Source organism: Gadus morhua, chromosome 11 (genome assembly GCF_902167405.1).
Source record: "Gadus morhua chromosome 11, gadMor3.0, whole genome shotgun sequence".
Classification (NCBI taxonomy): domain Eukaryota; kingdom Metazoa; phylum Chordata; class Actinopteri; order Gadiformes; family Gadidae; genus Gadus; species Gadus morhua.
The window spans coordinates 22102752-22174344 of record NC_044058.1 but is presented as its reverse complement, the minus strand read 5'-3'; the positions used below and the strand labels follow the sequence as shown (position 1 = coordinate 22174344).

General features: G+C 43.8%; 2 protein-coding genes and 2 long non-coding RNA genes across 7 annotated transcripts; 3 read left to right on the top strand and 1 right to left on the bottom strand.

The window, feature by feature from the left end:
- Positions 1 to 2416: 2416 nt before the first annotated feature.
- On the top strand, positions 2417 to 9228 carry fcgbp (Fc gamma binding protein). The gene is made up of 6 exons (XM_030370384.1): positions 2417 to 2707; positions 3521 to 4100; positions 6343 to 6932; positions 7020 to 7086; positions 7864 to 8129; positions 8884 to 9228. Exons 1-6 carry the CDS (start codon positions 2417 to 2419, stop codon positions 9226 to 9228), a joined length of 2139 nt encoding a protein of 712 aa, XP_030226244.1.
- A 16729-nt stretch (positions 9229 to 25957) lies between these two features.
- On the bottom strand, positions 25958 to 27332 carry LOC115553291 (uncharacterized). Its single transcript, XR_003978418.1, has 3 exons — positions 27277 to 27332; positions 26221 to 26319; positions 25958 to 26013 (listed from the first exon to the last, which is right to left on the bottom strand). It is a non-coding gene; the product is annotated as an uncharacterized LOC115553291 (long non-coding RNA).
- Positions 27333 to 28066: 734 nt separating this feature from the next.
- LOC115553292 (uncharacterized) lies at positions 28067 to 29141 on the top strand. Its single transcript, XR_003978420.1, has 4 exons — positions 28067 to 28255; positions 28513 to 28566; positions 28656 to 28691; positions 29084 to 29141. It is a non-coding gene; the product is annotated as an uncharacterized LOC115553292 (long non-coding RNA).
- A 6263-nt stretch (positions 29142 to 35404) lies between these two features.
- On the top strand, positions 35405 to 71128 carry LOC115553253 (collagen alpha-6(VI) chain). 4 transcript variants are annotated; one of them, XM_030369363.1, is made up of 42 exons: positions 35405 to 35553; positions 37601 to 37711; positions 37913 to 38518; positions 38818 to 39429; positions 39891 to 40460; positions 40602 to 41222; positions 41354 to 41914; positions 42087 to 42638; positions 42919 to 43494; positions 43752 to 44312; positions 44526 to 44875; positions 45185 to 45263; positions 45548 to 45693; positions 46880 to 46972; positions 50052 to 50105; positions 50614 to 50685; positions 50928 to 50954; positions 51171 to 51215; positions 51302 to 51355; positions 51516 to 51578; positions 52588 to 52653; positions 54016 to 54069; positions 54160 to 54195; positions 54715 to 54777; positions 54917 to 54979; positions 55144 to 55206; positions 55412 to 55474; positions 55633 to 55683; positions 55935 to 55970; positions 56544 to 56606; positions 56953 to 57015; positions 57228 to 57263; positions 57345 to 57381; positions 57844 to 57855; positions 58367 to 58857; positions 60234 to 60330; positions 60917 to 61600; positions 61826 to 61907; positions 63626 to 63760; positions 69184 to 69231; positions 69634 to 69775; positions 70852 to 71128. In XM_030369363.1, exons 2-39 carry the CDS (start codon positions 37633 to 37635, stop codon positions 63756 to 63758), a joined length of 7914 nt encoding a protein of 2637 aa, XP_030225223.1. In that variant the 5' UTR covers positions 35405 to 35553; positions 37601 to 37632; the 3' UTR covers positions 63759 to 63760; positions 69184 to 69231; positions 69634 to 69775; positions 70852 to 71128. The 4 variants fall into 4 exon arrangements, with proteins under 4 accessions (XP_030225223.1, XP_030225224.1, XP_030225225.1 ...); XM_030369364.1 differs by lacking the exon at positions 70852 to 71128 and adding an exon at positions 63860 to 63925 and having other exon boundaries at positions 69634 to 69972; XM_030369362.1 differs by lacking the exon at positions 70852 to 71128 and having other exon boundaries at positions 35463 to 35570; positions 69634 to 69972.
- The last annotated feature ends 465 nt before the right edge of the window (positions 71129 to 71593 follow it).

Here is a 71593-nt window from a genome sequence, read left to right as displayed (position 1 = left end):
GTGTTCTAGAGCGATATGGTAGTGGTCCATATTGTGTTCAAGAGTTAAACATAAGTGTTATATAGTTATAGTGGTAGTGTGTTATAGGATTATCAAGTTGTTTGTTGTAGAGTAATTTGGTAGTGGTTCATGTTGTGTTTTAGAGTTTATAAATGAATGTGATATCGAGTAATGAAGATGTTTTTTGCATTGTGTTATTAAGTATATAGAAGTGTGTTACATTTAGTTATGGAGCTGTAGAAAAGTTGAATATAGAACATATAGTAGGACACATAGTAGAATGTTATATCTGTTATAGCATTTATATATTAGTGTGTTATAGTTGTATAGTATTGTGTTATATTGTGTTATATAATTATATTGTGTGTTATATTGTGTTAGAGAGTTATATAGTGCGATATATTTTGTTATAAAGTTATATAGTAGTGTGTTATCTTGTGTGATAGTTTTAAAGTAGTGTTTATAGAGTTATTTAGCACTCTTTTATGGAGTGATTCAGTATTGTGTTGTAGTTACATCGTTTTCTGTCATTGAGCTTTATATAAGTCTGTTATAGAGTAATATAGAGGTGGGTTCTAGAGTTATATAGCACTGTGTTGTAGAGTTATATAGTAGTCTGTTATAGAGTTATATATTAGTGGGTTGCAGAGTTCTATAGTTCTCTGTTATATAGTTATATAGTAGTCTGTTATAGACTTGTATATTAGTGGGTTGTAGAGTTCTATAGTAGTGAGTTGTATTTGGTTATAGAGTTATACAGTAATGTGTTATATTGTGTTTCTTTTCTTTTCTTTGGTTTAGTTATGGATAAGCTTTTGCTGTTCTGCTGTTTGGCCCTTCTACACAGCAGTAAGTGGCTCTTTGTCTCACTTTGAGCTTACGAATACTGTACTCACATACTTTTTATAATTGTGTATAAATTACAGATAACAGATAGCATAGTTCTAAGTTACAGCCAAGCATTCAATCCTAATGAGCAAAGCTCATTTTTTTATTTCGTTATATCCCATCAACATTTTTAGCACTTCTTAAACCAAAAATACCATGATAACATCTACCTCGGCTCAGCTTACTTCGTCACACATAGTGGTTTACCTTCAATCCTGAAACAGAATTCCTGAGTATAATAAAGTGACGGCTCATTGGAGCTGATGTTGTGAACCACATCAACAATGAAGCATGGCTGTTCTGCCACTCTTGCTACGTAGACGAATGGGGCAGAATATTAAATGGTGAAGGTTTTAAGCATGGCACAAAAAAGATGGGTCTAAAAATGTAGGTTTGCTTTCTTAGCAAAATAGTTTGAGCCATTAGAGTACATAGACTTAAAAGTTCAGAGCCAGGGAAGGCAGGGATACTGATTAAACGTCCATTATGCCATTATATTGTCCACATAATTTAGGCATTGAGGCCCTCAGGATAAGCAGTCAAATGTGTATTCTACTGTTATCACAAAATAATAGCAAACATAATCAGTTAGTTTAACATTCAACCGACCATTTTGAGTGAAAATAAGCATTGTCGTACTGTTCCTCAGAGAGTTTGCTATTTACTCCATCCATTAATTAGAAGCAGGAATCTCTATACAAAGATCTATAAATAAAAGGGGGAATTAATAGCAGATTTAAAATGAGGATGCCTTTACTTCATATTTTACTTGTAATTTTGCTTTAGTGATGAATAATTATTTTTAAAAATGCTTATTTATTAATTAATTCATGTCCCACACCTTGTTTTAGGTTCAGCCAGTCGAGGCATCGCAGGAACAGAGTTTGCCTTCAGCTTCATGCAGAACTATAAACCAAACTATAAAGACACTCACTTTTCCATTACCATCATAGCCCAGCAGCCAACAAAGGTGAAGGTACACGTGCCTTCACTAGACTTCCTGAAGGAGGAATTTCTTAAGGCTGACCAATCTGTCATTGTGCGTCTCCCTGATAAGATTGAGCTGATCGGAAGCAAGAAGTACGCTAAAACTGTGTTAGTCGAGGCTACAGCAGATGTGATGGTAACCTCTTTTAATTACAAGAAAACCACGGCTGACAGTGCGTTGCTCTATCCCATTTCTAAGTGGGGCACTGAGTACTATGTTTTCACTCCTTCTGGGACCCCCAGCGGTGAGTCTAAAGAGTTCTCAGTGACTAACGGAAAGCAAAACAACAGGGTCGAGATCGACATAAAAGGTGGCCTCTTGTACCAGGGACATTTGTATGCTGATGGACAACGGCTGGTTCTGGACCTTGGGCCTTATGAAAGCCTTCAGCTCCAGAGCTCACATGATTTAACTGGGTCTAGAATCTCCTCCCAGTATCCTGTTGGGGTCATGTCTGGTCACACCTGCAATTGGCTATTTGCCAAGTGTGATCATGTTTATGAACAGCTGCTACCTGTGAGAAGCTGGGGATCAAATTTCATGGTGGCCCCTCTGATGTTTCAGAGAAAGTATGATAGCATCTTCATCCAAGCATCACAGTACACCAACGTCAACATCCAGAATGGGGAGATTAATACAGATAAGACCCTTTCGATAGGACAATCCATGGAGGTTCGATATCACTTCCCAGATGCTGTGACTATCAAGGCTGACCATGGCGTTCAGGTCCTCATGCTCTTCAATGGTGCCAAACTGCATAATCACCGGATCTATGACAATTTCCTGCTGACGATCCTGCCAACAGAGATCCTCTGCTCTTCCTACTCATTAGTAACCCAGAAAGGCTTTGACAACATAGCCCTTATACTGGCACCGAAAGCAAAAAAACAAGAGGTAACCATTGATGGCAATTCCTTAATCGGTGAAACTTGGCGCGACATGCCAGGAACCGACTTTTCCTTTTCTCAGGTCGCACTCAGACCAGAACCTGTACGCATTTTCTCCAGCTCTGGTTTTAGCTTTGGTCTCTATGGTCTAGGAGTCACAATGAAGACGTCTTTTGCTTCAACAGCTATATGTAGAAAACCAGGTAAAGTTTAATTAAAATATTGTAATCCATAATTATTTTATGTTTTTTTTTTATAAATATCTAATCGATGTTTGCATTTCTCCGGTTCTATAGTTGTTAAACCTGGAATCTGCTGGGCCCAAGGAGATCCCCATTACTCCACCTTTGACGGCAGACGATTTGATTTCATGGGTACTTGTACATACGTCGTTGCAAAGAACTGTGAAAAAAATACTGATCTTCCATCCTTTGAGATCTCAGCCCAGAATGAAAACAGGGGAAATACCAGGGTGTCGTATATTGGTCTGGTAACAGTTAAGATCGCCGGCTATACAATCACGACAGTTAGATCAGAGATCGGACGAGTGAGGGTAAGGCTTACACGATCTGTTGCCCTTATAGTGATTCTATAAAGGCTATATATATTACTCAAAGTACGATGATTATTGGTTGATGAACAATTCATAATGATCAACGTATTTATACAAATAACCAGTGCTGTCTTTATGAAAATGGTTGAGGAACACGGTAATAATAGCATCTGTGTCATAGTATTATTTATTTCCTTTCTACAGGTTGACAATAATCTATGGAGCCTACCACTTACCTTGAATGAGGGGAAATTGCAACTCTTTCAGGGTGGTCGCTCAATTTTAATCCAGACAGACTTTGGTCTGTTGGTACGCTATGACTGGATAAGCCTTCTGGTCGTGAGTTTGCCTCCTTCCTTTGCTGGAAAGACTTGTGGACTTTGTGGCAACTTCAACGGAGATCCTAAAGATGATTTAACCACAAGTGAGGGCACACAGGCAGCTGGAGTGCTGGCGTTTGGGGCGAGCTGGAAGGTTCCAGGTCTAGTGAAGGATGACAGGTGTACAGATGATTGTGTGGGTGGGTGTAAGAGTTGCACTAGTCAACAGATGAAGCAGTGGGAAGTGGATTCATCTTGTGGGCTGATGGCTCTTGTTAAAAAGGGACCATTTAGTAAGTGTCATGCTGCTGTTGACCCTGTGCCATACATGGATAACTGTAAATTTGACCTTTGTATGAACAACGGGCTGAAGTATTTCCTTTGCAAATCATTGGAATCTTATGCTGAAAGCTGCCAGGAAGCTGACAGTCACGTCGATGATTGGAGGAAACTTGCAAAGTGCCGTAAGTTGCTTTTCTTTGTTTAAAACTATAACCTACATAAATAATAATGTAGCCTCATTTCATGTAACTGTTGCTACTTCAAAACATAACCTTCAAATCTCTCAAAGTCAAAGTCAAAGTGTGTTTATTGTTGCATGTACCAAATTGCTTCAGCACAGCAAAATTCTTACGACTTGGCAAGCATCATTCATCTACGCAGTAGACGTCATACATATAACAAAAATAACATAAAACTCTAAAACAATATGACAATAAAATGTAACATTTAACATACAACAATTTAAAAAACAACATATATCTCTGTAGCAGAGTACAGTAGAAGGGCTAGCAGCAGTTTAAGTGTGAATAGAGAATAAGTTAAAAAGAAATGCTAAGCATAGGTTAAAAGTTTTTAAAATTGTGCAAATATATCTATGAAGTGAATTGTATGAGTGGGGGAGCAGGGAGTAGGTGGAGGTGGCAACTGTTCAGAGGTTCAGTGTTTCTGATTCAGAAGCCTTACAGCCAGGGGGAAAAAGCTATTTGTGAGTCTGGTAGTCCGTGTTCGGATGCTCCGGTAGCGTCTACCAGACGGCAGCAATGAGAACAGTCCATAGCCTGGGTGGCTGTTGTCCTTTAGAATCTTTTTTGCTTTCCTCAGGCATCTACTGTTGTAGATGCCTTGCACGGAGGGGAGATGGCTGCCGGTGATACGCTCCGCTGTCTTCACCACCCTCTGCAGGGCCTTGCGGTCGGCAGCGGAGCAGCTACCATACCAGGCAGTGATGCAGCCTGAGAGGATGCTCTCAATGGTGCATCTGTAAAAGTTTGTTAAAGTTTTTGAAGACATGCCAAACTTCTTGAGTCTCCTCAAGAAGTATAGCCGCTTCTGTGCAGTTTTGACTGCTGAGCCTGCCTGCATGGACCAGGTTAGGTCATCCTTGATGTACACACCGAGGAATTTGAAGTTGGAGACTCTCTCCACTTCAGCTCCCTCGATGTGTATGGGGTCCTGACCCCCCCTCTGCAGCTTCCTGAAATCCACGATCATTTCCTTGGTTTTGCAGACGTTGAGAGACAGGTTGTTGTCTTGGCACCATTCTGCCAAGACCCTTACCTCATCTCTATAGGCGGTCTCATCGTTGTTAGAGATGAGACCCAGGATGGTAGTGTCGTCTGCAAACTTCAGGATGATGTTGGAACTGTGTGTTGCCACACAGTCATGCGTGTACAGGGAGTACAGGAGGGGACTGAGTACGCAGCCCTGGGGGGCCCCGGTACTCAGGGTCAGTGAGGAGGAGGTGTGGTTGCCCATTCTCACCACCTGGGGTCTGCTCGTCAGGAAGTCCAGGATCCAGTTGCACAGGGGTGTTTTAAGACCCAGGCCCCTGAGCTTCGGGACGAGCTTGGCAGGCACAATAGTGTTGAATGCTGAGCTGTAGTCCACAAACAGCATCCTCACATATGTGTTGCTCTTTTCCAGGTGGGAGAGGGTGGCGTGTGTAGCTAGGGCAATGGCATCGTCTGTTGATCGGTTTGGACGGTATGCAAACTGAAAGGGGTCCAGGGTGTTGGGAAGGGTAGAGCAGATGTGGGTTCTGACCAGCCGCTCAAAGCACTTCATAATTGTGGAGGTCAGTGCTACAGGGCGGTAGTCATTCAAGCAGGTTACTGATGTTTTCTTTGGTATGGGGATGATGGTGGCCTGTTTGAAGCAGGTGGGGACTTCAGACAGATGCAGTGATAAGTTGAATATGGAGGTGAATACCTCCGCAAGCTGGTCAGCGCACCCCCTGAGGACGCGGCCTGGGACTCCATCGGGCCCCGATGACTTCCGAGGGTTCACCCTTTGGAGCTCTCGCCTCACGTCAGCCACGGTCAGGGACAGAGTGTAGTCGTCCTGGTCCTCGGCCAGTCTTGCTGAAGGAAGGGGGTTGGTTGCCTCAAACCTTCCGTAAAAGGTGTTGAGGTCGTCAGGGAGAGAGGCGGCAGGCTGATCATCACTGCTATTTCTCCCTTTATAGCCAGTGATGTGTCGCAGGCCACCCCACAGGCGTTGCCTTTAATAGTTGCCTTTAATAGTTCATAATGTAAGCTTCCTCTCTTCCTCCTGTTGCCTTGGATAGTTTATAATGTAACGTTCTCCTTCATTATACCTTCTATAATAATTAATATACCCTCTTTCTCATGTTACTATTGATATTCAAAAATGGCATTTTCAAGTTAATGGCAATAATGTCACCTTCTCTTTCCGTTCCTTCAGCTTATAAATGTCAATCCAACAGTGTGTACCAGCAGTGTGGCAGTGCTTGTCCTGCCACTTGTTCCAACCCTAACCCCATATGCAACTTGCCCTGCATGGAGACGTGCACCTGCAACAAAGGCTTTGTTCTGATTGATGGAGAGTGTCAGCCTGTTGAGAACTGTGGCTGCACACACGAGGGTCACTACCTGGCTCCGGGCCAGTCCTACTGGGCGGACAACAAGTGTCAGAAACGCTGCACCTGTAATGCAAACACCAGGAAAGTTGAATGCAAGGCTGTAGGTTGCAAGACTGGCACACTGTGCCAGGTGCTCAAAGGAATCAAGGACTGTCACCCTATCTCCCACGGCAAGTGCAGGGCGACAGGGGATCCCCACTATGTGACTTTTGACAAGAAGAAGTTTGACTTCATGGGGACATGTGTATACCAAATGGTGAAACACTGTATGGGTACTGATCTGGTGCCATTTGAGGTGCTGGTGCAGAACGACCATCGGGGCAGCAATGTGGTCTCCTATACCAAGATGGTGGAGGTCAAGGTTTACTCCCTATCCGTTGTCATTAGTAGGACTTATCAGGGAGTAGTCATGGTAAGGGTAACTACACTCTTACAGTAGGACAGAGCTCACAGTTTACAAGTTTGTCATTGTTTTTGATAGTCCTAACCCTTGTTTCAGGTTGATGGTGAGCTGGCTAACCTGCCGTTATCTCTGGCTGGAAACCGTGTGTCTGTGTACAAGAGTGGTCGGTATGCTGTTGTTTCTACAAACTTCGGCCTCAAAGTACTTTATGACTGGGAGAGAGCTTTGTTTATTTCCGTGCCCAGTAGCTATATGGGACAGGTGTCTGGCCTTTGTGGAAATTATAATGGTAAAGCAGAGGATGATCTTATTCCGATGAACGGTAAGGAAATTGTCTCTCAAGCAGAGTTTGGTGCCAGCTGGCAAGTGGAGAAGATCCCTGGCTGCGTGGACAGCTGTAAAGGGAAGTGTCCCAGTTGTGACAACACTCAGAAGAGGCGATATGAAACAGGGACTTTCTGTGGCATATTAACAGACCCGAAAGGGCCGTTCCGTGACTGCCATTCCAAGGTGAATCCGGCTGATTACTTTGAAGAATGTGTGTTTGATGTTTGCTCGTTTGAGGCCAGGAAGAAAGTTCTCTGCCAAGCAATTACATCTTACTCCTCTGCCTGCCAAGCTGTGGATGCAAAGGTTTACCGCTGGAGAACCAGACAATTCTGTGGTAAGAACTGCAATACTGTGTTCATTGTCTGTCTCTGTCATGTTAATCTGGACATTACTGAATACACGTTAATGAGTACTACACTTTGTTTTTGCATGTCATTGCGGACTGGGAAGTGGTTTGAATGCAACTCTTCATGACTGATATGGCCGTGACCACACCATTTTACTTTTCAATGATTAAATATTGTAATCATCGGTTTGCCATGAATTTTTCTTGTGTCAACTTCCGAATGTGAAACAAGTTCCCTCAGCCTCTCCTCTCTCGTGTCCCCAGAGTTCAAATGTCCGGCTAACAGCCGCTATGAAACGTGTGCGGCAGTCTGTCCTGCCACCTGCCAGACCAACCTAGCCAGCCTTGGCTGTGATGAACCCTGCAGGGAGGGCTGTGTCTGTGAGGAGGGCTTCGTCCTGAGTGGGGAGCACTGCGTGCCCGTATCACAGTGTGGCTGTGTTGATGGAGACCGCTACTACACCCTCAACCAAGTTTTCTACCCCAATGGAAAGTGTGACAAGGAATGCAAGTGTAACGCAGACGGAGAGGTAACATGGATGAGAGCGAAGGGAAACAAATTAAAGTGTGCCCATTCTGTGTAGAAAATGAAAGGCCCAGTAAGCAATTTTGTTGTCTTTGACTAGCTTGCTATCCATTTACGCAGTGAGAAATCCCCTTCCTCCTCCCAACGTCACCATGTATGCATCATGAATAGGGCAAGACATGCGTCATGAATGGTGCAAGTCATGTGCCATGAATGCATCATTTATGGTGCAAGACATGTACCATGAATGCATGTCATTGCATTTCTGAATTTCTTTTATTCATCTGTTTTTCTTTCGCTTGGCATGTTTGGTTGTGTAAGCTGTTCAAGGAATTGCTGCAATGGTTAGCTTTGCCCGTTCAAGGGTTTGCATCTTCAGCTGTTCTAGGGTTCACATCTACGCCTGTTCAATGCTTACGCTAAGCCATTGTCAGTCAACAGTGAAGTCCTGCTGCCTTGCCCTAAACTCACTGTGAGGATCGCCCCTTTGTGGAGTTCTCTATCCTAATTGGATAAAGCATGAACCGGATACCAGAAAATAGGCTCTCTGTTTACTGCAGAATGGAGGGACTGGGAAACCCATTTTTCTAACCAAACACTCCATATCAGTGATTTCTGTTATAATCCAGATTTATTTCACACTTATTTATAATAACTTAAGTGCTTTATACTTTAACGGTAACATGTATTAATGCATTCATCTGTTCGTTCAGGTTGAGTGTAAGACATTCGCTTGCGGTGCTAATGAGGTGTGCCAGTTGGAGAAGGGCAAGCGTCAATGCCGAGCTGTTGGAGTGGGAATCTGCCAACGCTCTGGGGATCTCCACTACCGCTCATTCGATGGGCGAGTGTTCAACCTACAGGGAACCTGCACCTACACGCTTTCCAAGACAAACCTGATGAAGGGCACGCGCCTGGTGCCCTTCACTGTCTTGGCAGAGAATTATAACCAGAAGAGCTCCGTCACCAAGGGGGTTACCCTGGATGTCTATGGCTTCAATCTGGTCTTGAGGAACACCGTGTCTGGAGTTTTGGTGAGCAGAGCCATCTGTGATTCTCCGGAATGGAGAGTGCTGTATTATGGAATGGAGAGTGCTGTATAGTTGCTTCTTGTATTCCTGATCATTATTTGTTCTTCAAGATTGTGTCCCTCTGTGTGTTTCACATTTTCCTTCAGGTAAATGGAGTGCTGCACTACCTTCCTCTGAGTCTTAATAACGGAGCGGTGAATGTCTACCAGAAGGGTGTCCATTACTTCATGGCCACAGACTTTGGCCTGCTTCTAAGCTACGACCTCAATTACTTTCTTACCCTCACTGTACCTGGCAACTACAAAGGCCAGACCAGTGGCCTGTGTGGAAACTTTAATGACAATCCCAAAGATGACCTCCAGCAGCCTGACGGCAGTCTGACTGCTGACCTGAATGTCTTCACAGGTTCATGGGAAGTCCATTTTCCCGGCATTAAGTGTGAACGTGGCTGCATAGGACACAACTGCATGGCAAATGACAAAACTGACAAATGCCCAGATGCCATGTCCTCTCAGGGCTGCCTTCCTTTGATAAACGGAAATGCCTTTAAACAATGCAGAGCTAAAGTAGACCCGAGGGTCTATTATGACAACTGCGCGGCTGATTCATGCACATCAAAGGGTGATCCCAAGGTGGTTTGTGACAACATGGCAGCTTATGCCTTACGCTGTCACTTGTCAGGAATCAAAGTCAACTGGAGGACAGATAAGCTTTGCCGTAAGTTATATGCAAGACATACATGTACAATTTCTGTGACGTTAACATAGTTAAAAGAAATCCATTCAATGGCATTTAACCCTGTTTATTCTTCTTCCTGGCAGCCATGAAATGTCCGGCCAACAGTCACTATGAAGTATGTTCTAATAACTGCGGAGTAGCGTGTCCTGGACTCACCGACGTGGTTGAGTGCCCCAACAGCTGTACAGAAGGATGCACCTGCAATGATGGCTTTTTATTCAATGGACAATCCTGTGTGCCCATGACTCAATGTGGCTGCTATGAGAATGGGAAAACATTCAGGGTAAATATTAGAGATGCTCCGATTGATCGGATGCAGATCATGATCTTCTGAAAAGGGCAAAAGTTTCCTGATTCGAGAACCAAAAAAGCACCGATCAATAAAGCCGTATATGTGACTTAAATTACTTGCGCGGCATTTTCCCCTGCATGCAGTGCACGCACATCCAAGCGGAACTTGTGGCATCAGTGGCATCATGAGTTCTCCCGTCTACAACATTGTGCTACGCAGCCAGGATTTCACGGGGTCACTTTAAAGATGGCAAAGGAGGCAGTTTTATGTTCAGTGTCATTTACTGAGAACTTGCATAACTCGCAAGGTTCACCCTACATACAACAGTATGCGCGTAGGCACATTTTAGTGCCGTTGATACAGCAGTATGCGCGCAGGCACATTTCAGTATCATATATGACTGTCACATTCTGTGGCAATGAAAAAAAATCAGAGCATCTCTAGTAAATATCATTTAAGTTTCCTTTTTAAGGACTGCATGTTTATATTTAAACTTTCTGTAGTAACCGTTTCTATGTCAATTTAAGGTTGGGGCAGGGGTAGTGAGACTATGATCAAAAGTCACATGATCTTAAAATGTAACATTCCTTCAATGAATATTCAAAGAACAGATCTTTTATACTTAAATTCCATTTCTTTCCGTCATTAGCCAAATGAAGTGGTGTATGGGGAGGGCTGCATGCAAAGCTGCAAATGTGATCCAGTGAATGGCTTGGTCTGTAAAGCCCACTCATGTCCTGCAGAGAGTGAATGCCAGGTTAAGAATGGGGTCAGGGCTTGCTTCCACCAAGGCAAGTTGCAGCACTCCATGCAGCATTTATCTATGTTACACCAACAAGTATACCGTATTAGACCTAAATACTGTATATTTTCTTTTGTACAATTCTGAGTGAAACATATATCTAATGTTAACTTAGACTCTATGAAACATCTAGTGCTCATTTAGAATATGAAATAAATATATACTGTATATATATATATATATGTTGTTCATCTGGACTTCATGAAACATAACTATTACTAACTTCTACCGTAAAGTATGAATAGAAGAATTACATGACCATAAAGCTCACACTAGAAAACGTTACGTACCATTACAGTGTTTCTAGGTAACTTTTATTTGGATGTTGTTATTGCAGATCCCTGTGCATCGAGACCATGCAGCACTCAAGAGAAGTGCGTCGTTGAAGACGGCCAGGCGGTGTGTCTTCCCATGCCGACGGGTACCTGCTGGGCCTGGGGCGACCCCCACTACCGCACCTTCGACGGATACACCTTTGAGTTCCAGGGCCCCTGCAGGTACATCTACTCCAGGACCTGCGGGAACCTGCATGGCTTGGCGGCCTTCTCCATCAACGAGAGGAACGGAGGCAGAGCAAACAGCAAGGCTGCCAGTGTCAAGGAGGTTGTCGTGACTGTTCACGGTATTAAGATCAGCGCTGGCAGAAACAAATCCAGTGAAGTGAAGGTAAGGGGTGCATAATGTGTTTTAAGGGTAGATGATGAATGTTTTGATAATCATTTTCTCCATGTCCATCTTTCATTCAAAATGTTGCTGATCAATAATCAAGGACATTATTCATCTAGATAAAGATAACATCTTCAATAGGCCAATCCAAGTAATTGAGGTGAACTATTATCCTAGGAGCACATTCATAGTGGTACATGATGCACATTTATGGAGATAATACTAACAAACTCTCCTTCTGTTCATGCATGATGACCATTCATGGTGCTGAATGTAACATTTAAATTTCCGATGCATCTCATGTAATCACCATAATGTGTTGCTCAACGACTGCAAGGGAATTTTGGCACTGTGCTTTAGTGTCAGGAAATGTACTGTTACAGAGGGACGTCCAGTAGGATGTGGAGGTTATGGCCATATTGATTACTGATTGATACAGTATGTTCTGTACAGGTGAATGAAGAGCCGGTGACAGTTCCCATAGTCCTCGGGAACGGGCAGGTCACGATCTCCTACAAAAACGGTAGTCCGTTAATCGAGACAGACTTCGGGCTGCAGGTCTGGTTTGAGTGTAACTGGAAGGTGGTGGTCCTCCTGCCCAGAACCTACGAGGGTAAAGTCTGTGGGCTCTGTGGCAACTTCAATGGCAAAAGTAACGACGAGCTCCAGAACCCAGCTGGCCAGGCCATCTCCACACTGCAAGAGTGGAGCAAGAGCTGGAGGATCGACGAGCCAGGAGATGACCCCTGCTGGCTGGACTGAGACGCGCCCCATGTGGAAAATAATTTCCCTCTTAGCATTATCAGTATAATCATCATAATATAATCTTAACGTAATGACTACGCATTAAAAGGTATTAAGTAGAGCTGTCAGTTAAACGCGTTATTAACGGCGTTAACGCAAACCAAATTTAACGGCGTTAAAATTTTTATCGCGCGATTAAAGCAATTATTTTATAAAAAAAATAAAAATAAACTTTTTTTTTTTTTTTTTTCTTTGGCTCAAAACAAAGAAGCAGTAGCCTGACTGCTATGTTCAAATGACATTTGTTCAAAGCAGTCGTTTAATTGCACTATAGGCTCTTTTTTTGTATCGTCCTGTTTTGATCAGTGTATATGCCAATGTTGTTATCAATAAAAAATCATTTGCACAAGGCAAGCCGATGCACTTCACCATGTTGATAAGGGAATTAAAATGAGAAGAATTATGGGACAAAAAAATCAAGGGATATTTAGCATAGAAAAATAATTCGCGATTAATCGCGATTAATTAGAGTTAACTATGACATTAATGCGATTAATCACGATTAAATATTTTAATCGCTTGACAGCTCTAGTATTAAGGCTTTTATATTGATCATATTTAGTATTGACCTGTGATATAAACAGAGGCTGTTATTGTGGTTTATTATCAGCCTACGATATAGACTTGATGTGTTAATGGTCAAATTAAATAACCTTCACCTTTTAATTATGTTAAAGCTATACCCTGCACACGTTGATCAGGGAAGTCCAATGCGATGTTAAATGCATACTAAATAACATTTAAGCATTAAAAAACATGAGTGGAACTATGTTGTATATGTGTTGAGTTTACTTACATTATCCACATTTTTACCAAAAATGTTCATCCCAGAGAACGGTAAAAAAAGGGTATATTTGATCGCAGGTCATAGCCATTTACCCAAATCTGAGAAAAGCGCTAAAACAAATTCAAAATGATGAATGCAACATGAATGCATAATGAATGGTGCAAACTAAAAACTCCAAGATAACATTATCTAGAGCCGTAAACTACCCCAATCATGGTGGGCTACAGCTGTGGTGGAAGCTGTGGTACATCTAATTGTAAATAAGCCAGTTAATGACGTCTGGGCCGTGCTTAAATTAAGCAGCACAGGCTGGTTGCAGCTTCCAGACTATATGTTCATTGCGAGTGAAAGGGAAGATAGCACATTTCAAACAAGGCACAATTAAAAAACATGAAAAGCTAGTTATTCCTTCAGTTGCGAAGGCCAATGAATGGGATGGCAAAGTTGCTTCTTAATTTGCAAAGATATTTTGCACGACCGACAGCTAATAGCTTGAGAGCAATAACAGAAAATGATAGATGTGGATTCCAATACAATGGTATAAACGCAATAAGCATTGTTTGATAATGTCATGAGAACCCCTTTAGCCATCTTTAGAACCAATTCTAGAAGGGGAAGGGCTAGTCGCTGATTTCCTGAGTCAGGAAAAAAAACCTACATAAGTAGAAGAGAAGTACCGGGGTTGAAACAGAGATCAATGGAGCGGTTCTAGATGTCAAGGACACCATTCCAATTGATAAGCAATGGAGCCCATCAGTGTGGTTCCCGAAGTGGAAATCCCGTTCATATTCCGTCGCTCATTGGTGGGGCTCGCTGTTACGATGGAAACGTTTGCCGCAAGTCGTCGATTACTGCTTCCACTCAACCAACGCTTACCAAAGAGCCACCATGATATACAATTAGAGAAATGGTAGTTTAAGTACCTAGATAGCTTAATCCTATGCAGCTGTGACTAGTTCAGGTAATATAAGCATAAAGTTAGCTACGTGAATCTAACAATCAGAAATTCATATGCAAAAAAAACAAGTAATGTTATTACCTTATTAAACCCATCCACCATTTTTTTCCCAGGTTATTAAAATAAAGAGCTTTGCAAAAACGTCTCCGTGTATGTAACTTGCATAGAGAGACAGGGGTCACCTAATCATAATTAATGGTAGCGGACAGGATATTCCAACGGCAGTTATAATCTGTAACCAAAGCAAGAAGAACGGGTCGCACTTAATCCAAACGCAAATCTGGGATGCCACAAAGAGGACAACCTTAAAATAAACGGTCACAAAGAGCAGCTAAATTGACAACGATGCAGCGAAGAAGCCCTAGCATAACGGGGAGCACACCATGTGTTCTGGAAACGAATGAATGTGACGATGGACTAAATGTCGACGCAAGCGCGCATCACCCTATCAATAGAGAGAGACAGGGGTGATGTATTAATAAATAATGGTAGAGGAAAGAATTTTAACTACAGCAGTTACAATCTGTTACCAAAGTAAGAATAGCCGGTCACTTAAAGGAGACATATTATGGTGTTTTTCCAACAAGTAAACATAGTATTTGAGTTCCAGAAAACATGTTTTTGAAGCTGTTTGCTGGAAATAGCTTTTAGGAAAAAAAAATCTGGCCTACCGCTATATCCCTTCAGAATGTGCTGTTTCTGGGGTCTGTAGCTTTAATGCAAATGAGCTGCTGCCCATTGACCAATGAGCTGTCAGACTGAACCACAGCATGGAGGAGAAGGGATTGTTGCAGTTTGCGGACTCCTCCTATAATATAGTATAATAATAAAAATAATATTAACCAAGGGTAATTTTATAACTAATATCACGGCCAAAAGCTATGTGCTTAAGATAATATTATGAATCATAAAGAATGCGTCTGACGTCTCTGGTACTTCCACAACAAGTAAAGACTCGTAGTAAGGGATATCTCGGCCATGGTTGAGAGGAATTGTGGGAAAGGAACTCTGGCCTTGACTCTCTGAAGTCCAGAACCATGACATGGAGGAGAAGGGGATTGCACTCCGGGAGCTGAGCTGCCGGACTTGCCGCCGAGCTCCCCGCGCCGGAGCTGCCGGACTGCCGCCGAGACCCTCCCCCGCCGGACCTGCAAGCTTCGGAGGCAGTTCAGCTCCCGGAGTACACCCGCCAGAGCAGCCGGAAAGCTTTGGCTGCAGTTCAGCTCTTGGAGTTCACTGCCGGAGCTGCCGGACTGCCGCAGCTTCGGCGGCGGCAGGATGGCTTCGGCGGCAGTCCGGTGGGGGTAGCTCGGCGGCAGTCCGGCAGCTCAGCTCCGGGAGTACAATCACTTTCTCCTCCATGTCTCCTCTTCTTAGCTATGCTCTGATTGGTGGGGAGTGGGGAAGTGGGAGGTAATATTCGACTGTGCCCCCTTCCTACGTAGGAGGGGCCCCGACTTTACTTGCTCGTTTGGTAACTGTGGGCGGGGTACTTTCAGAAATGCATATCTCACACACACCCCGAATTCCAAGAAAAGTGTTGTTTTCTAAATTTGTCCACTTTAATCGCAGCGTAATGTTGGGACACCACCAGGTGACAGCAGAGACAGGCTTAATGTAAGAGCAACGTTATTAATCGTAAGGCCAATATAGGCTTGGATATATTGGCTTGGAGGCCCCCGACAAACAACTGCAAACTGCACAACTAACAAGCAGCTCGGGCTGACAGAGCGGCCAACTCACTGGCGTGTTGGCAGAAACCAAAGCCAATAAGAGCCAATAGATCAGTTGAAGCGGCGGGAACCGGAACAATATAGCCTGGGACCAAGGTGTGTGCTCCATTGGGCACTACGAAGCTCTGCCGAATCAGCCTGACAATGTCAGGATCTAACCGACACTTGTCTCGGCGGAGATCGCCCTGAAGTTCTGGGTGCTCGAAAAAAAGCCAGAGCTCGCCCGCTGCTCGTTGGAGGGCAGAGGAGCGCCATGTTGGTTTATGTAAGCCGCCGCTGACACACTGTCTGTTCTGATTAGAACACAGCTGTAGTGCACTAGGGCTGGGTATCACTAGGTACCCCACGATACGATACTATCACGATATTTTACCCACGATAACGATAATATCACGATACAGCGATTCTGCGATTATCGATATATTGCAAGAAATTTCACCCACGATACATCACGATATCTGTGTCACTAAAGAAATTCAGAATTTATTACAAAAACATTTTATGCAAAGTAACAGAAAATTAGAAAACAAAATAAATGCAGAAAACATTTCATTGCTTAGTTTCATTCGCTTTGTTTACAGTGGATGTATCGCAATGGCGAGGCGCACACAGCCTTTAGCCGTGTTCTGTAAATATTCTAGAACACACGGGAGTCCTGGAGCTCTATATCAAAATATTATCATATAGCCTACATAGATATCTATATAATATATATTATAACCGCTAAAAGATGTGTGATCCGATATTATGAATCTCAAACGTCCGCGTTGGGTTCTCCGACGTTCCTGATTCTTCAACGTCCTCATCAATGTGAAGTAGACTGAACCACGACAAGGAGGAGAAAGGGATTGTTCCCGGGCAGCGCTTGGGCACCTCCGCCTCCGGCGGTGGTCCCTCTCAGCGGGTCTCAAGCTGGAGACATTCGCCGCCAACAATCCCTTTCTCCTCCATGTCGTGGTTCATGTTCTTGAGGGAGTCAAAGCCATAGTTCCTTCCCCCCAATTCATTCTCAACCTTGGCTGAGATAACCCCCAATACGAGTCTCGTTGTAGAAATACCAGAGACGAGAGTCCGACAGAACGGTTATCCAAATAACAAGGAAGTGTACAACACTTGCGATACAGTCCTGGAGCTCTATATCTAAATAATATCATATAATACATAGAAATCTATATCATTTAATACATATTATCACGGCCAAAAGCGGTGTGCGCCTCCAGACGATATAATGAATCACAAACGACTTTGTCGGGTTCTGCGACGTCTCTGGTTCTTCCACTTTCACATCAACCTGAAGTCGACTGAACCGCGCGCTGCCGGCTGCCCGCTGCCGGGCGATGGTGCCTCGCGGCAACCGGCGGCATGACGCAGTTCATGTACTTCAGCCAGTCAAAGCCAAAGTTCCTTTCTCCCAATTCCTTCTCAACCATGGCTGAGATAACATAACCCCCACAACAGTCTCGTTGTGGAAATACAAGACACGTCAAAGAACCGACAAGAAACACTTGCGTTACAGTGTGTGTATTCACACAAACACACACACATGTGGCGCTCGCACGGTCGAGTCTAATTGGCGGGCCAACGTCTCTGGGCGGGCCAGGCAGAGTAAGGGGAGGAGCTGAGATTCCTGATGACGTCAAGAATACAGACATTCCAAATCAGCGCACTTGAGCCTCCGTTTTTTCAAAGGCGAGCAGAACAGCCAGTGCTCGTTTTACACCAAACGCAAGTTTTAGCAATTGGGGGACCATAGGCAGGCTAGGGGAACTCATATCATGTTAGAAAACCTCATAAAGTGAGATTTTCATGTCATGGGACCTTTAAATATCGATATTTGGCGTCAGCATATCGATAACGTCCCGCAAGACGAAATATCGCGATATGTCGCAGTATCGATATTTTGGCACACCCCTATAGTGCACCATGTGAGAAAAATGTAAATGCTGAGCTTTAGGACATGTATTTGTGCAGTGGGGAGCATCGGCTGCTCGCCTCTGACGAGTGTCATATTCCTCCCAACCTGTGAAATAGGCGTCCGTAAAAAAAACCATCACATAAGACGTCACTCTGCCTAATGGATGCCCCCCTTGAGAAGTGCATGGGGGCTTCCTCAATACTCCAGGTCTGGCAACACGGAGCGGGGTACAGAGAGCACCCTGAGCTTGTGTCGCCTGGGACCCAACCTCTGGCAAGCAAGTCACCGCTGAAGTCTGAGCATAAAGAGCAGACCCAGGGGAACCACGCATCTCGCTGGGCGAGAGCCACGCCGTCATTGTGGCCCAGTAAAGGCAAAGGGAAAGTAGATTAGCTGACCTTTTCAGACAATCATTTCAGATTTTCGCAACCAAAAAACACAGACTTTACTGTTTCCCGCTCACCTACATCTGAACGGAAAACAACGTCCCACCCCTAAAACAAACTCAATGAAAAGTAAACTGTGTGCTTCCAGCATTCTGTTAAATATGCAGACAATAAACCTGATTTGAGCTGGGCCAATATGTAATAGACAGAAAATGAAACACCTGCAGGATATGTTCACAAAAAATAAAAGTGGCCCCTGAGGTAACAAAAAACATAGGACTTGTATGTAGTAACCCAATAGTTGATCAATCAATTTGTCATTGACTTCATCTCCTTCTTCTTTGATCACCTTTACAAATAATGACTTTATGCCAATGGAATGGATGGTATTAACGGAGACATAGCTACAATTCTCATAGAGCAATAACATTGAATATACTACTCATAATAATAAAATAATAACAATATTATATATACTATTATGAGATCTACACATTCAAATCTGATTCGTCAGTCCAGACCCATCGTCGACTGGTCGTCCAATACCATATGATATATCCCCAGCCGTCAGTTAGTCTAGTAGAGAATATCCCTAGCTCTCTCTTTACATTTCACTATGCCAAGATGTGACTCGTGTATTTTGTTGAGCATTTCTTGTCTCATCTGGTTTGGCACAATGAGTTTTGCAGCTTTGAACATCAGTCCTGATGCATAGCTGATTTCCTCTTTGAATGTCCAGTACGCACACAAGTGAGTTCTCTCTTGTCCAATGGCGCCGACTTGTGGCCGAAATATGCAACAAGCCTGCAGGTGGATTTTTTCAGCTTTCCTCTGATGTCCAGTGAGTTGAACGTGTCTGATGACATCACATTGCAACCTGCACCAGTATCGAGCTTAAATTTCACCTTTCTCCTGTTTATCTTTAGTCACGGCCAAAAGGCACAATGTGACAATGAACATGTTATTTTCACTGTCACTCTGTTCCACAGCATGCATTTCCTTGTGTAGCCTTGTGCTTGGCACCTCTTTGCAAAATTATTATTTTTCTTGCATGACTTACTTGTCTGACCAAAAGCTGGACATTTCCTGTATTCATGTTTACATCCACATCTATTGCAATCAAATTCCTTTTGCTCATCCTGTGACGCTGGCTTTGTTCTGCCCCTATCAGCTCTTTCTTTCTTGGCTGTATTCACAGGTTTTATTTCATGCGCTTCAACTTGCATTGCATTTTAACTTGACTTGAACTCATTGGCACGGCAGACATCAATGGCTTTTTCTAACATGAGATCCGCCTCTCTTAATAGTCATCTTCTTACATTATCATCTCGTATGCCGCATACAATCCTGTCACGTATTAAAGAATCGTGTAAAAGTACAAACTCACAATTTTGGCGCAGGCGTCTATGGTCTCTGGCGGTCCTTGAGCCTTTGTGAAGAACATGTCGAGTGCATGGAAGGTTCTTTCTAGGCTCGCAGTTATCTTTAACCTTTTCTTTCAACACTTTAATTTTGTCTTTCTCAGCATCACTTAAGAAAAACGTGTTGCAAACCTTTATCGCCTGTCTTCACCCGCCACGTGCAGAAGACTAGCAAACTGCACCTTCTCTATGAAGGTATTATTGTAGCAAAAGTCTCAAGCATGCATACACTAAAGTCACAAATGCGTAACTGAAGTCACAAATGCGTAACAGTAAAGTCACAAATGCGTAACTAAAGTCACAAATGCGTAACTAAAGTCACAAATGCGTAACAGTAAAGTCACAAATGCGTAACTACAGTCACAAATGCGTAACTAAAGTCACAAATGTGTAACTAAAGTCACAAATGCGTAACAGTAAAGTCACAAATGCGTACCTAAAGTCACAAATGCGTAACTAAAGTCACAAATGCGTAACTAAAGTCACAAATGTGTAACAGTAAAGTTGAAGTCGTAAATATTTATTCTACCATTGTCAACACGAAATAGGGGCTACGAGTTCACAAATCCTTTGTTACGGGTGCACGTCCATCGATACGACTGCACGAATCTGCTGCTACTCTTGTGAACACGACTCTTTTTCTTGTGGGTACGACTCTCTTTTTCCTGTGAGTACTTTTGCTACACGCCTAGGTGGTATATGTGTAGCAAAAGTCATTCGTATGACGTAGAGCGTCCGTGGGCGGGACAAAATTGCATAAACCAATGAAAGTCGCCGGCAGGGGATGCACTTTTCAAACTACACTGGGACCAGTCCAAGATTCCACCTCTTCATTTCTGGAATCTTGACAAGTTCACAGAAGAGAAGACGGCATCCTACACGTCAAAGGTGGGTATCTTAAATTATGTTAAATTTCAGTTCAACTGAATTCCCCCCAAAGTAGGCTATTGCATTAACATGCCGCCAGTGTCATTCAATGTATTATAATGGTCACCATAATATATAATAATATGTTCAGAAATGTCTCGGATCGGCCTACTGCACCGCCTTTGTGAATTTAATTCTCCCCCCCCCCCCCCCCCCCATCTTTCGAAAAATAGTTTAAATCCCATATTCATACATTTAAATTTTAACTGGCTGACTAGGAAACTATATGAGATAATACAGGGGAAAATCAAAAATAAATACACAATAACACTTAGTTTCACTGAGTTCCAACAAAATGTAGCATAGAGCGCTCCCTACTTTATTTATTACCAATGGGTGAGACTGTAGCGAATGAGGCGCGATAAGAAGTGTGAAGTTGCCCCCATCCCCCAAATAATTCGAAAATAGGTGGAAGCGTGTGTGCTAGTTTGTGCTGGCAAATTAAACGTTTGTGCTCAAACCATTCTGGAGATATTTAGCATGTAATATCTCCACGTAAACCGATTTGGTTTTTAAGATAGGCCTATACACCTTAGTCCGACAAAAATTGGACCGAATCGGGTTTCTCATAGTCGGATTAAGACCCCTAGATTATTCAATTGATGTCGCATTAACCGTGTTTCAATCGGATTGGAATTCGATTTTGCGTTCGGGGTAGGCCCGAGACCGGGGCCTACCCAGGGGGCCCGGGGCCGTGAGCCTTAAGTAGCCGATAGTCGTGTTTGCGCCGTCGTAAAACGAGAAACGGCGATTTATTAAAAAAAGGTGGCGAAGAAGATGATGGAAGCCGGTGTCGTGCCAATGTAAGTACCATGTAGTTAAAATGTACCCGATAAGAAGAGTATCCCCGGAAGCGGGATGCATGCATCGAGTGCATGCGCGCTTCGATTTCACCCCGTTCACCCAAGACTAAAAAGGCTAAAATAAAAGTAGATGTTTTTCTAAATGTTGGTCATCAACGAGTAGAATGAATGAATGAACGAATGTTGAATATGGGATTTAAACTATTTTTCGAAAGATGGGGGGGGGGGGGGGGGGAATTAAATTCACAAAGGCGGTGCAGTAGGCCGATCCGAGACATTTCTGAACATATTATTATATATTATGGCGACCATTATAATACATTGAATGACACTGGCGGCATGTTAATGCAATAGCCTACTTTGGGGGGAATTCAGTTGAACTGAAATTTAACATAATTTAAGATACCCACCTTTGACGTGTAGGATGCCGTCTTCTCTTCTGTGAACTTGTCAAGATTCCAGAAATGAAGAGGTGGAATCTTGGACTGGTCCCAGTGTAGTTTGAAAAGTGCATCCCCTGCCGGCGACTTTCATTGGTTTATGCAATTTTGTCCCGCCCACGGACGCTCTACGTCATACGAATGACTTTTGCTACACATATACCACCTAGGCGTGTAGCAAAAGTAATCACAGGAAAAAGAGAGTCGTACCCACAAGAAAAAGAGTCATGTTCACAAGAGTAGCGGCAGATTCGTGCAGTCGTATCGATGGACGTGCACCCGTAACAAAGGATTTGTGAACTCGTAGCCCCTATTTCGTGTTGACAATGGTAGAATAAATATTTACGACTTCAACTTTACTGTTACACATTTGTGACTTTAGTTACGCATTTGTGACTTTAGTTACGCATTTGTGACTTTACTGTTACGCATTTGTGACTTTAGTTACACATTTGTGACTTTAGTTACGCATTTGTGACTGTAGTTACGCATTTGTGACTTTACTGTTACGCATTTGTGACTTTAGTTACGCATTTGTGACTTTACTGTTACGCATTTGTGACTTTAGTGTACGCATGCTTGAGACTTTTGCTACAATAATACCTTCATACTTCTCTGACTTTTCAGCTTTTTCGCTAGCAGTACATAACAGCTCCAACTTCTGGATCCATAATTTCCAGTTTTCCGCAAGATTACCTTGTAGGCTCAAACTTGACGTAGGCTAACTGTACCATTTCTCCTTTTGTCCTCTCATATTATTGCGTGATTTCTTCTGACACCATGTTATATATTGATGTGACTCGGACACATGCTCTGCTTAAAACATAACACATCTTTACTTGTCGTCATTATACATATACGTACCATTACGTCCTGACGTCATACAATTTCAACTACGGAAACACACACACACAATACATTACAGTGTCAAATCAACTCTACGCTCAACAGATTTACATTTACATTTACATTTAGCAGACGCTTTTATCCAAAGCGACTTACATCAGTTAATACACACATTGACACACCGACGGCAGAGTCAACCATGCAAGGTGACAGCCAGCTCGTCAGGAGCATGGACATAATAAAGGATGGACCACGGACTGGAAAATGGCCGCCCATTCATTCCTATGCAAACTGCTCAGTGGCGCATGGCAACATACAGGAGCGATTTGCTTCCGCGTTATGGGGCCAAAACATGTGACCTATTCCGTGACGTACCGGATGCAGAGATCTTCTTCTTCTTCTAGTTTAGTGGTGGATCATAGTTTTTCCCCATATACCGCCACCTACTTGACTACTACACAGGAGTTTGTGACAAGGACGTTGGCAAATGATACTTTAAATCGTAAAAATAAATTCAAAGAAAAAACCAAACTAACGAAACAAAATAAAACAAACTAACAAAAGAAATGAATAAATAAAAAATAAAATAAAAAAATATATATACTTAAGGTTAAATTCTTCTAATTAGGTTAGTATCTTTTAGCTAATTTATCAGCAATTTCATTGCCATATATTCCATGGTGGGCTGGAATCCAACAGAACTGAATAACTAAACCAAGGCTTATAATATTTAAAAGAAGATGCTTTACCTCTATCACCAAATCTTCACGTATTGAATTATCTGTTATAAAACTTAGTATCTACAACACATCTAAGAGCGGTTATTATTGTGGCCATCTCGATTGAGTATACTGATAAAGTCACCCACTCTATATCCATATCCTTTTTCAAATTCTGGCATATATATGCCAATACCACATTGTCACCAACTTAGTATCTACAACCCATCTAAGAGCGGTTATTATTGTGGCCATCTCGATTGAGTATACTGATAAAGTCACCCACTCTATATCCATATCCTTTTTCAAATTCTGGAATATATATGCCAATACCACATTGACACCATTCTATGATAGCTGATAACCAAGGTACACACTGTAATACTATAATCAAGAGGACATACAGGCAGTTCAAATAAAAAGAGATAGAACTTTATTGATCTGGAAACTTCATAAATATGTAAGATTGCTCCATATAATACCATAGTAACATAGTAAACGTATGTAGGCCTAAAAAATTCAGTTCAATGTTATTGCTTAAGAAACAGATTCCTTCCAACTAACTATTTTACGAAGAATGCAATCAATAATTTATATAAAAGTAAATGTTTACATATCGACCAGCAACGAAGTTGGAGTAGCCTACCCAAATATTGAATTGTAATACACCAACATTGTCAATTGTCATACATAGCTAACCATAACCCTGTCATACATAGCTAACCATAACCCTGTCATACATAGCTAAACAAGCAAATGAAAATGAAATACCTACCAACGCAACTGAAATGTTAATATTAGACAATTAACAATATTATGAAAATTACGTAGGTCTCCCATAATCATTCAGGTAATCAATACGTCCGTGCCTGTTACAGCTATTTCAATGATGTGTGTTATATATCCGTGTTCAACGCCATTCATGTTAAGTAAAAGGACAAATCTCAGACTTTGGAAGTTAATGGAGTTAATTCGGAATTTAATTCAATTCGGAAGTTAATGGAGCCGTGCACTTCAAAATAGGTCCATAGCAAGGAGCCGTTTGTTTCAGTACGGCTCCTTTCAGCTGCCCACCCAACATCAACTGCTAATAAAACGCTTGAGGAGGCGTTTTGAAAAGAAAAAACTTACATTTTTTTAGAACAGGGTAGAAAGATAATTATGAGCCTTTGATTGATATCCAGACATTTTTTGCGGAGACACAATCCTGTTCCCCACTTGTATTGGAGTGGACGGCGATATCTACTTCTGGGCCACATGAAATGACGGACCCCCGTCCACTCCCAGCTAAAACAGCTGCAATACCAGGCTTGGCCTCTGAGCACGGGTGGATTGCGGAAGTATATGCCTATCCTGGGGGCCTGGTCATGAGCAGTTAGGGGTCTTGCTCAGGGACACATCGGCTGTGTCCCAATTCATAGGACGCATCCTTCGTAGACCGTGAAGGACACTCCGAAGGCCGAAGAAATGGGACGGTCTAGCCTACGGAGCATTTCTGGTTTACGTAATAAACCTTTACCGCCCTTTACCTTGCGTGACCACGCGCTGCTCCTGTCACCTAGCAACCCTGACAGCTGAACTGACCTGTTAGTAAACAGAAGTTAAACCGGACAGCGCGAAAAAAAGAAACCAACAAAAATTATTATTGATCATTGTTTTTGTATATAGTAGTTTTATAATAATTGTTGTAAATAGTCACATGAATGTTTGTTGTAAATAGTTTTATTGTTGTATGTTTTATAAGTTATATACGAATACATTAGTCAATACAAAAAAGTTAGTAAGGGTTTTAATAAATAGTTAATCAAAAAAGTTAGTTAAATAAGTTAGTTTCAATAAATATGTAAATAATAATAAACAATCTTTTAAATATAACAGAACATAAGTTATTTGTCCACCAAACGCTCCAAAAATGAGAAAAACCTATCCATTCTTTCCCTGGGCTCTTCTCTCCTCTGCCTCCCCCCTTTGTAGCCTCATGTCCTCTTTTATTAACTGGAACATTTACATTTTACATTTACATTTAGGGCATTTACCAGACGCTTTAATCTTTAATCCAAGGCGATTTACAATAAGTACATTTGTCATAAGAAGTGCATCAATATATCGCTGTCGGTACAGAAAGGATGTTCATAGAACCAAGTGCAAGTACCACAATCGCTAGGCTAATCAATTCCCCGTGTTACAGCCATGATAGCAACTACTGCAGTTGCTACACAGTTAAGTACTATAATACAATACAATACAACACAGTGTACAATGGTTGCCAGAAGGGGGAGGGTGGCTATGCAGTCGAGGTGGACTCTGAACAGGTGAGTCTTGAGTCCTTTTCGGAAGATAGTGAGCGACTCTGGAACATGTCTTCATCTCTGTCCCTCTTTCTGGACCTTGGCCCTCGCTGTCTTTCCTCCTCCAGATCCTTGTCCTCCACCTCCTGATCCACCACTGCTGTACTTGCTGTACTTGGCCCTGGTGTGTTCTCAGGGATGAAGGCAATTAGGACAGGGGGGTTGGTGGAATGCCTCTGTCCCAATACCTCATCCATGGGGACAAACCAGGGCCAAGTGGCAGCACCGGGTTTCCCACCTACCCCCTCTCCTGACCCTGGATACTTGCAATCCTAAGGCAGAGGAAATCAATCATGGCAGTTAACAACAACAGCAGTATCAAAACAAATTGGAACAGATTTCTGGGGATGTTGCATCTGTCCTGCTGTTTAATGAGGGCTAATTTAACTAACCTTTACAAGATGGTCAAATGTAGACAGATAAATGGCCTATAATAATTTTTATAAACTAACAATATAAATAAACGATTGTTTCCTTACCCCCAAGCCACACTTGCTGAGTAGGCTATTTCACCCCGGTGAACCGCTCATCGTTCTCCCCCCTCAATAGAATAAATCGAGCAGTATGCTGCTGGCTCCCTAAACCAAAACCAAATGTTAGAATTAGTTTTGCTTTACACTACCAAACAAAAGCAGCTTAAATAGCAAAATAACCAAGTTCACTGTGTAATCAATCCCAACGTCTGTAACGGTACGGTCTGAAAACGGTCCACAACCTGTGTTCGCGTTGGTCCATTTATCTAACGTTACAGAATAGCAAATTATCTATATAATCGCCACAATTTCGGTAAATATAACCATTTTGACCTCTTATTTGAAACTACAGGGCTTGACGGGTGTTCTAAGGACCAGCTGGATACCGACTGCATGATGGTGGTTTTGGGATTAATCCTAACTGAAAAATCCCAAAGCAAATATTGTACAAACACTCGTGTGTTTCCAATGTTCGACAAGTTTATCCTCCATATCGGAGGTCCATCTAACTTTAACTGTCTTCGCCATATTGGTGGTATTCAGGGATATCGTAGCCATGGAGATAGCTCGTTATAATTCCGTGTTCAGTCAGCTCGCTCTTTATTGGTTAAATTCAATATTACGTCACGTTGGAGACTCCCGATTGTCGGCTTCCCCCCCACACAAGACGATTTGACACCACAACGTTCTCCGCCGATAATCGTAAATATTGAACATGTTTAATACTTACGATTATCGGCGCCGACTGATTTCGGAGCCGATTGTCGGCCGAATTTCACTCTTAACACACCACACACTACAAGAGAATCTTATAAAATAATCTTAAGAGCTTAAGATAATCGGGCGATGTCTGTCCGTGATCGGAAGGGGGAAAATCGGGGCAAAATCAGCCCGATTATCTTTATGTGTGTGGCAGGCTTTAGTTAACGTTACAGCGTCACTAACTGTAACGTTACCTAACTTATATTGCCTATTACTTCAATGAAAAAAGTTTTAAGGGCCCTTGTTTTTTTAAACATTTGTATCGTTAAATACTCGAGTGACTAGACACCAAATACTTACATTTAAATGCAAAACTTAAATCGCCATTCTCCGCCATCTCCATTGATTGAGTGCGCAATGAATCTTGGGAGGGATACGTTGGGCCGTGAAGGATCTTGGGATACGTTGGGCCGCGAAGGATACAGCCGATGCATCCTTCAAATCCGGGAAAAGAAGGCTGCATTCGTAGGCCGCATTTGAAGGACCCTTGGAATTGGGACAGCACTTGGCGCGTCGCTGTGACGCAATCGGCGTCGACGCATCCTTCGAATGCAGCCTTCGAAGGATGCGTCCTAGGAATTGGGACACAGCCATCGACACTCAGCTAGGAGGAGGTGAAAACAGCAAAACATGTCTAACATTTCCCATTAGCCTCGGCGGGAGGTTTGGTTCAGCCTTAAAACAAACTTTCTTCCCCTGCCAAAGTGAAGGAGACTTGATTAGAAAAAGAATAGGAAAAAAATTGCATTTCCCAACTTGGACACTTGAGTAATGTTAATATTTATGTTGCATTTGTTCTTGGCAGATTTAAGAACGTCATTAAGAACGTCAACGTTCATATGAAATTCTTTTCGAAGCATTCAAGATTATCAATCATGTCCATTTGCACACACACCCAAACACATGCTAGCTCTTAAGACTGGATTTGAGGTTCAATCCCACAGCTTTTCTGACCTCAGAACTCAGCTGGAGCATATCTGGATCGCCCCAGAACTGAAAGTCTAGCTTTTTGAAACACTCTATGTGTGTTTCAAAAGTCTAGCTTATTGAAACACACATAGACACGTACTGTGTGTGTGTGTGTGTGTGTGTGTGTGTGTGTGTGTGTGTGTGTGTGTGTGTGTGTGTGTGTGTGTGTGTGTGTGTGTGTGTGTGTGTGTGTGTGTGTGTGTGTGTGTGTGTGCGCGCGTGTGTGTGCGTGTGTGTGCCTCAGGGGGCAGCTGGATCAGACAATGCGGAGGTGGGACCAAAAGGAGAACCAGGAAACGCTGGTATGCCGGTAAGGAACCTCCTGTTGGGAGCCATTTTCTCTCTCTCTCTCTCTCTCTCTCTCTCTCTCTCTCTCTCTCTCTCTCTCTCTCTCTGTCCCTGTCTCCTTGTCAATCTCTGTCCAGCAACTTAATACATTTTTTTTCTTATCAACACACACACACACACACACACACACACACACACACACACACACACACACACACACACACACACACACACACACACACACACACACACACACACACACACACACTTCCTCTCCAGGGCAGTCCAGGGGAGGATGGCGCCAAAAGGGAGAGTGGAATCGAGGAAAACAGGGTGAAAGAAAGATCTTGTCTCATGTTCTCATGTTAGGTTGCTCTCTATAATGTCTCTGGCCCGTCCTAACCACATGTGTCCTTCCACAGGGACCCAAAGGAAGACGAGGACCCATGGGAGAAAATGTAGGAGGATACCCTCATCTAACCTCCCCTCCCCTCCCCTCCCCTCCCCTCCCATCCCCTCCCTCTCCTCCCCTCACCTCCCCTCCCCTCCCCTCCCCTCCCCTCCCCTCCCCTCATCTAATCTCCCCTCCCCTCCCCTCACCTCATCTAACCTCCCCTCCCCTGTGTGTGTGTGTGTGTGTGTGTGTGTGTGTGTGTGTGTGTGTGTGTGTGTGTATGTGTGTGTGTGTGTGTGTGTGTGTGTGTGTGTGTGTGTGTGTGTGTGTGTGTGTGTGTGTGTGTGTGTGTGTGTGTATGCTAAAGCTAATTAGCTAACTGTGGGCTCGCTAGCGGGCTCTCGGTTATGTTTGGTTTTTTATTTTGGATTATACTTGTTACTTTTTGTTGCACAGGTCTGAACATTGCAGTTGATGGTGGTTGACACGGTTTGTGTGTCGCCATTCAAACAGGTGGGCTTTCATAAATATGGGATTCACATGGAGTTATATAAATGAACCACTATACGATCACGTGTTTTATGTAGAATGTATGTATTTGAGGCAGATAAATCTATCTAGGCTGGAGGTCTGAACATTAATGCAGTTGATGGTGGTTCACACAGTTTGTGTGTCGCCATTCAAACAGGAGAATAAAGGGGACCAGCGAAGACCAAGTCCTGTGTAGCGGTGTCGTCCTTCCAACGCTGTTGATACCCACACAGGTCAGCGGTTAAACACAATCGGTTACAAGAGCATGATACATTTAAATGGCATCACTTTTGGTCTTGAGTCTTTTCTGAAAACAATTGTAACTGAAAATAAACATAGCTAAATTACAACCAATAACTTCAGTCATTGAGGGCAAAAATAGGTCCAGATGTTTTTATTTACTTTTACAAATCAAGAGTAGGCCTGATTTGACTAATGGGCTTTGCATCATTTCCTTCTGCCCTTGTAGTCCATTTCAAAGAAATGCAGCCCACTAGCTTTCAAATTACAGTGATTACACTGGTGGCTTTGTATCAATTTTATTCACATAACTATCCCTCCCTACTATTTTGTAATTCACCAAAACACCCTGAAACAACTTCTCTCACATTCTTATGCCACCATACACCAACAGTGCAAGCAGGCCAATGGCAACTAAGCGCGCAGTCCTTCCTCCCTCACTTTAAAAACCACCAGCCGCCACTGACACATGGAAAACGAAGCCGCATGCCTCATCAAAAACAAGCCTAAAGACACAGCAGGCCCTGGGGGCGGAGATAGCTGTATGAAGACACACGCTAGCGTAATAGTGGGATTATTATGATAATAACTGAAATCTAACCAAAATTACTCAAAAAATTTGAATACATAATTTGAATAATTAATTATGAATTATTTTAACTAACATAACTATTTTATAAAATTGTATACCATTAAGTTGTATTATGTATGTTATTTGTATGTATACATTGTTAGTATGTAGTGTTGTGTATGTTGTTTGAATGTATATAGTTTAGGTATGTAGTTTGTATGGTGTCAGTAATATAATAATAATAAATTCAATTTATAAAGCGCTTTTCTCGTACTCAAACCGCTTTACATAGGAGCACAAGTATGCAGCAATCTCTTGTTTATAAGTATACCTTTTGTATATCGTGTTCTTATCAAAGTTGACAAAAATATAGCATCATGCCTATAGTCTTCTTGTCTATGAAGTCGTAGACTTGAAATAACCTTGGTCACCAACCTTTTTTTAATGCTGCACTTATTGTTTGTGTTTGGTGCAGATGAATCCTGAAATGAGGATGTGTTTTGGCCAGGATTTGGATTCTAAATCTTACAGAGTTTCTCAATTTGATAAGGGTGACACGTATGGGAGTCAGAGGGGCCGACCGTCAGGCGGGGGGGAAACTGAGCCTCACAAAGATATGTTACATGCACTACCACTCCCACACACATAGTTGTGTTCATAAAGTCCCATGTTTTTGTGCTAATATAACTTATTCTGAATTTTCTGACCTGCAAAAGAGCACAGCAATCTCATTCTCCCTGCCCTATTGGCTGCTCTGCGCTGCTCTCATTTACTCCTCTCATTCTATCTTCTCCTCTCCGGCCCTCTCTTCTCCTCTCCAGCCCTCTCTTCTCCTCTCCGGCCCTCTATTCGCCTCTCCAGCCCTCTCTTTCCTCTCCAGCCTTCTCTTCTCCTTTCATTGTACCTTCTCCTCTCCAGCCTTCTCTTCTCCTCTCATTTTTTCTTCTCTAGCCTTCTCTTTTCCTCTCATTCTATCGTCTCCTTTCCAGCCCTCTTTTCTCCTTTCCCCGGCTCTCCAGGAATAGAACGTTATTATGACGCAAAAATAAAAAGACCCTCTCTTCCCCACTCTTTTTAGCATATCATCTTCCAGGTGTTTTCCAGGACATTTCCCATGTCCTCCCTGTGCTCAGAGAGGTTCATATTTAGCTGTATGAACTGTCAGAAGCAGCCACCCTGATCTTTATTGAACAAGTAGCATGATTCACACAAATAATAAGGGGTTGTGGAGAACCTTTAAGGGTTCTATAGCTTGGTATGTGTTTGGCACCCTCAAAAGGTTCGAACCACTTCAGAGAGTTAATTTAAAAGAACCCATGGTGGTTCTTTGTTGCTTTGTTTGGTTCTATAGAGAACATTTGAAATGTTCAATCAATATCCCAAACCGTTTATTTATCTGCAGAATTACCAAGTCAATTGAACAATAAGTTAGTTTAACTTTTACTACTATATAATCATAACCTATTATATTTAAAAGTTCAGCAAGCCCTTTGCCACTACCAACCTATTATAGGTTAGATAGAATCCTCAACATTTGGAATTAGAGCAATGTGATGGAATAAGACATTATTGTAGGAACTGGAACAGGAGGGAAGGCCCACTCCTCCTTCCCCTCCTTCCTCCCGTCTTCCCGTACGCATTAATTCCTACGAACTTCTCCAGAATTCCCTCCGCCCCCGGTCCCCCACCTCTCTGGATGCGTTGGCTAACTGACTAAGAATGCCTGTTAACTTAGCCGCCCTATTGGCTGTTCTGCGCTGCTCTCATTTCCTCCTCTCATTCTATCTTCTCCTCTCCAGCCCGTTCTTTTCCTCTCCAGCCTTCTCTTCTGCTCTCATTCAATCTTCTCCTCTCAATCCCTCTCTTTCCTCTCCAGCCTTCTCTCCTCCTTTCATTGTACCTTCTCCTCTCCAGCTTTCTCTTCTCCTCTCATTCTATTGTCTCCTTTCCAGCCCTGTCTTCTCCTCTCCAGCCTTCTCTTCTCCTCTCATTTTTTCTTCTCTAGCCTTCTCTTCTCCTCTCATTCTATCGTCTCCTTTCCAGCGCTCTTTTCTCCTTTCCCCTGCTCTCCAGGAATAGAACTTGTCATATCTGACCGTTATTATGACGCAAAAATAAAAAGACCCTCTCTTCCCCACTCTTTTTAGCATATAATATTCCAGGTATTTCCAGGACATTTCCCATGTCCTCCCTGTGCTCAGAGAGGTTCATATTTCACTGTATGAACTGTCAGAAGCAGCCACCCTGATCTTTATTGAACAAGTAGCATGATACACACAAATAATAAGTGGTTCTAGAGAACATTTAAGGGTTCTATAGCTTGGTATGCGTGTGGCACCATCAAAGGGTTCTATGCATGGGTTTCATGTGACGTCACACATGAGACGCAGCGCCATCTTTAGGACCGTCCATGGACCGGTAGTAGCCTAACGCTAAAGTAAACAATGCCGTCTATCTGCTGTGCTGTGGGCTGTTATAACAGAAAGTCAAATTAGATGGACACACATTTTGTAACGTTCCCAAGAACACAGAAAGGAGACAGAAGTGGATAGCTGCAATTAGAAGGGTTCACTGGACTCCAACAGATCACTCCAGGCAGGAGCGTGTCTATGTTCCCCTCTTTGGATGAGACTGGGAAACATAGGACCCTTTTTCTAAAAAAGGGTCGACGCAGTCTATTCATAATATTGTAATTGCAACGGAGGGGCAGTGAACGAAGTATCGATCAGACAGAGATTTATTAGATAGGCCTATCTAATAAACCGTTGGAACACACCAGACACACAAAACCCCGAGAAGCCCAATCCCTATGAGAGATCCCTACGCTACGGCCATCCGGCGGCGCACAGAGCTTTTGGCGGTGATATTATGTATGCAATTATATTATATTTTAATCATATACTATTATATATAAAGCTCCGGGAGTCGCAAACAGCAACAATCACTTTCTCCTCCATGCTGCGGTTCACCCCGGACTGCACTGAACTGAGTTGGCCGGTTGAACGCTGATTGGCTGTTTCGTTACACATGTCACTCAGTGGCCACGCTGTTGAACGCTGATTGGCTGTCATCACGCGAATGTCGCGTCAAAGTTTAAATATTTTTAAAGATAGATAGATTGCGGGGAACATAGGACCCTTTTCCAGAAAAGGGTTCTATGTTCCCCCGCAACAGTGGGGAGCATAGGACCCCTTTTCAGAAAAAGGGTCCTATGCTCCCCGGTATGTATTGCTACAGCCTACAGGGTAACATAGGAACCTTTTTTGGAAAAATTGGCAAATAGGACTCTTTAAAAGACCCGGGGAACATAGGGATGACCCCCTCCAGGCTGTGCAATGAGCATTTTATCTCGGGTAAATTGACTCTGAACTGACGTCAGTTAGCCTAGCTAGCAGGGATGGAAATTAGCACGAGAAGTATATTGACTTTACTCATTTCTGGTAGAGCTAATGTCCGGGTGTCAAACACTGTTTATCAATGTGTCATTATATCTCATTCTAACTAAACTGTAGGCGAAAGCACTTTCACAAGAACTTTCCAAACTCATTGGTTGATCTCTCCCTTTTGTGATTAACTCATGGTAAAAAAAAATTAACTCATGGTAACTCATAAGTAACAACCTTGCATTAAAAACACAGATGAAAACCGATGGACAAAATTAGCACAGAGCTCTCTTGGAGTTGCAGTCTTGCAAAGGGAAATGTGTATTGTGCTTTCTAAAATGGTGTACTTGTTTCTAACAAGACCAATCACCCGTTCAACGTGGATTCGAACAGCTGATCGTCCCCTTGAATTTTCAAGTTCCTTTGGATGCAGCTGTTGTACGACTCTTTGCTTTTGAATGCCGTCAGAGACTCCCTTCTGTGGGGTTAGTACTCCATTTGGGAGTAAATATGGATCCAATGCTAAAATGCTTGTTTCGTCACGTAGCGCTGCTTTCCCTCCGTGGAGAGATGACTTTGGCTAGCCATTTCCCCCTCCAACCAGTTTAGGGGGCGGTAGCACTCTTTCGCTCTTTATGGTCCTAACTCCTATAATGTCTCGCTGCGGCTTGTAGGACATAGACATCCAACGTCCAAGGGCTGTCACGTGACGACAAGATGGCGGACGCGGTGAGACTCCTTAGCTCAAGCCCACAGGAACAGTGCATACTTCCGCAATCCACCAGTGCTCAACGGCCAAGCCTGGTATTGCATCTGTTTAAGCGGGCTGTCGACGGGTCCCTCGATTCAAGGGGCCCAGAAGTAGATATCAGCGTTCACTCCAATACAAGTGGGGAACAGGAATGTGTCTCTGCAAAAAATGTCTGGATATCAATCAAAGGCTCATAATTATCTTTATGCCATGTCCTAAAACAAAGAAAAAAAAAATATTTTCAAAACGCCACCTCAAGCGTTTTATGAGCCGTTTTCTCTAGGAGGGGTGTGCAGCTGAAAGGATTCGTAGTGAAACAAATGTTGTTTTGACCTGGCATCCGAGAGGGCCTAGTTCAGTGCTCCGTTAACGTGACCGATTTTTAGACTGGTTCAGCTGCTGCTCAATAACTCTCACGGTCCTCTGCTTGCGATCACTGTGATTCACCATATATTGATCCATTTATTCAAAAGATCCAAAGAACAAGTGCATTACGATATCATTTTATATTATTGTTAATAGTCTAATTAACATTTCAGTAGCGTTGGTATTTAATTTTTCATTTGCTTTTTTAGCTATGTATGACAGTTAACAATGTTGTTGTATTACAAATGTATATGTGTTGGCCACTCCAACTTCGTTGCTGTTGAAATGTAACCATTTATTTGCACATAAGTTATTGATTGCATTTTTCGGAAATAGTTAGTTGGAAGGAATCGGTTTCTTAAGCAGTGTGACACTTGGAGCTTGCATGACAGAGCACAAGTTGGCACACAGCACTCAAAACTGCAAAAAGACATTTTTCAATTGTAGACTTGGAGCTTGCATAACAGAACACAAGGCATAGAATAGTGCATTTCTTTTTGAACAGCACATCCGTTCAGTGAACTCTGTAATTTTTATGCATTTAAATGTATGCCCAACACTAACTGAGTTTAGCTTGATCTATTATCACTTTTATTTTCTTCCCTTCTTTTCTTAATGTTATGTGTATTTTCTTTTTAAGATAAAACAAGAGAAAACCTAAAATATCTTATGGTCTCGTAGGCCTATTCATGTACATGTTTCATGTATCTATATTTCATGTTGTGAATGTCTGAGTTTGGGATGTTTGGGAAGTTAATGTCCTGGAAAGCAGGGGAAAGGAGAAAAGAGGTTTGGAAAGGAGACGATAGAATGAGAGGAGAAGAGAGGTTGTTTCATTCATTCATTTTAGTGACTTGCCACCGTTCTCATCTTGGCGGAGTAGGCTACTCGAGAAGAGAATGAAGCTCTCCCGCGCGATTAGCCAGTGACGTCAATGGGGGGGGGGGCAGCACTTGGACCTTGGATGTCCATGTCCTACAGGCTGCAGCGAGACCGGTTGGAGTGCTGCGTGGAACCTCATCTGTGGACACTGACCCGGGAATTATTGCTCTGCGCGCCACGAGGAGCACGCACACAATCAGCAGTAAGTGGATACGATGGGTGCGTTTTATTTTTTATTTATTATGTTTATTTATTTTTCCCACAATTTCTTGTTTTTTTTAAACGATTTATGATGACTATATGCTCTGTAAGGTGACCTTGGGTGTCTTGAAAGGCGCCTCTAAATTAAATGTATTATTATTATCATTATTATTATTATTGGATCACAGAATGAATGGACGGAATCAAACCGATGTTATTTTTTAGTCATTATGCAATGTAAATGCATGAGTCGATTTTTATTTAGAATCAATTGATCGCAGAAACGAAAAAAATATTCAACATTAGGTTAATATTAAACAGCCTATAGATGCGTGTGTACATCTGTCAAAGGTATTGCTTGAGTGCTGCAACTAGCAACATGGACTAGAAGTAAACATATATTTGGTGTGTATTGTTACAGTGTAATTTATGAAGCATAATTTTTAGCTATAAATCATTGTTATTTCAGTTTAAAGGAGCCGTATGTAACAAATTGACTGTAATTGTACTGATAATTATGGGGAACTATACACTATTGATAATTATCAAAATAGGCTTATGAATTCAAAATACCAAACACAGTCTAAACAGTCTGTCCTGTCTCTGAATCCTCCCTTCCTTTTTTAAGGAAAGGGTTTTAAGGGGATTTAAGGGGATTCTCGCCTGCAAGTGAAGTTCTCCGGTGTAAAGGACAGGTTAGGAAACTTTAAACAAAAGGACCATTGGAATATGAGACGTCTGAGACAGTCTGGGATCGTTAATTCCCATGATGGATTGTTCATCCTTTTCTTGACCCTTCATGTAACTTCCTGATAAAGCTGAGTCAGGTGGTGTTGGGTGGTGTTAAACTGTGCAGGCCAAATCTGGGCCTGTGAGGTCTGGAAAAAAAGACTTTTTTCATTGGCCTGTATGAATAGGCTTGACAACCAACCTCTTTCTTCTCTCCACATCTCTGAAGATCATTTTTGATATTTCTGAGTCAGCTTGACCCCGTCTTTCAGTGTATTCCAATTTGGGTCTCAGGAGTGGCTGGAGTATGGTGTTATTTGGTCTCCAGTTGCATAGATGAGTTATTCTGATGGATGAAGAAGATGATAACATTCAGGCACGTTTTTCTGTACTGGCAGGCAGAGCTGAGGGAAAGGGAGAGTTTCCGAGAAAGGGTTAGTTCCTGCTAGCACGTGACAAGGCGTCGGTATTCCCATGTTTGGCCCGGGTCAGTGGTCAGCAAAAATCTAAAAGCTCTTGTAAGACCAAGAACCATATACTCTCACATCTGTCCAACTTTTTGGACATCCAGATAGGGGTGCACTGTCAATGGGGAGTACAAACACATGACCCAGGAGGCAGTATCAGAGGCTTTCCAGCGCCTGGTCGATGGCCAGACCCTCTTTATCTACACTGGCGTAACCTTGCTGGCTGGGATTCAGCTTCCTGCCATTATATAGCAGTCGGTGTTCCTCACTATTGACCTCCTGGGGAGGAATGCTCATGTGACCACCTGATTCATCCGTTGGACTCTACCATACTGGCCACATGTAGAGGCCAAAGCTAACAGACGCTTGTGACCAATGCCAGGAGATTACCCTTGTGGAGTAGTCTTGGGGGGGTCGATCTGTCTCCAGAGGTCATAACATGTAGCAGACCGAGGGAGATGATTTAGTGGGTCTTGGGCTTGCAGTCTCCTCAGGGCTCCTCGGGTCATTCACAGAAGAAGTTGAGTTATGCCTTCATTATAAACCCATTATTTACTTCCATATTTAGTAGCATGAGCTCTAGTAGAGTATGGGGGAACTGTTTTCTGCATATTAGTGCCTTCAGAAATGTAGTTTCCTTCCAGCCCCTACTATCCAGTCTGTCTGTCTGTCTGTCTGTCTGTCTGTCTGTCTGTCTGTCTGTCTGTCTGTCTGTCTGTCTGTCTGTCTGTCTCACTTCCTCTCAGTTTCTCTCTCTCTCTGTCTCTCCCTCTCTGTTGCTCTCTCTCACTCTGTTACTCCCTCTCTCACACTCTCTGTTTCTCTCTTTCTCACTCTCTCTTTCTCTCTCAGGAAGAGCAAGGTCTTGAGAGGAACGTGATAACATGGCAGAGATCAGGAGCCTCCTCTTTGTTGCTCTCATGGCCAGCGTGTGTCTCCACGGCCACGCAGCTCAGCTAACAGGTTAGCTGAGCTATCCTCTTCTCTTGTTCCTGTCTTCTCTTTAAATTGATAAATTCCCTTGCCAGAAACATCTACATTTTACCTAAACTTCCAATAAACCATCCTGTTCAATGTCCGCATTGAACCATTTTCCAATTGTGTTTGCAGCTTCCTAATCTAGAAACACACAAACACATATCCCTTTCCTCTACCCCGACCCAGACACTCTCTCCTCCCAAAAATGCACTGAGACATCACTGGCGGACATCGTGTTCCTGTTGGACGGCTCCTCCAGCATCAGCGCAAAGAGCTTCAAGGAGATGCTCCTCTTCCTCCAGAAGTTCATCCAGAACCTCGATGTGGGCGCGGACAAGGTGCGTGTGGGCGTGGCGCAGTACAGCGACGAGCCCTACGAGGAGTTCCTGCTGAAGGACCACATGGACGAGGCCTCGCTGCTGGAGCAGGTGAGCAAGATCCAGCATCGGAATGGAGGCACCTTCACGGGCAAGGCCATGACCTTCCTCCAGCAGACCTTCTTCACCCCAGAGGGTGGCAGTCGCGCCGCACAGCGTGTGCCCCAGATCGCCGTGGTGATCACGGACGGGGACTCGTCGGACGACGTGATCGAGCCAGCGCGGCAGCTGCGGCAGAAGGGGGTGATCGTGTTCGCCATCGACATCGGCAGTTCCAATTCAACGAACATGCATCAGATCGCCAATCGACCGCACGAGCGCTTCCTGTTCAGCATCACCAGCTACCAGGCCCTCCAGCAGCTCCTCGACAGGCTGCTGCAGATCCTCTGTGTGACCGTTGAAGACCAACGGGCCGGTAGGGTGGCGTCTCCACCACATGCTCCCAGGAACATAAACACATGCAACATCAAAAATTGACCTTGTGGCGAATTGAGTTAAGTTCACTTTTTGCAAAAGCCAAATCATGTAATTTGTGCACAGTCCCATTAAGCTCCATGATTTCTAATTATGCTATTGACTTGGGAAAAACTTGCAACAAACAATTGTGTTCAATCTTAGCATTATTACCATTAGCATTGAACCATTTTCAACTTGACTTTCCAGCCTCATCCAGAAACACACACAAACTCACAACCCTTTCCTCTCCCGACCCAGTCCTTCTCTTTCCCCAAAAATGCAATGAGACATCACTGGCGGACATCGTGTTCCTGTTGGACGGCTCCTCCAGCATCAGCCCAGAGAGCTTCAAGGAGATGCTCCTCTTCCTCCAGAAGTTCATACAGAACCTCGATGTGGGCGCGGACAAGGTGCGTGTGGGCGTGGCGCAGTACAGCGACGAGCCGTACAAGGAGTTCCTGCTGAAGGACCACATGGACGAGGCCTTGCTGCTGGACCAGGTGAGCAAGATCGAGCACCGGAAGGGAGGCACCTTCACGGGCCAGGCCATCACCTTCCTCCAGCAGACCTTCTTCACCCCAGAGGGGGGCAGTCGCGCTGCGGAGGGTGTGGGTGTGCCCCAGATCGCCGTGGTGATCACGGACGGGGGCTCGTCGGACGACGTGATCGAGCCAGCGCGGCAGCTGCGGCAGAAAGGGGTGATCGTGTTCGCCATCGACATCGGCAGGTCCAATTCAACGAACCTGCATGAGATCGCCAACCGACCGCATGAGCGCTTCCTGTTCAGCATCAACAGCTACCAGGCCCTCCAGCAACTCCTCGACAGGTTGCTGCAGATCCTCTGTGTGACCGTTGAGGACCAACGGGCCGGTATGGTGGCATCTCCACCACATGCTCCCATGAACACAAACACAAACACACACACATGCAGGCATTCAGGTCCACACACACATTTATTTGAAACAAGATCGATAAGCAAACGTAAAATACGAATGATATTTAACAATTAGTCGCCGAAGGCAAAGTGAATAGTGGGGTTATTCCCCACTATTGACGGAGCCTGAGGTGAATAATGGTTTTAGTATATACTGAACATACTCGAACACTCCAAAAATTAAAAAGATAACACTTTGCTGGAATTTATTTGTTTTTATTAGTGTGACAAGACAGACTTTTTGCGATGTAAACAATAGATACCAAACCAATCAAATTGCGCCATCTTAGGAGGTTTACACGTAGCATATACTAAATATATATATGTAATGATTCTATCTTCAATACTACTCCTTTAATGCCGCCATTCTGTTTTACTCAATTTGTTCCTTCCCCAGCTTTGGTGCCAAAATTTTCCGACATCTACTTCCTGGTGGACAGTGGCCTGACCGCGGCCGACTTCAAGCTAACCCAGAACATGATGGTGCGCGTGGTTCAGCAGCTCAACGTGGGAGATGGGGCCCACCGCATCGGCCTGGCCCGGTACGGCCAGGAAACCAAGTCGGAATTTCTCCCTAAAAAGTTCAAGAACAAAAAGGAGGTGGTGGCCAGAATTAAGGGTCTCAAGGTGATCAAAGGCAGTCCCAATGCGCCGCGCAACCTGGGTGGCGCACTGAATTACGCCGTCGATAACTTCTTCAGTACTGAGGCCGGGAGCCGTGAGCATCTGGGCTTCCGGCAGTTCCTTGTGGTCGCGTCCGGGGCCAACTCCAGCGACAGCATCTACCAACCGGCCCGCCGGGTGAAGTCCGAGGGGGTGACGGTGATGGGCATTGGCCTCGGCCCTGGCATGACGGACCAGATGAAGACAGTGGCAAGTGCCCCATACGTTTACCAGTCTGCCAACATCGTGCCCATGCTGAAGGCAGCGTTTGAGACTGAGGAAGAGCATATGGGCGTAGTTGAGGGTGAGGATCATCAATGACTGACTTGGGATTTTGGTCAGTGTAATCAATGTTCTGTTATATATTGAGTTACTACTGTATTGGGAATTGGTTGATTATTCCAAATTATAAAACATAGTCCTAACCCCCTCATTTATTTTGCAGATTGTGTAGCTTCCAGAGTAGCCGATGTTGTGTTCATTGTGGACGAATCGGAAAGAATCGAAGCTGCTGACTTTCAGTTGGTGCTTTCTTTCCTGCACAATATGGTGGAAAGCCTTGACGTCCAGACAAACAGAGTACGGGTTGGCATAGTCACGTACAGCGACAATCCTGCAGTCCAGGTCTACCTCGATACCTTCGATAACAAGAATGAGATCCTCCAGTTCATCAAGATGTTGCACTACCATGGAGGAGGGAACAAAACAGGCCTCGCGCTGAAGTTTGCTCGCGAGAACGTCTTTGTCAAACAGCGAGGAGGACGGAAAAGCCAAGGCGTCCAGCAGGTTGCAGTAGTTATCACTTATGGAAAATCTCAGGATGAGGTGGAAAAGGAGGCGGCAGACCTGCGTCGTGATGGGGTCACCATCTACGCCATCGGAATCAAAGATGCGGACGAGACCCAGCTGGTGCAGATTGCATCGCACCCTTCGACCAAGCATGTGTACAATGTCGACAGTTTTGTCAGGCTGAAGACCTTGCAGAAGAGCCTGGAGAAGACCATGTGCCACAACATCTTCCGTCAGGCCATTGCAGTCAACGAGAGAAGAACTGACATCAAAGAAGGTTTGGGCCCGATGCAATTGCAATTTAGGAGTTGTTTTTGTTGAGTATAGAGCCTAGGACCTTTCAGATGAGAACTCACTACACCAGAAATACAGATCTATTCTAAAACATTATTTGTTTTATTTCTCCAGGTTGCATGCAAACAGATGAGGCCGACATATTCTTTTTGATCGACCAATCAGGAAGTATTCAGCCCGACGACTTCAATCACATGAAGAAATTCGTCATTGACTTCCTGAACACCTACCACATCGGCCCGGACCATATCCGTGTTGGGTGTGTCAAATATGCAGACTCGCCCACCTTAGAGTTCGACCTGACTACGTACACTGACAGCAAAACCCTGGAGAATGCGGTGGAGAGAATCGTTCATGTTGGCGGCGGTACCGAGACCGGACGTGGCCTGTCCTTCATGGCGCCCCTGTTTGAGAGAGCCATGAAAACTCGAGGGCACAAAGTCCCTGAGCACCTCATTGTCATCACGGACGGGAAGTCGATGGACAAGGTCCAACTTCCCGCAGAGGAGCTGAGAACCAAGGGCGTCAACATCTATGCAATCGGAGTGAAAGAAGCAGTTGAGACAGAGCTGCGGAAGATCGCTGGAAGCCCACAGAATACCTTCTTGGTGAATAATTTTGATGCCCTTAAAATTATCAAGGACGACATTATCACTGAAATCTGTTCAGCAGATGGTAAGCACATTTCTTTCCATGTTATTCCATTGTACTGCAACTCAACCATTGGTTGAATATGTACAGGTTCAATGTGTAAGAGTACTTATTTTGTTTTTTTCTTGTTCCTATTTCTCACATTGGTAATATTAAAAGAAGAAGGGCTTACATTGAATGTGTTTCTTGTCCACAGCCTGCAAGGACATTCCAAGGGATCTCCTCTTCTTGATCGACAGCTCTGGAAGCATCCGATCAGACGAATACCAGAAGATGAAGGACTTCATGAAAGCTATGATTGGCAAGTCTCAGATTGAAAAGGAAATAGTGCATGTGGGAGTCATGCAGTTCAGCACCAGCCAGACGATGGTGTTCCAACTTAATGACTTCCATGACAAAGGAGAAATGTTGAAAGCTATTGACAAAATGCAGCAGCTTGGTGGAGGCACGCACACGGGCCAGGCCCTGACCGAAGTCTCCCTGTACTTTGACCTGGCCAAGGGGGGTCGTCCGGGGAAAAGACAGAACCTGATTATGATCACTGATGGCGAGTCCCAGGATCAGGTGAAGGGGCCGGCTGAGGTGTTGAGGCAAAAGGGTGTGACCATCTTCTCCATCGGTGTGGTCAACGCCAACACCACACAGCTTCTGGAGATCAGTGGCTCTGACGACCATGTGTTCACTCAGAGGAACTTTGATGCCCTGAAGGACTTGGAGAGGGAGCTGAATCTGCGTCTCTGTGAGAGAGGTAAGACAACGCTAGGGTTGATGCTGTATATACTGGTAGGAATTGCACTTGCATATTATACTCCAGTAAATAAGCAAATCTATCGCAGGGAAAACATTTGCGTTCATTTATATTTACAGTCAATTGTACTATTAAATTAGAGTTTGAAATGTTAAAGCACTTTTTCATCGTCAGTTGGGTAGGTATTGCAGTTAGTCAATATTTTCAAGACCTTACAATACTACACAAGGTCCACATATTTCCTTGCCTTATCCTGAATGTCTTCTGTCTCTTGCTTTAGAGTGCCAGAAGACTCAGATGGCAGACATCATCTTCTTGGTTGATGGCTCCACCAGCATCAGCGTCGGCAATTTCTCAGCCATGCTGAATTTCATGCAGTCCGTCGTGAACTTGACCACCGTCGGCGAGAAGATGACGCGTTTTGGCGTCATCCTCTACTCCAACGAAACCGAATCCAAATTCAACCTCAAAGAGTATTTCTCCAAGAGTGAGGTGTTGAAGGCCATCCAGGCGCTCAAGTCCCCGACCGGAAATACCTACACAGGCAAGGCCTTGAACTACACCCTACAGTTCTTTGATGAGAAGTACGGCGGCCGCCAAGCCGCAGAGGTGCCCCAGATCCTGATGGTGATCACAGACGGTGAGGCCACCGACCGACACGACCTGAAGGCTCCATCCGAGGCGCTGCGTGAGAAGGGCATCAGCGTGTTCAGCATCGGAGTGAAGGGTGCCGACAAGACTGAGCTGGTGATCATGGCCGGGGAACCCTCCAGGGTCTTCTTCGTTGACAACTTTGACGCCCTGAAGACCCTCTACAAAAACGTCTCCAGTGAGCTCTGCAGCACTACCATTCCTGGTAACTATCTTTCTGTCCGTCTGACTGTCATTAAATATCAAGGGTAATATATTCAAGAGAGTTGTACTGTAAAGTACAGAATAGAATACTGTAATAGTAGAGCATACAGTACAGTAAAACATATGGTGAAGTAGGGTGTACTGTATACTGTACTACAGTGGCGTACTTTCAACAGTATTGTCGAAAGTAGTGCATAAAATATTATATAGTACAGTAGAGCACTGAACCAGACCCTTAAGTCCTCCATGTGTTCCCAGGGTGTAAGAAGGAGAAAGCGGACCTGGTTCTGCTGGTCGACACGTCGGAGACCATCAGCGACAATGCCTTCAGCAACATGACGACCTTCATGACCGACCTGATCGGCAGCTTCAAGATCAGCAAGGATCAGGTGCGCGTGGGCTTGGCCCAGTTCAGCAGCAATACGAAGAAGGAGTTCTACCTAAACCAGTTCCACACGGTGGAGGAGGTGACCAAGAACATCCTGGATATGGTGCGGCAGAAGGAAGGAACCAAGATTGGAAAAGCGCTGGACTTCATCAAGAGTTACTTCGAGGCGTCCACCGGGAGCCGCATCAGTAGCAGGGTCTCCCAGAACCTGGTGGTGATGATGGATGATGGATCCCTGGACGACCCGGTGCAGGAGGCCGAGGTGCTCCGGGGGATGGGCATCCGGATCTTTGTCATTGGCGTCGGTGTCTTCAACAAGCTGGATCTGAAGAAGATCACGGCCGACACCGACCTCATCTTCACGGTCCAGGACTTCGGCGCACTGGCCAAGATCAAGCAGAAGGTGGTGGAAACCATCTGCGAAAAGCCTGGTTAGACTTAATCTGTTAATCGGTTTGTCCTTCTCTCCATCTGCCTGTATCTCTTGCACAGTATATTTTTTACTTCATTTGTTTACGGTAAGTCTGTAAGGACTCTTCCTCTCCCTCTCCCTCCCTTTCCCTCCCTCTTCCTCTCTCTCTCCCCCACTCCCTCTCCCTTTCCCTCTCCCTTTCTCTCTCTCACACTCCCTCTCTCTATCTCAGCCTGCAGTATCGATGTGGCCATTGGTTTTGACATGTCCCAGCGCTCCGGGTCCCAACTACTGGTCAGCGGGTTCCCCAAGCTCCGGGCGGCCCTGCCGGAGATCCTCCACCATGTGTCCACGCTGAAGGGCCTCTGCTGCGTCCAGAACATGCCGATCGAACCCAACGTCGCCTTCCGGTTGGTCAGCCATGACGGGCGTGTCCTGGACGACTTCAACTTTGAGCCGTTCAGCGAGGCGGTGGTGGACAAGGTCATGAACGTGCAGATGTCGGAAGACACCTTCTTCAACACGGCCCTGCTCACCTCCTTCCAGGAGAAGTTCAAGACCCAGTCCAATGCCGGCGCCAAGGTACAGCAGAAACCATCGGGAACACATGTAATGTTGTGAACTTGGCTAAGGTTATGTGTAGTAGCATGAAATGTAATCTTCTTGTTGGGCATTCATTAACAATAAATCAATAAAATGGGATTATAAAGGTACTGGGTTTGATGTTGAGGTTGTGTTGTAATAGCACTCCTCTTTGTGCGACAAACTGATTTTTTCTCACACTCAACTAATTAGGCAGTGTTACTTTAGCCAACATTTAGGGTTAGGGTTAAGGTTGCGTATTGAATGTGTCCTCCTCATTTTTTTTGTGTGTGTATGTGTGCATGCCAGGTACTCGTGGTCTTCACAGATGGTCTGGATGAAGATGTTATGAAGCTAGAGCATCAGTCTGAGCTGCTGCGTCTGTCTGGTTAGGCCAGGATGCACTTGGGACTTATACCTGACTTTATTCTCCCTAACACTCTTTTTTTCACATTAATGTTGACCTATTTTCCTTGCTATCTCTCTCTCTCTCTGTCTCTCTTTATATTTCTACCTATCTCTCTCACTGTGTCTGTATCCCTCTCCCTGTCGTTCCTGTCTGTCTCTCCCTGTCTGTCTGCCTCTCTCTCCCTGTCTGCCTGCCTCTCTCTCCCTGTCTGTCTGCCTCTCTCACCCTGTCTGTCTGCCTATCTCTCCCTGTCTGTCTCTCAGGGGTGAATGCCCTGCTGGCGGTTGCGCTGGACGGTGTGCGTGACTCCAGCCAGATCCAGATGGTGGAGTTCGGTCGAGGGTTCGGCTACAAGGTCCCCCTCAGCGTGGGCATGCAGAGCGTGGGCAGTACCTTGCTCAAACAGATCGTGAGTCCACCTTAACTAAACAATATTAAACAGATCGTAAGTCCACCGTTAAACTGAACTAAACAGATCATGAGTCCACCTTGAACTAAACTATACTAAAGAGATCGGAATTCCACCGTAAAACTAAACTAAACAGATCGTAAGCCCACCTTAACTAAACTAGACTAAACAGATCGTCAGTCCGCCGTAAAACTAAACTATACTAACCAGATCTAAGCAGGGATATTCCCTACAAAAAGAGATGACAAATTTTTCAGTTTGCCATGTGACTGCCTGGCTGGGAATCCTGCGGAGCTGCTGAACTGCCGCCGAAGCTCTGGCGGCAGTCTGGCAGCTCAGCTCCGGGAGTACAAACCCTTCTCCTCCATGTCACGGTTCAACATGGACTTCAGAGAGTCAAGGCCAAGGTTCCTTTCCCCCAATTCTTCTCAACCATGGCCGAGATATCCCCCACGACGAGTCTTTACTTGTAGTGAAACTACCAGAAACGTCAGACTCTGTCTCCCTTAACTAAACGATACTAACCAGATCGTAAGTCCACCTTAAACTATTAAATACTATACAGATCGTGAGTCCAACGTAAACTAAACTATACTAAACAGATCGTTAGTCCACCTTAAACTATACTATACCATACAGATCTAAGTCCACCTTAAACAAACTATACTAAACAGATCATAAGTCCACCTTAACTAAACTATACTAAATTGATCGTGAGTCCACCTTAAACCAAACTAAAAAGACCATAAGTCCACCTTAGCTTAACAATACTAAGCAGATTGTGAGTCCACCTTAAACCAAACTATACTAAAACGATCCTCAGTCCAACTTGAACTAAACTATACTAAACAGATCATAAGTCCACCTTCACTAAATATACTGAACAGACCGTAATTTCATCCTTAAACGAAACTATACTAAAATAAACGTATTCTTGCTCCACAACTCTCTCTCTCTCTCTCTCTCTCTCTCTCTCTCTCTCTCTCTCTCTCTCTCTCTCTCTCTCTCTCTCTCTCTCTCTCTCTCTCTCTCTCTCTCTCTCTCTCTCTCTCTCTCTCTCTCTCTCTCTCTCTCTCTCTCTCTCTCTCTCTCTCTCTCTCTCTCTCTCTCTCTCTCTCTCTCTCTCTCTCTCTCTCTCTCTCTCTCTCTCTCTCTCTCTCTCTCTCTCTCTCTCTCGTGTGTCCAGGACGCCGTGGCCGAGCGAGAGTGCTGTGGTGTCATGTGTAAATGTTCGGGACATGAAGGAAGCCGAGGCTTGCGAGGATCCTCAGCTGCAAAGGTGAAAGGTCAACGCCAGAGATCTGGAAGCACTGGACAGACTTAACGATCAGCGTATGAACGCCTCACACATCGATTGACAAGCTTAACGATCAACAGCTCGCAAATAGTACAGATTAACAAACACAAACAGCCAAATACAAAACACATTTGCATTGTGTGCACGGCGGCACATTAAATACCACAGCATGACGCCAACAGCAATATGCCTCGCCACGCAGTCGAGCAATAAACATATACATACAAAACATTCTCAACATTGCATCATGTGCTCGGCACAAATACCAGTAACAAACAGCATCACCACAAGTCAGGTTAGTTGAATTTCAGTTTGATCTGCCATTGTTTACCATCGGCTCAACTACTACTTGGAGATGGATAACTTAATTATAAACAGGCCTAATTATGTTAGTGAGAGTGAAATGGTTGCAGTTTTAAAATAATAAAACATAATAAAAGTCGGATTCCAGTCCGTTGTACCGTAGACCCACAGAGAACTTCTCCGCCGTAGTAGAAAAATAATAAAAAAAATAATAAATTCTTCCTGAAAACACGAAAGGCAGCCAGATCAACTTGTGACCCTACTATCCATGTAGAGTTAAGACCATGAATTGGTCGCGTTTCCAAAAATAAGACGCCTTTACATCCAGTTAAAGGCGTCAATGTGACTTGCGTCACGTTGATTTCCGAAGTCGCTGCTTTGCTAACAGAGACGATCCAGTAAAAGGGGACAACATCACATCAAGCTACCGAAATGATAGCACAAAACATTTTTTTGGGCTATTTTCGAGCAGTGGAGGGAAACACAACATTAAGTTTTGAATAACTGGAAGTAATGGCATCTTACTTTTGGAAAGGCGACCAATTTATGGTCTTAACTATACATGGATAGTAGGGTCACAAGTTGAGCTGGCTGCCTTTCGTGTTTTCAGGAAGAATTTATTATTTTTGGCGGTGAATTTCTCTGTGCGTCTACGGTACAATGGAATGTAATCCAAACTTATTATTAGTTCCCCCCACAATGGTATGAGTTCAATTCCTGTAATGTAACATATTATAAGCATTCATTTCTCATTTATTCCGGCTTAAAAAGGTTCTACGTGACAAGTTTCTTCCAATTACACTCCAAATACGAATGAGATGGGAATGTTTTTGACATTTTATTGAAAAACAAAACAAAGAGGTATTCGCAAGGACAGTATTCGCAGGACAAAGAGGTATATCTTGCTGTCCCTGTTGCTATACCCCTTACTGCCAACGTCGTAAAGGACAGGTTGCTCCTCCAGCAAGCGAATTAAATTCTCCTCCCTCTCCTCGGACCAGAAGTCTGCATCTTCGTATATTTGTACACTGGAGTGGACAGTACGGTACCGGGCGGAGTAAGGCCGTGACGTACAAGTTGTTCTGTGCTGTGATTGGCTGAAGAGAAATAGGTAAATCGCCGCGTTCTAAAACTGGACCTTGCGATTTGACATGTTCAATCTCTGGTGACTCCTTGCAACTCCTTGCGACTCCTTGCAACGACCAGTTCACACCACCCCTGCGACGTTTCCGTTCTGTATGTCATGAGAGGTGTAGGTGGCCTTGCGGGGAATAGTTTCCATTATTTTGGCCATCTCTGCGTCTTTCTGTAAGGTATGCTCAAACAGCGACAGGAACAGCACACTGCCTGACTCTGACAGGCTTTCGACTGAATCGTGGTCCTCTCTAAAATGGAGTTGATCGACAGCTAAAAAATGCAATCATATCGACAATAGTAGACACGTAGAAACGGCTCTGAGCAAGCTGATCTGTGTGTACTTATTTCGTGACTTCTTGCCTCTCGCATCTGTCTCTCCCTCCACAAAGTCTCGCAGAATATGTGTTCTTTTGATGCAGCATGTTTGAGCAGTCCTTTATCAGTCTCCAAAGCATGTTTCCAGTAGCAAAAACCTTTACCAGTGAAAGCACCATCACCTGAAGTACTGTGGCTAGCTCTAAATGTTCTGCATGGGAAACAAAAGGCTGCATCCGCTTTCACTGAATACGCAAGCCAGGGTTTGTTGTGATATCAGGCACTGGAAAAAGTGTGCCTCTTCCCAGAAAACAATCTGACGTATCCAGTTTCACCTGGTTGGGTTGGTTCATTCCAAGATCGTCCGGGGCTGATGCTCTTTGAGCGTGTGTAGCTGGCCCAATAGCAGCAGCAGTCCCGGCTGTTGAGCCGGATCCCCGTGATGGAGGCCAGGAAGAGGCGGAGGCTGCTCCGAGCAGGTGTGGTGACAGCGGCGGCGGGACAGTTAAAGAAGAGCTGGATGCCCATGGTAAAGGCGAGGAGGAGGCGGAGGGTGTGGCTCCTAGCTGGTCGAAGTCAGACCTGGTCAAATGCAAGGTCTCGGAGGAGAGGGCTAAAGATGGCTGCGTTGTTACAGCCAGCGGAGGGAACTCAAATCCAGCTCCAGCCACAGGCTCAGCCCGGTCAGGGTTTAAGCTGGCTTGACTCACTGTGGTAGTCGCAGAATCGCGACCAGCTCCTAATGCAAGTTTCTTTTCCGGATATAGTATTAGTATTATTTAATCAACATCTGATATCCATTTTCTCAACTCGTCATAAAACACCAGGGCAGGCTAGACTACTAACTTGCATACTGGGCTAACGTATAACGCCGTCATTACACTTGAACGTTCCCGCGTGTGATGCATTCTGAATATTGATAGGTTTACATGATTGTCAATCACATAGTCTCTATTTTGTACACATTTTTTATTTATTTTAACAATAACTTTTTGAGATTTGACATAGTATCTGACACCATATAGATCTTAGCATAAAAAACTTTTTCTGGCTCGTCCTTGCTTGGTGCCGGGACTGCACATCGATCGACTGACGTAACGATCAACGTTTGAACGCCTCACTTGTGTGGTACATGAAGTTAAGCTAACACGGATGACTGAAGCACATGACGTCAAACAGACTGTGTTTGTCTGTGTGTGTGTGTGTGTGTGTGTGTGTGTGTGTGTGTGTGTGTGTGTGTGTGTGTGTGTGTGTGTGTGTGTGTGTGTGTGTGTGTGTGTGTGTGTGTGTGTGTGTGTGTTTTCAGGGTGTTCCCGGACCTAATGGTCATCCAGGATTCCCAGGAGAGGAAGGGACTGCTGTGAGTATTATGTTTCCTAATATAATTAACGGTTTATTGAAATACAATTATATAAAAATCAAACTAAAGAGCATACACAAACATGAGCATACATACAAGTCCATATAAAACATGTACTTTATGACATTCATTTACATATGCTCACAGTCATGCATACTCTCAGAGCCTGTATCAGCTTTTCTTTATTTTCTGCTTTCCGTTGGTGTCGAATACAACTACAAGCAAAACACGTCTAACATTGCCCATTAGCCTCGGGGGGAGGTTTGGTTCAGCCTTTAAACAAGCTTTCTTCCCCCGCCAAACTGAAGGATATTTGATAGAAAAAGAATAGGAAAAACTTGCATCACCCAACTTGGACATCAGAGTAATGTTGAAATTCATGTTGCAGTTGTTTTTGGCGGATTTAAGAACTTTTTGAAGACTTTGGAGACTGTATTTCATTCTTATCTCTCACTCCCTCGTTCTCTTGCTCGCTCGCTCTCTCTCTCTTTTGCTCTCTCTCCTGCAGGGCGATCGAGGCCATCCCGGGCCCTCAGGGGTCCGAGGGAACCAGGGATGCCCAGGGACCAGAGGACAGAAGGTGAACACACAGCCCAGATGGACAGACAGACGGACCACAGCACCACTAATCCTGCTACTTTCACCACTACAGCTATGCTACATCTAACCCCACTACTGCTATTCATAGACAGACACATAGAAGTACTTTTACTCACAATAAAAGTAGTAGATTTGAGTTTTGATCGTTCTGTGGGCATTTGAATGACAGCGGTAGTTGGCGAAGTGTGTGTTTAATCGTGTTCTATGTTGTTTGATTAACAGGGAAATCGGGGTCACCGTGGCGACAAGGTGAGTGTCTGAACCTTCAGGAAACCGTTCTTTAGTCCAGGAAGTGAAGTCAGGGATTGGGTATCACGGAGGAATGGTGGGACAGAACTCTGAGAGGAGGAGGTAAGGAGCTGAGAGGAGGAGGTGAGAGGAGAAGGAGCTGAGAGGAGAAGGAGGTGAGAGTAGGTGAGACGAGGAGGAGGTGAAAGGAGGTCTGATTCATTTTTACTCCTTCAGGGTGAAGAAGGTGATCTTGGAATGGATGGAGTCGACGGACAGCAGGTAACCAGCTAGCTTCATCTACATCATTTTACAAAAAACACCACCTGTCATATTTAATGTGCTAAAGTTTGTGTGTGCATCCTCAGGGTGAAGCAGGCTTGAAGGGAGCTTTAGGAGACAGAGGACGTCCGGGAAATGCGGTAAACTGCTTTCCTTTTATTAATAACAACTTATGTTAATCAGTCATGTAACAGGCTTACAATGACGGTCAGATAGATGTCATTCAGGAGCAGGTAGAGGTTAGGGCATGTGATGTCATGATGATGTTGTGTGAACTTTGACCCATGTTATCGTCTCCAGGGCAACACAGGGATCCGAGGAGAGGGAGGAGATGAAGGACAGCGAGGACTCCGAGGAGACCCGGTATTGTCTGTCTGTCTGGGCTGGGCTGGGCTGGGCTGTGGCTGTGGCTGTGTCTGTGTCTGTGTCTCTGTCTCTGTCTCTGTCTCTGTCTCTGTCTGTGTCTGTGTCTGTCTGTGTCTGTGTCTCTATATCTCTGCATTGTATGTCCTTCATTAAACGATATCTGTGCAAAACATGCCCAAATTCTCATAACCTTATTGGACATGACACAAATCAAGTCAAGTCTGAGCTGCAATAGTAGAAACACAGTACAATAATATCAATAAGTTGAATCAATCGATTCAAAGCTCATATGCACATTTTAAAAGTGGAATTTAGTCTCGAAATCAAACATTGTGGAAGTAGTTAGGTCCTAAAGCTTAGGTCCCAAAGAGAACTACGGTAAAAAGAAAGAAAGAATAACAATAGTTATTCATAATTTCAAAGAGATCAACTCCCATCTCTGTGGGGAGTTCATCTCTGTGACAGTGCTCCCCCATCAATCTCAAGATGTGTTTCGAAAGGCACTTTTGAACTGTAATATAGCATGTGTAGCATTCACACACACACAGACACACAGACACAGACACACACACACACACACACACACACACACACACACACACACACACACAGTGACACACACACACACACACACACACACACACACACACACACACACACACACACACACACACACACACACACACACACACTCTCTGCTGGTGGGTTCTGGTCCAGAAACCCTGAAGTATGGATCTGAAGTTCAGTCCAACAGCCCTTCTGAACCCAGAACTCAGCTGGATGCTCCAGATGTGAACTCTGACAACGTTGTGTATTTGTGTATTGGTGTGTGTGTGTGTGTGTGTGTGTGTGCGTGTGTGTATGTCCGTGTGAGCCTGTGTGTTTGTGTAAGTGTGTCTGTGTGTCTTTGTGTCTGTGTGTGTGTGTGTGTGTGTGTGTGTGTGTGTGTGTGTGTGTGTGTGTGTGTGTGTGTGTGTGTGTGTGTGTGTGTGTGTGTGTGCCTCAGGGGGCAGCTGGATCAGACAATGCGGAGGTGGGACCAAAAGGAGAACCAGGAAACGCTGGTATGCCGGTAAGGAACCTCCTGTTGGGAACCATTTTCTCAGTTACAGTTTTTCTCAGTCGCTTTGGTACATTTCTCAGATCATAATTGAAATTTGCAAAACAGCAAGTGCATTTCTCAAAACAATTCGTACAAATAGCAAAACACCATGGATTTCATGCAAAAGCAAGTCTCTTGCTCAAAATCCTTAGTTTGTTTCTCAAAAGTAAATATCTGTGTCAATGAACATGCCAGTGCCATCAAAATGACAAGTCCTTGTGTTATTGTGTATGGATATGACAGTCAAATTGCTTAGTCATGTTGTCAATATAACAGTGTACTCTGGAGGGATGTTTTGATGTAAACCATGGCTAAAGTTTTGAAGACAATTATTGTAAGTTACACCTTAGTGTACGTGGGAGATCGATTTCAAGAGACTGGACAAGATTCACATTTACGCTTTGACTGTTTGTTCTGTAATTTGTTGACAGACCATGTCATTGCTAGAAATGTGAACATAGGAAAATCTCCTCAGGGTAAACTGTACATGCATTGCTGTAGGAATTACAGTGCAGTCATCCTACACCTCCTGACGTTCCTGTCTGTTGGGCCACAAATTCTCAGACAATGTAACATTGTGTTGTGCTACAGCTATATATATACTTGCCAGTTCATGGTTCAGGAGATGCACCTTTGAGCTATTCCACTAAACGGGTTGATGGTTGGTTGCTCTAACACTTCAGACATTTCCCTTCTTTAGAGAAATTCAAAATTCACCCGGTAGCCATTTACCAATTCAGGACAGATTTAGAAAATAAATAGAATGGAAATGTATAGAAATATGCTTGACATATTATGACAACTTGTTCAACCATTTTGCATGTAAAGACTTATGCAATGAACTGATGCCTAAATGTTGTGGGGGTGAGACTATTCAATAGAGACCCACAATACATTTTGTACAAAATGACATAAGCAATTGATAATGTAGGAAAGAGCAGAGAATTGTACATAATCATTTGCATGAATGTACCAAAGCATTTGCAACTTATTCAAAGAAATGAGAAACTGCTTTTTTGATGTGCACAAATGACACAATGATGTGAAGATTGAACTGCAATATAAAGAAATGTTCACTCGTCCATGTCCTTTTCTCTCTCTCTCTCTCTCTCTCTCTCTCTCTCTCTCGCTCTCGCTCTCTCTTTCTCTCTCTCACTCGCTCTCTGACTTTGTCTCTCTGTCTTTCGGTCTCACTCTCTCTGTTCCTGTGTTTATCTCTGTCTGTCTCTCAGATTAGCAATTGGACTTAACTTTTTTCTTTCTTCAAAAACACACACACACACACACACACACACACACACACACACACACACACACACACACACACTCCAGGGCATTCCAGGGAAGGATGGCGTGAACGGGGAGAGTGGAATCAAGGGAAACGAGGTGAAAGAAAGATCTTGTCTCATGTTCTCATGTTAGGTTGTTCTTTATAATGTCTCTGGACCCGTCCTAACCACATGTGTCCTTCCACAGGGACCCAAAGGAAGACGAGGACCCATGGGAGAAAATGTAGGATACCCTCATCTAACCTCCCCTCCCCTCCCCTTGCCTTTCCTCTCCTCACCTCCCCTCCCTTCTCCTCCCCTCTCCTCCCCTCCCCTCACCTTCCCTCTCTTAACCTCCCCTCCCTTCTCCTCCCCTCCCCTCTCCTCACCTCCCCTCCCCTCGCCTTTTCTCTCCTCCCCTCCCCTCCCTTCTCCTCCCCTCCCCTCACCTCCCTTCCCCTCTCCTCTCCTCACCTCCCCTCCCTTCTCCTCCCCTCCCCTCCCTCCCCTCGCCTTTCCTCTCCTCCCCTCCCCTCTCCTCCCCTCACCTCTCATCCCCTCTCTCCCCACTCCTCCCCTCCCGTCACCTGGGATATTAAAGACTTGGTTGCTCATCTCAGTTTGTGGACAACTGCTTTGTCAGCTGCCATACACTGTGTTTTATTTGGTGTGTGTGTGTTTTATTTGGTGTGTGTGTGTGTGTATGTGTGTGTGTGTGTGTGTGTGTGTGTGTGTGTGTGTGTGTGTGTGTGTGTGTCTCTAGGGTCCGAATGGAGAGTCGGGCATTGTAGGAGTAGCAGGAAGCCCCGGCCCTTCAGGATCCCGGGTAGGTTTTAAACCACAGGGGGCTTTCAGAAAGGAACCCAGTGGAACCAGTATGAAACTACACACACTACTCTATGTGTGTGTATGTCTGTGTATGTGGGGTCCTGTTCCTGACCCAGTTATGGTTCTGCTTTCTTTAGGGACCCCAAGGGACCAGAGGTAAACCGGGCCCCAGAGGAATCCGGGGACTTCCTGGAACTCAGGTCAGTACTCCATCAGAGCCACCGGAACCAGTTTGAACCAGTCTGAACGGAAACAGATATGTCCAGTTACACCTTACAGAATACTTTTAGTGTGTGTTTGAAACTGGTGGGGTGTGTGTTTGATTCTGATGGGCTGTGTGTTTGTGTGTTTTGCTCATTTCCAGGGCAAACCAGGGGCTGATGGACCAGGCGGTATACCTGGACCACCTGGAGCCAATGGACAGAAGGTACGTGAGATCACATCCTGTGCTATGCTGTGATCTGACAGGAAGTCCCCTGGTTCACCATTTCAAAGAATTCTAAGAATGATGTTATATCATATTTAGATTTAAGAAGATCAGATTGGCTACTACAGTATGTGGTACTACAGACATCATGTTGTGATGATTTGATGTAGTGTGGTGACGTCGTGATGTGTTCTTATGTTGTCAGGGACAACAAGGCGACTCGGGGCCACAAGGAGTGTCAGGACCACTGGGGTCCAGAGGAATGCCAGTAAGATGCTGGAGCGGCTGTGCGTGTGCGTGTGCGTGTGTGTGTGTGTGTGTGTGGAAGGGAGCAGTATGTACAGGTATATATTGTGTGATTATGTGTGACTTTGCTTGGCCTGATGTGCTTTTAATTCAATGATTTAATTGTGTGTGTTTTTCCAGGGGCAAGATGGCAGAGATGGATATGGAATATCTGGACCGACAGGATCTAAGGTAAGAACCCCCCCCACACACACACACACACACACACACACACACACACACACACACACACACACACACACACACACACACACACACACACACACACACACACACACACACAAATGCACTACTTACACACATTAACCTATTGAGGGAAATGTTTTCAACCCTTTCAAACATTTTCTAACGTAATGTCCTTTACATAAATGTCCAAATGATTCCAAATGGATTCCAAACCTTTTTGTCCTGTTCTTTGATAGGGTGATCCTGGTTTCCCCGGATATCCTGGTGTTTCAGTAAGACTCTTCTCATTCTGTTGGACGGGATAATACCCATATGAACAACATACATAAGTAAACTATTTGACCGCAGCCTAGGAAGTCTAGTCTTGTTTTACTTTGGATCCTATGGTGAAATGGACCAGAGGTATTTCAGTGGCAGCCATGATAAGGGCTGTTTGAATTCTCTCAATGCCATGAGAGGTGCTTCAATGCTTCCTTCCGTACCTCCTTTAGCCTAGGTCACACTGGCCCATCCATTACGATAGGAAAGGGGATAATGCCATCCCAAAATGTATTTGGGCAGGAACAAGTCTAGTGTGTGATGGTGTGTTTGTACTTCCTGTTTAGAGGTCTAGTGTGTGACAGTGGGTTTGTACTTCCTGTTTAGAGGTCTAGTGTGTGACAGTGTGTTTGTACTTCCTGTTTAGAGGTCTAGTGTGTGACAGTGTGTTTGTTCTTCCTGTTCTGAGGTCTAGTGCGTGAAGGTGTGTTTGAACTTCCTGTTCAGAGGTGTAGTGCGTGACGGTGTGTTTGTACTTCCTGTTCAGAGGTCTAGTGCGTGACGGTGTGTTTGTACTTCCTGTCCAGGGGGACAGCGGACTAGACGGACCCCATGGAGACCCTGGGCCCAAAGGAAACCTTGGCAGGGGGGTATGTGACGTCATGCGTTTGTTGGAGATAGAGAGTGGGTGTGTGTGTTTTAGTAAATGAGAGAGTGTGTGCTGTGTATTCATATATATGTATGTGTGCATGTGTGTATGTGAGAGATTCAATGCACGTGTGTGTATATGTGAGCCCAAGTGTTTTTAGGTGTGTGTGTGTGTGTGTGTGTGTCTGTGTGCAATCTTATCTGTCGTTTCCTGTGTTTATGTTTTGTGGTTTTTCGATGGTCTCTGTGTCGTATCTTATCTCTGTCTTTCCTGCGTTTATGTTTTGTGGTTTTTCGATGGTCTCTGTGTCTGTGTCGTTGCCGTGACGGTGCTTGGCGATGCTTCAGGGAGTTGCGGGATATCCTGGAGAATCGGGCGTGACCGGAGGACCAGGACATCCTGGACATATGGTGAAGGAGGGAGGGAGGGAGGGAGGGAGGGAGGGAGGGAGGGAAGAAGGAAGGAGGGATGGAGAAGAGGGAGGGAGGGAGGGAGAGAGAGGGAGGAAAGGATGGAAGTGAGGTGTAAATAAACTTGCGGTGCTCTTTGAAATTCAAAGATGTGTATTGTACTTTGTTTACAATGATGACCAACCCCCTCCTCTCCTGTCCTCTGCTCTCAGGGCGCCAGAGGTCCTCCAGGGAACCGGAACATGTCTGTAAGTACAAACTTCAATTCCAAAGTGTTTTACAATCCTGTGTCTACCCAACGTACATCACGGTCATCTCTGTTCTCCTAGGAGTGTCAGCTGATAACCTACATCCGAGACAACTGCGGTAAGCATCACAAGCATGTGTATCACAAGCATCCAGATATGAATAAGCATGCTCATATGTGTATATAGAGAGTGGACAACTTGCGTACATGTGCTAATAGCACATTGAAATTGTTGTCCTATGTGTGTTCATTTTAAATACAAATGTTATAAAAATGCAATGCCAATTAGCTGTAAGTCATTAGTGATGTGGGGATTGTAGCAACATGCTCCTCAAAAGTTATTGGTGCTATCGGAAATAAATAGTGTGCTTCAGATAGTTTCTTCAGTGTCTCTCTCTTCACAGTCTGTTATACTTTTATCTAAAAGGGACTTACAGTTGAGACTGAGAACAATCAAAGCATACTATAAACAGACAAATGTAGCTTCAGGAATCAGAGTTCAGAAGTCAACAAGTTGTATGTATGGCTCTTTGGGACGATCCATCATTCGTAGCTAAACTCTTTCTTTTGTTTCCCTACAGCCTGCTCCCAAGGTAAGAGCCCATGTCGTCTGATTTTATCTCTGAGAAGGTCTTTGTCCAAGGAGCTGCTCCCTCATAGCTGCTCCTGATAGCTGCTCCTGATAGCTGCTGCTGATAGCTGCTCCTGATAGCTGCTCCTGATAGTAGCAGGAGAAGGTTAGGAATCTGACCTCTAGATCGGCCCAAGGCATAGTGAGATCTTAACAGATGTGCCTGATCCTGCCTCACTGATACGACTCAATCCAAACATCCTTTGAGGTAAATTTGTCAGCCTGAGATTCAGGCATCAAATTATAGTACAGGAAAAAGATTAGATAGCAAATGGTATGCAGAGATCTCACAGAAAATGTTGTATAAATGTTATACATACGTGTACATGTATATATATATATTTATATCTATATATAACATACATAAATGAGAAGTGTAAATTAAATGTAAAAACAGGATGGGGTTTGGGTAAACATGACTATCCATGAGGTTCTTGGTTCTGCTCCTCATTCTCCATCCCTACTCCCCTCAGGCTTTGCATGCCCGGCCTACCCCACAGAGCTGGTGTTCGGCCTGGACATGTCACAGGACGTCACGCCGGACGCCTTCGAGAGGATGCGCTCGTCCCTGCTGGCGCTGCTGGAGGACGTCTCCATCTCCGAGAGCAACTGCCCCACGGGGGCGCGCGTGGCCGTGGTGGGCTACAGTGGCCACACCAAACAATTCATCCGCTTCAACGACTACCACCGCAAGAGGCAGCTGATCGAGGCGGTGAGGAACATCGCCCTGGAGCGCACGGCCAACCGACGGCATCTGGGCGCCGCCATGCGCTACGTGGGCAACAACATGTTCAAGCGCGTGCGGCAGGGCGTGAGGGTGAGGAAGGTGGCGGTGTTCTTCAGCAACGGGCCGGCGCAGGACAGTGAAGACATCGTTACTGCCATGATGGAGTACCGCGCCCTCAACATCATGCCGGCAGTAGTGGCGCTCCGGCAGAGCACCAAAATTCAGCAGGCCTTCCAGGTAAAACTCCCTCTCCTAGGATATTGTAAGTGGCTTATCGTGCAAGCCTGCAGTGCATGTCAGACCCCAATTGGGGTCCTGACCCCCAGGTTGGGAAACACTGAACTAGACTATCCTGCTCCTGCCTTTGAATGTAAACGCTCTTGGGAAAGTTTATGAATTTACAAATAAAAATGGATTTTAGAGCTGGAGTCATGACCAGGCAAGGTGCCAGGATTCCAGTTGTGGATGGGCCAGACGAATTGTGGGTGGTCCTTAAATTAAAAACGTTATCAAATCCTTCTTTAACCTAAGACAAATGACTGACTAATATACTGTTATATTATCTCTGCATAATAGAGATTTGAATAGCTTGTATTCAAATCTGCATATTTTTTTTGCATTGTAAAAAGTTTCGGTGCATAGGACGGACCTATCAGCGATCACTCCTTAGGCCTTTGTACACTGCAAAGCCGGTTCGTTTGCGGCTTGGCCAGCACGGCAACTTCACCGGGCATTCTGGGTTCACTGGAGAAGGCGAGGCTGCACACGGAGTCTAGACCTCTTTAGAATAAATTCCATACTCTCGAATGTTTTTAATGAATGAAGACGCCTGCATGCAAGAATGACTTCATGTCTGAGTAGGCTACAAACGCGATTAACTATTTACAAGTGCAAAAACGCCAACATATTCTTTATATTGCTGACCACTTGTTTTTTATCAAGACTAAAGCCTCGTAAAGAACGTTCCTCTGCGACTTTCTCGTAGATCGCACCATCTTTCAACGTCATTGTTAAATGCGACTGAATCACTTTCTCCACCCATGATGGTTAGCAGCTTTCAGATTTCACCGTCTCTCCAGTTATAACTGCTCATGTTGATGTCGCTGCCTTATTGTCTATAGGTCTAGTAGGCTATGACTTTAAAAGTCGTCAGGAATCGAATAATTCCCACTTAGTTAAGTTATGCTCGTATAACATGAGGCCGACTATCTCAGAAGTCTGTTTAATTGTTTTTTTGTTTCCAACAATATTTCGATATTATTAGAAACAGACTGATCTTGGCCTATTATACAAAGAAGATGCATTCGAATGTAGCCTAAGCTACGAGATAATACAATAGCCTACCGCCAATTCACGACCATCCACGAAGATAACAAGTTAAAGATAGCCCTTTAACGCAAATCGGATCAAGAATCAATATCAACAAAGTTTGCTGCATAGCAAAAATAAAGCATTTCAGAAGCCTTTATAAATATATATAAATACAAAATTAAAATATATAACTTTAATTTTTTTTGAAGAACATTCTGGGAGGACCTGTTGAACAGTGGATGGTCCCAGGTCCGTCAGGCCCACCCATAACGCCTGGTCATGACCCCTGTGTTTCATTGCAGGCTGACAACACGGGCAACTCTATCTACCTGTATCTTGGCCGCTCACCGAACCTTGCCAATGATCTGTGGATGATCAAGAGCTGCGTCATCTGCTACGGTAAGCAGCAGAGGTCAGAACTACGGCATGACAAAATTGCAAAGGTTTATCTTTTACGTTCAAGATCATTCAGGCACAACAAGCAGTGAAATTAAATGTTAAGAGCTCTGATGCAATAGGAGTCAGAAGTTGAGTGATGAGGTTGAGTACTAGCATGGCTATTGCCAGACCAAGATCAATCGTAGATTACAGGTTGGTCTGGGGAAGCTGATCAATGGGCTTAGTTCAAATGACACAATTGGCTGCTTGCCGTCGCTTCTCTGTCATCTTTGTGTTAAACTAGCCAATAGCGCGCCAGAGGGAAAAGCCGGCTTGGTGATTGGCTCCCGCAAAAACATATCGAAACTAGAAAGAAATGTATTGCTCTTCTCCAAACACTTCTGCAGGGCGAACTCAAATCGCCGGCAGAATGGGCGGGGCTATCCCGGCTAGTTTCGTACTGTATGGTCTTCTAACCTTTAGAACGCACTATTTTTGCGCTTTCGTTTAAATCAACTGATAATTTTGCTGAAATGATTAAAGATCAAAAGGGAATATGAAAATAAATCATAATCAAGTTAAACAACAAATCCCGCCCCCTCCTCAGACCCCTGCAGGCCTGTGTCCGACTGTGTCAGTATTCAGGAGATCCCCGTGCCCCAGGTCCTGGATGTGGACCTGGCCCTAGTTGTGGATGGCTCCAGGCAGGTCCAGGGTGACCATTACTCGGGTGTCCAGGAGCTGCTTGGCTCCGTGATGGAGCAGGTGGCCGTCAGCCGTCAGCCCCGCCGGGCCGACAGCCAGGCCCGGGTGGCCCTGGTCCAGCAGAGCGGCTCACTCCACTCCCAGGCTCCTGTTCCGGGTCAGCAGGCCGCCAAGTTAGAGTTTGGTCTGCAGACCTTCCAGGGTAAGAGCCAGATGAAGAGCCACGTGCTGGAGAAGATGGTGCAGCAGGGGGGCCCCTCGGCCCTGGGCCACACCCTGGAGTTCACCCTGAAGGAGGTGCTGCTGAACGCCAACAGCCCCAGGAAGAACAAGGTGATGATGGTGGTGGTGGGGGCCGAGACCCCCAGCTGGGACCAGGCCAAGCTTCGCCAGGTGGCTAAGGAGGCCAAGTGCAAGGGGGTAGCCGTGTTCGTGTTGGCCCTGGGGGAGCACTACAACCGGGCCCAGGTGTCAGAGCTGGCCAGCACCCCTCTGGAGCAGCACCTCATCTGCCTAAGCCAGCTGAGGGCCGAGGAGCAGGGCTACGCCCAGCGCTTCATCAGGAGCTACCTCTCCGTACTCAACGGTAAATCATCTAGATTAGCTATACTCGTGTATAGTCTATTATATCACATTATATTATGTTGGAGGATGAATGAGGCCATATTAAGAACATTAATTGTAATTAATATGAGTTATATTGTATTGGACTGAATGATTTAAGCATATTGGGATGACGAGAGTACAGTAAAGCTTAAAGTCTACCTCAGTGCAGTTCAAAAGGTCATGGCTGTATGTGTGTTTTCTGCAGCTGGGCTGAACACTTATCCACCTGTCACTATGAAGAAGACATGTCAGCTGATCAACAACCAACAGGAAGGGGTGAAAAACGGGTACGCATGCTACTGTAACTCGCAATAAATAAAAAATCTGTAGCCAGCTTTGTGACAATAGCAGCCGAACAATCAAATGTCAAATGTTATAAATCAAGTTAGACGCTGGTCCCTTGACTTTAGGACTGTGGTCGATGACACAAATCCAGATGTAGTTTCCAAGTAAATTGTCCCAGATAGACCATAGAGCCAAGACCCAATGGAGGCAATTTGAGTTCTAAACCTTATCACCAATTATATCTGTAGTAGAGGTAGCTTCTATAACATCATTGACAATATTGTAATTATCTTGGTTTTAATGAGTACGATGGGCACTCAAGATCTAAGTTCTAGTGAAAAAAAGGAAAACCATGTGTATTTTGTATCAGGAATAAAAACAGAACCCTTTCCAAGAAAAATATTATCAAGACGAATGATTCATAAGTCGTTATTCTTGGTGCATTTAAAGTTCTTCTGACATTATTAAACATGTGCTGCGGTGGTCTAAGTCCCTGTACAGCTTCCATCAATTAGAACAAAGTTCTGCTTCTCAGTCTCAGATTAACCTCACTCTGAGGGCTTTGTACTTTGTGTGAACTTCATTTACCCAACGGGAGAAACAAGAAAGCACTCCCGTATCCCCTCATCCTTCATCTCTGAGATGGCACTTTCTCTTCGTCTTCATGAATATTTCTGTTATTTTTGTCTTTTGTCACGCTCTTTGGTTAATACTGGGCCCTTGTTGTTCTTCTAGACTCATGGTTGTTAGAATCTGCTACAGGATGTCTTGATATTTCCGAAAATTATTTGCACGTTCCCGGACTTTTTCTGCTACTTGTTTTTTATTTTGTTGGTCGATTGTACACTCCTCATAGCTCCTTCCAATTTCATCCTTTTATCCCGTTTTTGAGTGCTTGGATGGCCATTAGAAAGGGAAGTTGGTGTCAACCCTTGAAAAGTTGTGCCTTCTTGGCTGTCTCTTCTTGGTTGTCGTCATCTGTCTCAGAGTAAACGGGTTTACTGGCTTTCCTCTAGCTTTATTTGTACGATTGGTTGTACTCCCTTTTCTTTGCATTAGGGCGGGGGTGAAATTCGTATTGTTGGCCCTGACCACTAAGGGGCCCCTGAGAGAAAGGGGAATCTTTTTGTCCATGCCTGTTCATCCTTCCTGAAAGGGGTAACGTCTGTTTGTTATGTTGGTGCATGGGTGGGACAGTTATTTGGTTTGTAATACTGCCTTGTAGTTCTCTTTCAGTGTCATACCCCTGTGCTTGATGTAGTCCTGGATTATAGGGTATTTTAGGGCTTGGGTACAGGGCAGTCGCAACCGGAGTAGTACGAATGGAGGATGTGACTCTCTAGATGGGTAGTGGTGATTTTGTCACATATCTTCATATGTTCCATCTGTATTTCCTTCGCAAGTTGGCTAGTCGTCCCATGAACATCTTGTGGCCATGGTGTACAGGATTTCTAGGTTCATTTCTTGTGACAGGTCTTGATGGATCCACCATTTATTTATATAATATATGACTGGTGTGGTCAAGACTGGCGCTTCTTCTTCAGGGGATGGAGATACTTCCCATTAGATGGGCATTTCCGCAGGTCTTTCTTATCACTGGTCCTCACTCATTTTTTTGTAGTTGTAGTTACACTAAATAGTAATGTGTGTGTGTGTGTGTGTGTGTGTGTGTGTGTGTGTGTGTGTGTGTGTGTGTGTGTGTGTGTGTGTGTGTGTGTAGCCAGGGGCAAGTGAATTTCAATGATCAGGAGCAGTTTGAGATGCTGACCGGAACAAGGACTGAAAAACTGCTGGGCCCGCTGGACCTTGTGGGGTCCAATAACCCTAACCCTGGCTCCACGACCCTAGCCTAACGGTAAGCTAGCTAGCTATGTCATTTCTAAAATCACCCAGTTTTAGAAATGACATCGTCAGCCAGTTCGATTTATTAGGGTTCTTTTTGTTACTTTCTTAGGATTGATTTGCTCAACTCGGATTGTATTGACACACTTAGCTCCACAAGGGTCGCAACAGCTTTTTGGTTCATATTATAATCATTCTATAATTCATATATAACATATTTGTCTTGATCATTGTTTTAATCAATATTAATGACCATCAGCATGCACTGTATTGCATTTCTTTTATCCAAAAACTCCATCTTTTATCAAGACCATCCAGAAGATATGGAGCTGCAGCAATTTCAACTAGTTATTTATCAAAAAATATATTTATAATAATAATTAACTGTATTTTACCTCACCATAACCTTGAGCTTGTGTGAGAGGCAGCAGAGAGAGAGGTCATGTTTCCCGAAGCTCCGCTAGGCATTGGAAAAAACTACTTAATTCATCGTTCAGATCTACTTTATTTTATTGTATTTCATAATCATAATACTTAACAATATATAGTTTGTTTCCGTTGTCCTCCATCGCTCACTTCAACAATACATTTTGACACTTTTTATGACTCCTGGATCAGGCCGCAGCAAAAGCCTTGGACTTTCCTATCACCAACATGCCTCTGTACTCAGATATCTCAGGCACGGAGACTTGGAAATGCACAGACTGCACCAAACTGCAACAGACAGTGGCTTAATTTGAAATGAGACTAGCAGCATTAAAAAAATGCAAAGGACTCCTCCAGGATACAGTTCCGATGGTTGAGTTTGCTGAGCTAACTCAGACAAATACAGAACAAGATGATCAAAGCTACATTGTGTCCTTCCCGAAGCTGGACAAGAGAGAGACAGTTCCAGCTGCGTCTCACTGGCACAGAGTCGGCGCTAAGCCAAAACAACATACCAAACTGAATCAACAAGTTGATTCAGGCCACCCACATACTCTGCAAATTTTTTCGATGACTTCACAGAATTATAGTCTAGCATCTCCACAGAATTTGACTGTCTAGTTATAACTGGTGACTTAAATTTTCATACTGATGATTTGAATGACAAGTGTGCAAAAAAACTTTTTACCATTTTGGACACATTTGAACTGTCTCAACATGTGAAAGAGGCTACTCATTGTAAGGGACACACTCTAGACCTGGTTATCACAAAGGGCCTCAATGTTTCTGATCTCTCTGTGACTGATCCTTCCTTGTCTGACCACTTTTGTGTTTTCTTTAACATTTATTTTATTAAATACTGTCAAAAAACGGTTAGTCAATGAAGATTCTAATGTACTTTATAAAAAGGCCATCTCCTTGCTACCACCTCTCAACCCATGTTCTGCTGATGATCTTGTAGAAAACTTTAATTTGAACATTTTGAAAGTCATAGATGTCATTGCACCTTATAAGGTTAAAACGATTTCTGGAAAGCAAAAGGCCCCCTGGAGAAAAGCTGCTTCTGTAACAGCACAGAAAAAAGAATGCAGGAAGGTTGAACGCATCTGGCGTAAAACAAAACTTCATATTCAACATTATATCTATAAAGAGAGCCTCCGTGCCTACGAGTTAAAATTGCTAGAGAAACATTTTTCTCCAGTATCATTAAAACCAACACTAATAATGCAAAAACCCTATTCGTAAATGTTGACAGACTGACCAACCCCACAATACAAATTCCACCTGATCTCCATTCCACGCAGAAATACAATGAGTTTGCAGCTTTATATACTGATAAAATTGAAGGCATCATACGCGCCATCAATATCTCCACTTCAAACAAAAATGTTGGACTACCACCCTGTTCAGGCAAAAGTAACGTGGCAAGGATGGCATGCTTTAATGTTATAGACTCTCAAACTCTTGTGAAAACTGTGACACAACTAAAGCCATCCACCTGTTGCCTTGATACTATACCTACCAACCTCTTTAAGAATGTTTTTGAGGGCCTAGCAGTAGACATCTTGCAGATAGTTAAGAACTCTCTCCAGTCAGGCAATTTCCCCAAAGCTTTGAAAACTGCAGTTATTAAACCCCTATTAAAAAAGCGGAGCCTAGATGCCTCTATTATTAACAACTACAGACCAATATCAAATCTACCCTTCATAAGTAAAATCATTGAGAAAGTTGTCCTCCAGCAACATAATCACTTCCTGGCATCAACTGGTTGCTACGACACCTTCCAATCAGGATTTCGACCCCTGCACAGCACTCAGACCGCCCTTATTAAAGTTGTAAACGACATCCGTCTTAACACAGACTCTGGCAAAACCTCAATACTAATGCTACTTGACCTCAGTGCTGCATTCTACACTGTAGACCAGGGGTCCCGAACCTTTTCAGCAACAAGGACCGGTTTGATTCTCCAAAAAGATTCACGGACCGGCGGGGCGGGCCGGGGGGGGTGTTTTAACAAACTCTTAAAAAAGAACGTGAACTTGAGCAAGTGAAAATGAACAACTATGAACATAAATATATTGAACTAAACTTGAAGTAACATCTATCAGGTGTAAACATGCACAACACAAAATGTCAGTAAGGGAACTTAACACGCGTTTGTGAGGCCACAGAATAGGCTACAATTCATTTTATTCAGTGGGAGCCCTGTGCTTGTTTCCCTGCAATAAGAAGGTTCCATCTGTGGGTGATGTAAGACAGTGACACCCTTAGCATGTTTGCAATGTCCAATCGTTTGCGCAATTTGTTGCAGTCATTGCCGAAAACCCGGCCTCGCATAGGTACGTGGTGGGAAATGGAAGCAACGTTTTTAGCGCTTTTACGGATATCTCGGGATACTCCGCTTTGGTTTTGATCCAAAAACCCGCCAGAGAGGTTGGCTCAAACACACTTTAAAGACCAACATCATTAGCTATTTCGATCAAATGATCTTCCTCCTGCACTGACAAGTGATTCGGGACATTGACAAATGGGTTGCTCATTCGTTCGCCGTGGATCTTTGGAGGATGGGATGTAACGTTCGAAATCATTTGAAAGCACAAAAATGTGATCGAGCACCAGCTGCGAGAGAATGGGCCCTGCCTCAGTCTCTCCCAAAATCCCCACTAATGTTTGGAACATATTGATTACTCCCCTGTCCACTCATCGTCCCCACAAATCATGCTTGGCTTCAAATGCAGCAACTTTATCTGCCAGTTTAAAGACAGTCGTCATTCTCCCCTGGAGTGTCAGGTTGAGCTGAGCTCTTAGTGTGACACTACTGTTGAACTGAACAAGTGAAGTGAGCTTAGGCTGCGCGCGCAGCCGCTGAAGCCAATACGTGTTGAGGACGGGAAAGACAGACAGTTATGCCTAAGAAAAGAAGTTAGGACCTTGCCAAAAATGCAAACATGTTCTATGCAATCTAACAACTGCATATAGACTTATGGCATGTAAAAGAGTGACATTATTGCGAAGTAAATTGAGTTTATAAGTGTGCATGCATTTTTTACATTTATTTATTTTTATTAAAAAAAAATTCTATTTATGTCGTAGCTTACTAGCCTACGGCCCGGTTAGGAATGTCCCGGTGGTTGGGGACTGCTCTAGACCATACAATACTTCTGGACAGGTTAGAAAACTGGGTGGGGCTTTCAGGCACAGTCTTAAATTGGTTCAGGTCCTACCTACAAAATAGGAACCACTTTGTTTCCGTTGGCGACTTTGTATCAGAATCAACCAACGTGACATGTGGAGTCCCACAAGGTTCGATCTTAGCACCCTCTTTATTCAACATCTACATGCTCCCATTAGGGCAAATCATGCAAAATAACAATATTGACCATCATTGCTATGCTGATGACATGCAAATCTATGTATCGCTATCACCAAATGACTATCGGCCCATAGATCTTCTGTGCCGGTGCATTGAGGAAGTGAAAGAATGGATGTGTCGAAATTTCCTTCAACTAAATGAAGACAAAACAGAGATAATTGTATTTGGTTCTAAAATGGAAAGGCTTAAAGTAACCCAACACCTTCACTCTCTGTCCCTGAAAACCTCAATCAAAGCCAGAAATCTAGGGATTATCATGGATTCAGATTTACAGTTCGACTGTCACATCAAATCAGTTACAAAATCTGCATATTATCACCTAAAAAATGTCCACCGAAGACTTACAAAAACTTGTACATTCCTTTATCACTAGTAAGCTTGATTACTGCAATGGTCTCCTTACAGGTCTCCCAAAACTAACTCTGAGGAAGCTTCAGCTTGTTCAGAATGCTGCTGCTAGAGTTCTAACAAAGACCAAAAAATTTGAACATATTACACCAATTCTGAAATCGTTACATTGGCTTCCTGTAACTTCCTGTAACGAGCAGTGTCCTCTTCTCTCTCTTGAGGATGTCTACAATAGACACTGCCTCAGAAGAGCTCATAGCATCCTGAGAGACTCATCCCACCCAGGCCATAACCTGTTTGAACTGTTGCCCTCTGGGAGGCGCTACAGGGCAATCAGATCAAGAACGAATAGGCTTAAAAACAGTTTCTACCCCAGAGCTGTTATTTCTCTAAATAATGCAGAATTATAAATTACTGCATTATCATACCAATCTGACCTTTAAAATTGGCTGACATTTTAAAATGTATATATTTGTTCGAGTTCTTTAACATTCGATATTTATTTTAAAAAAATAGACTAATTTTCTCATTTAGTTTTTGTTTTAAAAGCACTTATTTTGAGAGCCTCTACCCCAATTTCGTTGCACTTTGTGCAATGACAATAAAGAGATTCTGATTCTGATTCTGATTCTGTAGCTCAGAGAATTGATTTTAAAATCATGTTACAAACCGATAAATCCCTACATGGTCTAGGCCCAAAATATTTAACTGATACGCTTCCACTACATAAGCCCTCTAGACCACTAAGATCCTCTGAGACCAATCTGTTAATTATCCCCAGAGTAAACACGAAACATGGGAAAGCAGGATTTAGTTATTATGCAACAAATAGCTGGAATGAACTCCCTGAGGATTTAAGACTTGCCCCAACTCTGAGCACCTTTATAACAAGACTGAAGACTTTTATGTTTGCTATAGCTTTCTGCTAAATCTTAAATACATTGCACTTTCTAAAAAGCTTTTTTAACTTTGCCTTTATTTTCTATTTTAATACTAAAATGCTTTTTTAACTTTCTATTATACCCATTTCTTTGCATATGTTTTCTTTAACTTATCTATTATTTTATTTTATTGCATGACAATGTTTATATGTGAAGCACTTTGAGTCTGCCTTGTGTATGAAAAGTGCAAGATAAATAAAGTTGCCTTGCCTTGATAAATATTTATTTAGACTGAGATTCGCTTCCGCTTCATGTTGCTGAACTCTGGGAACCTGGATCTAAATCATTGCTAGTTTTATCGACACCTGCAATATGACAAGCTTCTGTTTTCTCTGTTGTGTTTGACAGTTGATTCCTCCATGCTGAGACAGAGTCAAATTAAGATTCCCAAAAAGGGTAAGACTCTCGTTCATCTACCAAACACAACCCAAACCTGATCTTAGAAGCATTAATATATTTAGTATTTTGTGTGTTCCTGATTGATACCCTGTTCATTTAATTTCTTTAACTCTTGGTATTCTACATTGCAAACCTCCCCTCTCTGCTCCTCTCACTCCCTACACTCTTGGAATCCCCCCTCTCTCTCTATCTCGCTCTGCCTTTCTCCCTCTATCTAAATTCCTCTGTGTCCTGTGTCTGTCCTCTCAATTCCTCTCCCTCCCTTTTTACTCACCCTCCTATCTCTGTCTCATTATCTCTACCCTTATTCTCTTCCTCTATCTCCTTATTCCATCTGTCTCTTTCTGTCTGACTTTGTCACTCTTTGTCTGTCTGTCTGGCTCTTGCTCTGCACCCCAGATGACTCCTGTGCCAGGAAGAGGGTCCGTATCAGAACTACACAAGGAGTTGGTCCTTTCACTCAGAGCAGAGCGAGTGTGCTCGGTTCTGGTATGGCGGCTGCGGTGGGAACCAGTGAGAACCTCTGTCTGACCAAGAGCCGGTAGAACCGCGCTCATCTCAGAACCACACACTGGATATCAATATCAAAGGTGTCAAGTAACGAAGTACAAATACTTCGTTACCTTACTTAAGTAGAGATTTTGGGTATCTATACTTTACTGGAGTAGTTATTTTTCAGCCTACTTTTTACTTCTACTTCTTACATTTTCACACACTTATCTGCAGAGCCGGACAGTACCGGAGTACATTTACTTGAGTACAGTACTTAAGTACAATTTTGAGGGATCTGTACTTTACTCGAGTATCATTTTTTGGGAGTACTCATGACTTTACTCAAGTACATTTGAGAGGCAAATATTGTACTCTTTACTCCGTTACATTTCTATCCATAACCGTGAGTACTCGTTACTCCTTCTGAAAAATAAAAGGAGAAAAGAAAAATCACGGAAACCCTCAATTTGTTGTTTCCCTCTCAAACGTGATTCCCTCTCAAACTGATTAGGACAGCCTTCAGCCTATCAGCAATCACCTTCGCTTTCCGCCAAAGCCAACTCCATGGTCAGAATTAGATGAGAGACGATTGTTGATTTGATTGATAAAAAAGCGGAGAAACTCACACATACATAGAATTGTTAGCTGAATTTTCTTTTCTGATATTGCATATTTATGTAAGCTGAGCAATTGTTTTTATGTTCTTGAGTATACTGTTATACTGTATACTATTGTGCTATTGCCATGGTAAAAAGATGAAAATTACTTGATTTTACTTTCAATTCCTTTTACATTCTCCAAGGTGTTAACATTTTTCATAACTCCATGTAGGACGTTTCTATACATAAATGTAAGCACTGTGGCAGTAGTAATGCAATATTTAGAAAACATACTCTTGTACTCTTGATACTCAAGTACTTTTAAAAAACAGTACTTCAGTACTTTCACTTAAGTAGACATCTGACTGTAGTACTTTTACTTGTACTTGAGTAAAATTTAGCAAGGGGTATCTGTACTTTTACTCAAGTAAGGAAGCTGTGTACTCTGTCCGCCTCTGCTTATCTGTACTTTCTACTCCTTACTTTTTTGGTTTATACGCGATCCATGGCACCTGCGCATGACCAGAGCCCGTCTACATTCTCTGACATTACATAAATCACGCCACATTCCAGCAACGAAATAGCAGACGTAGATGAGCGAAATGTCCCAACCAAACACCAGTGAGGAGGTTGGTAGCCAAGAAGACCAGCCAACCCTTATACATCCCTGGCTGTACCTGGAAGGATTTTCTGAAATGGTTGGATGCAAAAACAACTCAGTTCTTACTCGTTACATCTTAAATTCCTGCAGCTAAGCTTGGATGCATACATTTACATTCCCAATAAAGGCTTTTGATAACATGCCTCTGAAGTTTGACTTTTTTCACCATTCCAATACCTACAGGGAACTAGTCATCATATCTTCCGCTCCATGTAACACATGTTAATGCTCAGTAGTACACATATATGGTTCTTTAATGTATTTGCATTGTACTAATATGCGTTCATTTTCAATGGGCATAAATGTGTCTGAAACAGGTGCATCCCAATTTTTTCAACATTAACGTTATAGTCATTAGATGGCCTATAGAAAAATGTTTTTTTGGGGGAAGTGGGGCAGTGTGCTATAGAGGTTTGCTGTGTGTCATTAATTCACGGATGGGATAAATGTAGAGACCAAATTCCTTGTATGTGTGAGCATACTTGGCAAAAAAGCTGATTGTAATTCCATAGGCCCCTGTGGCAAAGCCTAAGCTTTTGTCCTTAATGGCATTTTTTTCCCCTTGCATTACTTTTACTTTAATACTTTAAGTAGTTTTGAAACCAGT

Bases quoted from the DNA above. Each gene is read 5' to 3' on its own strand.
- fcgbp (XM_030370384.1), top strand. From the start codon at position 2,417: ATGGTGGCCCCTCTGATGTTTCAGAGAAAGTATGATAGCATCTTCATC. The intron at 6,933-7,019 runs GTAAGGGTAACT...CCCTTGTTTCAG, and splicing joins CTTATCAGGGAGTAGTCATG to GTTGATGGTGAGCTGGCTAA. The intron at 8,130-8,883 runs GTAACATGGATG...GAGGTGTGCCAG, and splicing joins AGTGTAACGCAGACGGAGAG to TTGGAGAAGGGCAAGCGTCA.
- LOC115553253 (XM_030369363.1), top strand. From the start codon at position 37,633: ATGGCAGAGATCAGGAGCCTCCTCTTTGTTGCTCTCATGGCCAGCGTG. The intron at 51,216-51,301 runs GTAACCAGCTAG...GTGCATCCTCAG, and splicing joins ATGGAGTCGACGGACAGCAG to GGTGAAGCAGGCTTGAAGGG. The intron at 57,016-57,227 runs GTGAAGGAGGGA...CTCTGCTCTCAG, and splicing joins CAGGACATCCTGGACATATG to GGCGCCAGAGGTCCTCCAGG.